The following is a 61,938-nucleotide window of genomic DNA, read 5'->3' as shown; positions in this document are numbered from 1 at the left end:
CTGAACGAGGTGAGGATCGTATTTACAAGAAACCTTCAGCACCATTAAAAGCAGATATTTAGGGACTACTGCTAATAGGGAGCCAGAACTTGGGGGAAAGGTTCCTGAGTAGCAACATACACTCCTCTCTGGGTTGTGCTCAGATTAACAACATGCCTCTGCTTCCTCAAAATTGTCATATATTTTTTAATCGGTAGGAAGGTCAGGATATCACAGGTCACTGATTCGAAGGGGAAAGCTGTAGATTTCCCTAGGTATCTGAGAAGCTTCAGTTCTCTCCACATCCCATTCGCAAAGCGGCAAATAACAGCACAATGATGCACAGTTGCTACCACAATTCAGGCCTCAGCAAGATTCACGGATTTTCGGCACCTACCCATATGCCTGCACGCTATTCTGAGTTGTGGGATAGCTTGGTGATTATTTATCTCTTTTCTCCACAATAACTAGTTGCTAATCCCCATTTCTTGCAACAAGGCACTGTGGAGTGGGAAACTCCATAGCTTTTAAGGCAAAGGTCAGAATGTTTGATAGGAGATAGGATTTCGGAAAGTTGTGGCACACGGGACAGAATGTCGCTCAGATATGTAAGTATTGGGAGAAACTCCCTAGGTTTGGAGAATATGAACACCACTATGAAATGACATTGCTTTTTCTGCCTTTCCCCCTTCTTCAGTATTTCTACAGGAGAGAATTGCCAAGGCCCTTAATTGTTTATGCTGTAGCACAGTGGCTCTGTGTGTGCTGGAAATGATGTACAGGAACTTGGCACATGAGAACCTGGAGGGGTGGCTGAATGACCAGTCAGGATGGGCAGACTGGAAGCAAAGCTGCCCTGAACCTGAACCAGCCAGGTGGAGTAAAACTATGATGGTGTTTGCTCAATAGAGGCACCCTGCAGAACTCCTCCCATCCCCCAATATAGCTGGCAAGGAGCCTTATAAACTATCAGTGTGAACGGAAGACCTACTTATTCACCCAGCCTTTTGGTTGAATGCTGCACTTTGCAAACAGGTGTTTTAACTACCTATGTGTTCTTTCCTGCTTTGTTGTTTATTGACAGCTGGACTGTATAACTCTATTGTGTTTTTTTATTGGCACTATATTCCTCTTCAGGATTATTTTGTATGAGATAAGTTGATAAAAGGAAACATAGTTAAGCACACAGGAGCTGAGAATGAAGAGCCATTTTGAGTTCAGGCACATCATGGATTGTAAATAGAATACAAGGCCAGCCCCCTACATGGCTTCACTGGCAAACCTGGTCATGCCTCAGCAAGATTTTTAATGTTTCTAAATGGCACGGTATCAAAAAGGAAAGATGGTAAGGTTTACATAGTACAGGCCCATACCTTAGCCTGAAACAAATGCCAACTGATGCACACATGTAAATTTTAAACATGAGGTCCTACACCTTTTCTTCTTTTAGAGGAAGAGTAGCAGGGGGAGCCCAGGCAGATTAGCAGGATATAAAAAATAAAATAAAAGTATTACACACAATTTGTTACCTGTACTTGCTGTGTCTTTGAAGAAAACGCAACATTAAATACAAAATATGAAGACGTACATTAAATTCCTCCCGAAACAACTTTCCATCATCAGCTGCTCTTATCCGTATTTCATGTTCCAGATGTTCCACTGGAATAGGAAAATACTTTTTTGGGCCAGAAGGAGACCTTCTGAGAAGCATCTGTTGTTCTGCTGGATAGAATGCCAACATAATATATATTATTACATATGGTATGAATAATGACACTGCAGTTCAAATGTTCATTTAGAATCCCCTGCTCACCAAAAGAAGAAGATGGGTGCTGGCTTTTAAAAAGATAATGTGTAAAAAGAGTCTAGTAATGCTAAGGAAGAATTTAATCTTCAACTCTCAGGTGTGTTCCTAAGATGATGATTTGGGAGGGGGTTGGGGTGGATGAAAGCTTCACCAATAGGAGCTGTGGTGGGTGGGGAGACTGGGAAATTGGGGACAGACAGTGGGTGGAATAGAAACACATCAAACTCAAGCAATGTGTACAATACTGTACTGTGCAAATTTGACTTGAAACACAGCGGGGGGGGGGGGATCTCACTACGTTTTTAGCCAGCATGCTCATAATTAACAGTGAATATCAATGGAGTATTTAGCTGAGAGGAGGGATGTACCTTTAATCCTCTTAAAATACAGAGCAAACCTTTACAATTCCAAAATGGAAACACTTACCATACTTTACACAAGTAAAAATAAATAAATCAAACAGTAAACACTAGGCATAAAAGCATACAAAGGGGAGCTGATGAAAACAAAAGCCTCACAATAACAGCGGGGAAAAGGATGAGACACTGTTGAAAGAGAAGTTTGTCAGTAGAAGCTGCTGGTTTGTTACTTTGTGGTTTTATTTTATAATTTTAATGTACCGTATTGTTCCATCTATAAGACGGAATTTTGGAGGACTCAGATTTAAGAAAATGGGGAAAGATGTATCCGTGTATAAGACACCCCCTAATTTTTGACATTTTAAAGGGGAAAAACCTAGTCTTATATACAGAAAAATATGGTAAATTGTACTTGTTTTAACTATGTTGTATCACCTGACTTCAGATCATTTGGTGCTGGGTGGGCTATAAGTTCTAAGAAGAAAGAAAGGAAAAAAATATCCCATAGCAGGAATATTAGTGCCAAAGCAAAAAAAAAAAAAGGGGGGGGGGTTCCTTTCTGGGATGGGAGGGACTGAAGGGAAGGGAATCACACATCTGAACAGTTTAGATGCTTCAGTTTAGTAATTCTGAACTCATAGCTGAATGAGCTCAATTTCACAATGAGCTCTTCTGAAGGGAAGCCCCACATCTAGAAACACCCACCAATATTTATTCTGCTGAATCTGACAAGCTGACTATTGTGTCATTCATTTTTAACGCTTTCAATATGTTGTAGTGGTTAGAGCATTGGAGTAGAACCTGGAAGACCAGGGGTCAAATCCCCACTCAGCCATGAAGCTCACTATGTAACCTCGGAGCCAGCCACCATCTCTCTCAGCCTAGCCTACATCACAGGTTTGGGGGAGGATAAATTGGGAAGGGGAGAACAACATATATCACATTGGGCTCACTGGAGGAAAGCAGGACTATGTGTTAAATAAATACGTACACAATAAAAGACATTTAATTCTCCAGACGACTGCCGTATATATTGGTTTTGTAAAAATACGCACAGCATTTGAAAAAATGAGCATTAATACAAGCTGTAATGAAGAAAAGGCATGAAACAATTTAGCTGTGATTCCTGCATGACAGGGGGTTGGACTATATGACCCTTGGGGTCCCTTCCAACAATTCTATGATTCCCCCTCTTTTTGTTTCCTTATTATATGTTTCTGCTATAGGTCTGCTATAACAGCTGGATGGTGTATTCTTGTGTAACACTTACTATGCCTATACAGTGGTACCTCGGTTTAAGAACAGTCCGGTTTAAGAACAATTTGGTTTACAAACTCCGCAAAACCGAAAATAGTGTCTTGGTTTGAGAACTTTACCTCAGTCTAAGAACGGAATCCGAACGGTGGAAGGGCATCAGTGGTGGGAGGCCTCATTAGGGAAAGCGCGCCTCGGTTTAAGAACAGTTTTGATTTAAGAACGACTTCCAGAACGGATTAAGTTCGTAAGCCGAGGTACCACTGTATTTCTATTAATGTATTTGTATTTATTTATACATAAAATCAGGTGCAGCTCAGTGGTCAGTAATGTAAATTGTGAGTCTAGCCAACCAGTTTAAGGATTAAACTCAGCTATAAACCAGCTGCGCCTGGGCAAGCTCATAGCCCCTTGCCCATGAAATGGAAATTTACAATACAGGACTATTGAAAGAATGACGGGTTGAAGCCCGAGTTGCCCTCAGTATGCCTCTGAATGCAAGGCTGCTGGGAATAAAAAATGGGGGACATGCTGTTACATCCAGCTTGTGAACTTCCTATAGGCTTCTGCTTGACCCCCGTGAGCCCAGGATGCTGGACTAGATGGGCGTTTGGCCTGATTCTGAAAGGCTGTTCTTACGACCTTACGACAGAGGGCCTTCTTGGTAGTGGCACCTGCCCTGTGGAATGTGAAGGAAATAAGCAGCTATCTTATCTTTAAAAGACATCTGAAGGCAGCCCTGTTTAGGGAAGCTTTTAATATTTAATGCTGTATTGTTTTTAACACTCGATTGGAAGCTGCCCAGAGTGGCTGGGGAAACTCAGCCAGATGGGCGGGGTATAAATAATAAATTATTATTATTATTATTATTATTATTATTATTATTATTCACAAGAGAGACTGTAACCTAGTATAAACTCCCACTGGAAGAACGGGGAGGGGGTGAGGTGGGGGGGGAGCAGAGATTTTTGCCAGCTTCACCTTCTTCCTGCATTCCTCCAAGCAATCTCATGTGTTTCAAAGAGCCTGAAACCTTTGAGAGCAGATTCTCAGTGGGAACTGGCAGTTCCAGGGAAAAGGACAAAATAGTAACTTCCTCCTTCCACTCACAGGAGTGCCCTAGTTCTGCTCACCGAGTTTCTGGATCCAAGCCACTGAGAGTTAAACTACACAAATGTCACATGTGGCTGCCTCTTGCTTTTCATTCACAGGGGAAGGGGTATTATTGGGGACACAGCATACCTGGAGTAAGGCATGTTCCATCCTTCCTTAGCTACAATGGACTATAATCGCATATTTTATTTTATTTTATTTATTTATTTTTAAAAACTAAGCCTTGAAATTTTGTGAGCAAGGGGCACACTACGGGTGTTGGGGTGTTATATCTGGAAAGCAAAATACTTGCTTAACCAACCCGCTATAATTCCAGTTACAAACTGTAGTTTCACACCAAGAGAATGTTTCTCACAGCACAATCACAGCACAGCAACACAGAAGCAAGTCCTGTTAAGTTTGGTAGGACCTTGGTCACATTCACGCCATACACTGAAAACACATGACTTCCCCCAAATAATCTTGGGAGCTGCAGTTTGCTGAGGTCTCTGAAGTTCACATGATTCTTTGGGGAAAGCCAAGTGATTTAAAGGATGTGACCTTACTTCAGGTAAGTGTGTACAGGATTGCAGTCTTAAGTGCCCTGAACACTTGGAATGCAATATCTAATTGATAGGTATTAGCAACATCACACTGGTTTTGATCTAGGGCAGAGATAAAGATGCTTAAGAGCCACTACTTTTAAACAAAAGTATTATTCAATAGCTGCAACTTTCTGCAAGTCCAGTTCATGGCTCTGTTTCAAGGCTTTTTTAAATACATGAAATAAAAACATCCAGTTCACTCAGCTGGGTTGTACAGTGATTTCTGTCTCCTTCACAAATGAATAGGTATGATACACATGTTTTAAAACTACTGTTTCTCACATTCACAAAACATTCTTGTGTAATTATTTCTTTAAAATATTTATATACCCTTCTTCAAACCTAATTTTAGGACAAGGTATACTTAAGATCTCTCGGTTCTATACCTAACATTTATAATATGTAAAAAGTGGCCCAAGTCTAACTAGACTTTAAATATAAATATATTCAATTTCCAGTCTTTGTCTTGGATCCTACACCCTGTTATAGATAGAAACTTGTAAGCAGCATATTACTACAAAAGCGAAAGTTGCTTTAAAAAGTAAAGAAAGTTTTAAAATAAAAACAACAACTAACAGTAACAAACATTTCAGTAACCAAACATTTACATTCAGCATTATATTTACCACTTTAAAAAACCTAAGATTTTCAATATTAAGTAAATCAAATTTATATTTTACCTTGCTCTTCTAAGATTCCATTCGGTATTTTTTTATCACTTGAAGTCACCACTGCTTTTCTGTGTTTCCTGAACCTTAATAATTATAATAAGATAAATTTAGGGGGATAGTGCAGATCTGTTGTGAATAAATAAGTTACCTGTTTACGTATAATACTGCAGCTTGTCTCACAAACCATGTAATTCTGGAAAAACTCTTTCTAATCATCTTCCGTTTGTAAAAGCTTCAGATGGTGGAGAGAAACAGTGTGTGTAACATCCTCCGCTGCCCTCGCTAATGTGGGTGAGTGCAGCCAGCACAGCTGCACGCAACACACTTTCATTTCCTCATTAGATCACATGGAAACAAGACAGAACTAGTTCCAAGCTAAGCGTCTGATGTCTGCTTACCTGAAGAAATAGCCAGCTAAAAGGATCAGAATTATAAACACCAGAATCAGGATCAGCATTGAAGTCAACAGATGTGGCGGTGGACTGTTTTCTTTTGGAGGGCCTAGGAGTTTAAAAAGAGAAGTAAGAAGTGGGGAAACAACGAATTTCTTAATCTCTAACAGATAAAATCGCATACACACAGTTCCTACTTAACAAATTACTTAACACGAATTAGCCACATAGCATTTTGAGCAAGTTATAATCTCTTTTGAAGTTCTTGGCTAGAAATGAGAATCCTGACAGCAACAATTCCCTTGTCACTTCCAAAATAGTTTTGCCATACAGCTATTTGCTTCTTTGTTGTCAGACAACGCCATCAAACCATAAATGGCCTTCATGTACCCTTCTGAGCTTTGTGGAATATTTGACCACCAGGAACAGGTGGATGCCAACTGATTTTCATCCTAAACTTAAAAGGGCAGTAAGTTTTCCCCACTCACAAACCACCACCAGTTCTTACTTCCTCATCAACAATCTCTGCTAACGTGCTACACCATGGGTAGGCCAACTAAGGCCCGGGGCCCGGATCCAGCCCAATAGCCTTCTAAATCCGGCCCCCAGACGGTCCGGGAATCAGCGTGTTTTTACATGAGTAGAATGTGTGCTTTTATTTAAAATGCATCCCTGGGTTGTTTGTGGGGCCTGCCTGGTGTTTTTACATGGGTAGAATGTGTGCTTTTATTTAAAATGCATCTCTGGGTTGTTTGCGGGGCATAGGAATTTGTTTATTATTATTTTTTCAAAATATAGTCCGGCCCCCCACAAGGTCTGAGGGACAGTGGACCGACCCCCTGCTGAAAAAGTTTGCTGACCCCTGTGCTACACTGAATCTGGAACTTTGTGGTACCAGGAATTAAATACATATTTGTGGGAATGTACCATGGAATATGTCAGGGCTTTGCATCTGTTATCTCTTTGACAAGAGCTAGGTGAGAAATGGAAGAGGGAGAAGTTTAAAACAGTCACTTTCCCCCTTTCAGTGTTCCTGTCTTCTCGTTGTACTCAAACAGGGACACAAGTTTAAGTAAATTGGGGGTAGAGCCACCCCGAGATGAAAACTGTGGATTTAAACAATGCCACAGGTTTAAGCAAAGCAGGTATGGAGCGAAGCTGAACTTTTTTAAATTAAGAAAACCCAGACAAGTCAGTTTTAACAAGGAAAATAGCAGAGATGGGCACAACTCCAACCCTCTTTTAAATTGCCATTTCCTCACCCCTGCTCACTCTACTCAAACTTTTGCCATGGTTTTAAGCCATCACTTTTTCTTTTCAGTTTTCCTTCCACTGTGCTTTAGAAGAAGAAGAAGAGTTTGGATTTGATATCCCGCCTTTCACTCCCCTTCAGGAGTCTCAAAGCGGCTAACAATCTCCTTTCCCTTCCTCCCCCACAACAAACACTCTGTGAGGTGAGTGGGGCTGAGAGACTTCAAAGAAGTGTGACTGGCCCAAGGTCACCCAGCAGCTGCATGTGGAGGAGCGGAGACGCGAACCCGGTTACCCAGATTACGTGACTACCGCTCTTAACCACTACACCACACTGGCTCTCTCAAACCTCTGCTGTTTAAAACCAAATGCAAATGAAGAAGGGATAATATAAGGTGAAAAAATGTGTGTTGACATTAGGCATATAAAAATACTCGGAGTAATAATCTTAGAAAATACCAACATCATATTTCAGAGGGAGGAAGAAAGAAAAGATGGCCGATGAGATATGAGAGATAAAAAAGTGTATAGTCATAACATTTTTGTTTTTACAATAATACTGAGACGACAGGCATTCCTTATGTAGAAACAAAAGTATTATTGTCTGCTGAATCCTTAGGGCTTTTCAGACACAGAACCACCCTAAATATTTAGTTCCAGAAGCTTTAATTACAGATTTCTTCTATTTATAATGAAATACTTTTTCTATCCAATGCCATCCATTGCAACAAAACTAATAAATACCCATAGGACTAAGCATACTTCATTCTGCCTCATAACCTAGAGGAATCCAAACTAATTATTTTACTTTAATTGATAAGGTTCCCCCCTCTTTTCCCCACCCATTGTTTCCTTCTCACAGCTTCTGAACTTTAAATAGAGCAGCAGATCTCCTTACATGGAACACACGAGATTGTGCATGTGCAACAGACTTTTGCTGAACAACAACTCTCTTGCAAAGCACAACAGCGGTTCACAACATAAAAACACAGAATACATAATAAAAATTAGAACAAACCAATAAAACCCCTCCCCCAAATACGTTTAAAAAGACATAGCAAGTTAATCAGTCAAACGTCTGGTTAAAGGGAAACATTTTTGCCTGGTGCCTAAATATATGTAATGAAGACATCAGACGAACGTCCCTGGGGAAAGCATTCCAGAAACGGGGATCCGTCACTGAAAAGGCCTGCTCTTGTATCATCACCCTCTGGACCTCTCGGGGAGCAGGCACATGAGAAAGGCCTCAGATGATGGTTGTAGGGTCTGTGTTAATTCATATGGGGACAGGTGGTCCTTAATATCAGAACTTGGAGAAGCTTATCATAAGCTTGAGATCATTCATACTACTCTTTAGCAAAAGTGCAGATGACAAAGTTGTGTGCTCTGGATGGGATTTAGATTTAGATAATTTTATTGTCATTGTCCGTATATACACAGTATACACAACAACGAAAATCAAACACCCACCCAAAGACCGGGTTCACATATACATTTGCACGTATCTCCGAACTCTCATCTATTTAGACATAATCTATAAAACATACATAATCCAGAATATAGCATGACCTATTAAAAACATAACATAACCTAAAACCTATCTCATTCCTTCCACTCCCTACTTACTAAACCTTGCAACTGGCCCTGAGATCATTATTTAGTGCAATCAGAGCTCTTGGATAGAAACTATTCAGAAGGCGTGTGGTTCGTGTTTTCATTGTCCTATATCTTCTGCCCGAAGGCAATAGTTCAAAGAAGTTGTGAGCAGGGTGGGTGGGATCTCTCAGAATATTATGTGACTTCTTCAAGATGCGAGACGTGAAGATCTCATCCAGGGTTGGTAGTCGGAGCCCAATAACGTTCTGGGCAATTTTAATTGTTCGCTGTAAAGCTTTTTTATCCGTTTCAGAGCTGCTCCCATACCACGATAATATACTATAGGTTAGGACACTCTCGATGGTACTATGATAATAGGACAGGAGTAGGTGCTGGGATAGATTCAGTCCCCTGAGCATTCTCAGGAAATACAACCTCCCCTGCACCTTCCTCACAACCATATTAACATTTGCAGTCCATGAGAGGTCCTCCGAGATATAAATGCCCAGGTATTTAAAACTACCAACCCTCTCCACTTCCTCGCCATTTATGTGCAATGGTAACAATACACTTTTCTTTCTCCTAAAGTCAATTATGAGTTCTTTGGTTTTTTTGGTGTTAAGCATAAGATTATTTTCTTTACACCATTGAATTAACCCCTGTACTTCTTTCCTATAAGCAGTCTCATCGTTCTCACTGATGAGCCCCACCACTGTTGTATCATCCGCAAATTTGATGATTGTGTTGGACTTATACAGTGGGGTGCAAACAAATGTGTACAGAGAATAGAGAAAGGGACTTAGCACGCATCCCTGAGGGGCTCCTGTGCTTAATACTAGAGTAGAAGAATAGTAAGGTCCCATTCTCACTGTCTGCGGCCTATCAGTCAGGAAATTCCTTACCCAGAGACAGATCTTCTGATGTATACCCAAGTTGGTCATTTTAAGAAATAACCTGTCTGGCAGAATTGTATTGAAGGCAGAACTGTAGTCCACAAACAACAGCCTTGCGTAGGTTCCCTGTCGTTCTAGATGACTCAATACAGTATGGACGGCGATGGAAATAGCATCATCAGTAGATCTGTTTCTTCTGTATGCAAACTGGAACGGGTCTAAAGTGGATGGAAGACTAGCCTTAATATAATCTAGCACCAATCTCTCAAAACATTTCATAACAACAGATGTTAAGGCTATTGGTCTATAATCATTGAGAGATACCACCACTGACTGCTTGGGGACTGGCACTATAATCGATGTCTTCAGGCAGGTAGGGACATAACCCTGCAACAGGGATAGGTTGAAAATGTCCGTAAATACGCCGGCTAATTCTGCAGCACAGTCCCTAATAGCCCGTCCCATGATTCCATCCGGTCCAGCTGCCTTCCTGATGTTAATGCTCCGAAAGGCATGTTGTACGTCACAGGTCTGTAATAAAAGTGGTTGTCTATCAGTAGTAGTTTCTGATGATGTGCTGGTGGCCAATGCTGTAGTGACGATAGTTCCGGTTCCCTCCTCAAAGCGGCTAAAAAATTGATTCAGTTGATCAGCCAGGTGCGCACTGCTGCTAGCCAATTCGTTTTTAGTATTTTGCCCTGTAATTTGTCTCAAGCCTTGCCATACTCGACGAGGGTCGGAGCTCTCAAAATGTTTTTCGATCCTCCGGCAGTACATAGCTTTGGCGTTCCTAATACCCTTTTTCAATTTGGCTCTAGCTTCTCTATACTGCTGCGCATCACCAGAGTGAAAAGCAGCATTTCTTGCCTTTAACAGAAGATACACATCCCTGTTTAGCCAGGGCTTGTTGTTAGGGAACACCCGTATTTGTTTGGTGGTAGTGACAACATCAATGCAGCTTTTAACGTAAAACAGTACTGTTGAAGCATATGTGTCCACATTATTCTCCTCAAAAAGCGACCACTCGGTGCTCCGAAAGCAGTCTTGGAGTTGCTCAGATGCACCTACTGGCCACACTCGTATCTCTCTAGTTGATGGTCTAATTCTGCGTACGAGAGGTCTATATGATGGTATCATAAGTAAGGATATGTGGTCTGACTGCCCCAAATTGGGCAGGGGCTTGGTCTTGTATCCATGCATGATGTTACTATATACTCGGTCCAAGGTGTTTCCCCCCCTAGTGGGACAATCAACATACTGGTGGAACTTAGGGAGCACAGTCCTTAAATCGGCTCGGTTGAAATCACCAGCAACCACAAGTGCTCCATCCGGGTGGGCCCGCTGCTGTCTGCTAATAGCAGTCAGCAGGTGGCCCATAGCTGTAGTAGTGTTTGCATCGGGAGGTATATACACCGCTGTTATTATAACAACATTAAACTCACGTGGCAAGTAAAAAGGGCGGCACTTCACCACTAGGTACTCCAAGTCAGGAGAGCAATGCGTGTCCATTTGTTTAATGTCTGAGCTCCAGTTGTTGTTTATATAAACGCAAATTCCTCCTCCTCTGCTCTTCCCGGATTTGGCGGTTCTATCCGCTCTAATTACTGAGCGTCCTTCTAGCTGCAGAAGTCCCTGTGGAAAGGAGGGATCCAGCCACGTCTCTAAAAGGACCATAACACAACAGTCCCGGATACTTTTCTGCCGAGAGGTAATAAGTTCCAACTCCTCTACCTTGTTGGGTAAGGATCTCACATTTGATACAAGGAGACTTGGCAATGCAGGCTTGTGGGGGTTTTTACCTAGCCTCACTCGTAGTCCAGCCCTGCAACCCCTCTTCTGCTTGCGCCCTCTCCGTTTCCTTTTCTTTCTGGCAAGGAGAGCAAGGGGAGTATCCCAAGAATGTGCAAGATATGGAGGCTCTCTGATAAGCTCAGCTGGAATGTTGTAGGTTGAGACCTCCTGGTTGCAGCCTTCCCCTCTGCCGATACTTAAGAGCTCTTGACGACTATAAATTACTTGTGCCTGAGTATTCACAGTCCATAGCAGCAATAAGTTCACAGATAAAAATAAAACACAAATCACTGAATACCGGTCTTCGGAGTGCCGAGCCGCTGCAAGTGCTTGCGCCGCCATCTACCAGGCATCCCCCTTAAAGAGGCAGGTTGCAGTTTGGGCGTGCTCCTGGAACCATCACTGTATGTACCGTATTTTTCGCCCTATAGGGCACACCTAGGGGTTTTTTTTGGAGGGGAATAAAGAAAAATAATTTATTCCCCCCCCCCCAGGCATGGGGCTGGGGTGGGGGAAGCCCAAGCTTCCCCCGACCCCAGCCCCCAGAACAGGCTGCTATGTGCAAGCCTTGGGAGCCCGGCGGGAACTCCCGCGGGCTCCCAAGGCTTGCGGATAGCTTCCTGAAGCCTGCATTCACCCCATAGGACGCACACACATTTCCCCTTCATTTTTGTTTTTTGTTTTTTTTGCAAATTTTTTATTGGTTTTACAAAAAAAATTTAAACAATACAAACAAATAAAAAGACAAACAAACATGTATAATTTCATAACCTTTTTTTCATATCCCTTACTTCATTTTTGGAGGGGAAAAAGTGCGTCCTATAGGGCGAAAAATACGGTAAATAACAATAATAAAACTAATAATTATTATGGTAGAAATGCCTCATGAAATGAGTGCAATTATGTGGTTACTTTCCATGCCACTGAGACAACACACTGCTGGCATGGAAGAAACTAGGCTGTCGCACCCATTCCACATGGTTCTACTTACAAATGACACTGAATTACTTATGCACTTATGGACCACGGGTGCTACAAGCTGCACACTGCAGGTGAAAACTATTGTATGCATATAAAAGTTTGCAAAACTCCAGGAGATATACTCTTACAGCTCAGGTGTAGTGTGTGTGAACATAAAAGCACACACACAATAAAATACATCTCTTAAGTGAGTGAATTTTCACTACTATGAACTATTATGAATTTTTTACTTTGAAAATATGTGTTTTTGGAATGATGGACATCAGAATCAATGTCTTGTAAGGTCACCCATATTTTCCATAAAATTTATTTTCCTGTGTTCAAATAGCCATCCAGTGAAGCCAAGCAAGAAGGGCAACAGGGACCACCTTACCAACACTGGCAGTGCGACTGTAACATATAATAGGTAGATACTGAAGGTGACTCCTAGCTCTGTACTGAATCCAAACAGTGATACTTCATCATCATCATCACCCTGTGTTATCACAACAACTTTCACTTTGTTATGGATGTTCTTTGCAGCGTGTCATGTGTGTAACAGAACATGCACATCTAATTTTTCAGGCGATGTTGTTGTTTTCTCTTGAAGCTATTACTAAAACTTTGTATGTTCACAATATTTGCTTTCCTGTTTTGAGCTTCATAATTTGAAAAGGGAAAAAATGGAAGGAATGTTCCTGCTTAGGGATCCATCCATCCACCCACCCATCCACCACACCCTTCTCCAGCATACAACTCTGTAAATTGTCAGAGGATCATGGAGGGCATTCTACTCTACACAACCAGTTTTCTGTTTCCTATCTTTCAACATTCTGCAGCTACTAAGAATGCACAGTTCACCCTGGGCTGGTTTGTCTTTTTTAACAGGGGTAGTGTATACTTCTGCAAACCCTGAAAATGATACTGTAATATTTAATGGATCCCTTTTTGGTGTTGGTGGGGTAAAGAGAAGAACATTTTTCATAAAGTATTTGGAACACGTAACTTTTTGTCCTTATGAACTTACAGATGGCATTGAATTAAAACATTTGGGCAGGACCTTCCAGTTATTATCTAGTTGCAGTCTTGTAACATCCCTGAAAAGGTTAGTCAGTACTGTATTATCCATTTACAATGGATGGGAGGACTGAGGCTGAGAGCAGCTTGCCTAAAGCCACCTACTAAGTTCATGGCTGAGAAAAGATTCAAACCAGGAACTTCATGATTTGCAACCTAGTCTCTTAGATACACCACTGGAAATAATATGCACAAGAGCAGAATTTTCAAAAATCCACACTGGGGAAAGCTACTTAGTGATTTTCTGATTTCCATATGCATACAAACTTGTAATACTCTTATGAAAGTGAATTATCTTTGCACTTTAAATGCACAGAAGCATATAAATGCAACCTGAATAATAATAATTTAACAATTCTTATAATAAATATACTCAGCAGTTATACTAAAAGCAAACACAAGCAATGAACTACAGATCTATTTGCTGCAGTCCTTTTCATTGCAACAAATAGTCAACCGCAGCAGTACAGGCCTAAAATAGAGTATGGCAATTTGTTAAACATGTGACACTCGGTGGGCTATGTGGTTTGAAAGGTTTGGAGAGCTGTAGCAACAGTAATTTAGGGTCCACGTTATGAGAAGCTTCAGTTATCGTCTGGATAATCAGATCCAGCCAATCTTTGTAAATAACCTCCCTGTTCAATATGCAAATATTGCCTCTTATTAGATGGCACTCACCCTCTTCCTACTTGAAATGCATTAAATAAAACAGAGGTCCGGCCCCCCGTCTTAAAAAAGATCTTCTCCCTGTATAAAATTTTATAAACAGGAAAAGCTTCAGAAGAAGATGAATGACCAGGAAGGAGCATGGCATCCATTACCCCCTCCCTGAGAGCCTGCACATTCATCCTTAACCATGGTTTGGGCTTGGTGTAATATGCAAACCAGGCCACTGTCAAAGAGCTGTGAGTAAGGGAAAAGATCCTGTGGCCAAGGAATCTGTAAGCCTAGGAATGTCTCTTCTATTTTTTTTAAAAAAAATTTTTATTGGTTTTACAAATTTTTTAAAAACAATACAAACATATAAAAAGACATACAAACATGTATAGTTTCGTACCCTTTTTTTCATAAACCTTGTTTCTCGGACTCCCCCATACCTCCCCTTTCTGTATCCCAATGTCCAAAGTTTTTCAGCAAGTTCTAAATAGTTCTGTCAAGCCTCTGTCCTCTTAATCTTTCCTTTAATCTAATCTTATATCGCTGTAACCCTTTCTTTCTCAAAACCTCGACATTCTAACATTCATCCAGTTTATAGTAGTCCTTAAGATAAATTTTAAACTTCTTCCATTCTTCTTCCGCCGTCTCCTTTCCCTGATCGCGGATTCTGCCAGTCATCTCAGCTAATGTCATATAGTCCATCACTTTCATCTGCCATTCTTCCAGGGTGGGTAGATATTGTGTCTTCCAATACTTTGCGATAAGTATTCTTGCTGCTGTTGTAGCATACATAAAGAAAGTTCTATCTTTCTTTGACACCAATTGGCCGACTATGCCCAAGAGAAAGGCCTCTGGTTTCTTAAGGAAAGTACATTTAAGTACCTTTTTCATTTCATTATATATCATTTCCCAGAAAGCCTTAATCTTCGGGCATGTCCACCAAAGGTGATAGAAAGTACCTTCAGTTTCTTTACACTTCCAACACTTATTATCAGGCAAATGGTAAATTTTTGCTAGCTTGACTGGGGTCATGTACCACCTGTAAATCATTTTCATAATATTTTCCTTTAAGGCATTACATGCCGTGAATTTTATACCGGTGTTCCACAACCATTCCCAGTCAGCAAACATAATGTTATGGCCAATATCCTGTGCCCACTTAATCATAGCCGATTTGACTGTTTCATCTTGTGTATTCCATTTCAGCAGCAAATTGTACATTCTTGACAAATTCTTGGTATTGGGTTCTAACAGTTCAGTCTCTAATTTTGATTTTTCCACCTGGAAGCCAATTTTTCTATCTTGTTTGTAAACCTCCATTATTTGATAATAATGGAGCCAATCTTGTACTTTTGGTTTCAATTTCTCATGACTCTGTAATTTCAATTTATCTCCATCTTGTTCCAAAATTTCCCAATACTTTGGCCATCCGGCCTCCATATTGAGTTTCTTCACTGCCTTAGCCTCCAAAGGTGACAGCCATCTAGGGGTTTTATTTTCCAACAAGTCTTTATATCTTATCCATACATTAAACAACGCTTTTCTGACAATGTGATTCTTAAAGGCCCTATGCACTTTGATTTTATCATACCATAGATATGCATGCCAACCAAATGTATTATTGAAACCTTCTAAATCCAAGATATCTGTGTTCTCGAGGAGCATCCACTCTTTCAGCCAGCAAAACGCTGCTGCTTCATAGTACAGTTTTAAGTCCGGCAGGGCAAACCCCCCTCTTTCTTTTGCATCTGTAAGTACTTTAAATTTTATTCTGGGCTTTTTGCCCTGCCAGACAAATTTCGCAATATCTTTCTGCCACCTCTTGAAACAGTCCATCTTGTCAAGAATCTGCAAAGTTTGAAACAAAAACAACATTCTAGGCAATACATTCATCTTAATCACTGCAATTCGGCCTAACATTGACAATTTCAAATTTGACCATATTTCTAGGTCTTTTTTAATTTCTGACCAACATTTTTCATAGTTGTCCTTATACAAGTTCAAATTTTTAGATGTCAAATAAACCCCTAGGTATTTCACCGTCTTAACCACTGTCAAACCTGTCTCTTCTTGAAATTTCTCCTTCTCCGTATCTGTTAAGTTTTTTTCTAATACTTTAGTTTTTTGTTTGTTCAGTTTAAATCCGGCTACCTGACCAAATTGTTGGATTATCTCCAACAGCCTTTTCGTACTAGTGTCTGGCTCTTGTAGAGTCAATACTAGGTCATCTGCAAAGGCCTTTAACTTGTAATGTTTAACCCCGACCTGTACACCTTTAACCTGCTGGTCATTTCTAATCATATTCAGCAACACCTCCAGAACAGAAATGAAAAGCAATGGGGAAATTGGGCACCTCTGTCGTGTTCCTTTTTCTATCTTAAGTTCCTCCGTTATCACATTATTTACAATCAGCTTAGCTTTTTGTTCAGAATATATCGCACCCATACCATTCTCAAAACCTTGGCCTACCCCCATCCCATGAAGATTCTTTTTCATAAAGCTCCAAGAAATATTGTCAAAGGCTTTCTCCGCGTCCACAAAAATCAACACTGCTTTGGTGTTTATATTCACCTCTAGCCGTTCCAAAATGTCTATTATATTCCTTACATTGTCTGATAAATGCCTCTTTGGGAGAAAGCCTGCTTGGTCCCTATGAATCTTCTCCATCAACACTCTTTTAAATCTTTTCGCCAAAATGTCTGCAAAGATTTTGTAATCCACATTAAGTAATGATATTGGGCGGTAGTTCTTAAGTTGAGTCTTTTCAGTCTCTGTCTTTGGTATGAGTGAAATATACGCTTCTTTCCACGATTCTGGTGCCTTTTTTCCCTCTAAGATCTCGTTGCAGACTTCCTTTAACGGTTGAACCAACCACTCCTTCAAAGATTTGTAATATCTGGAAGTCAGTCCATCTGGCCCTGGAGATTTGCCCAATTGCATGTCCTGAATGGCACCCTCTATCTCTTGTTCTGTTATTCTCTGGTTTAAATCCACCTTGCTTTGATGAGAGATTTTTTGTAATCCATGTTTATTAAGGAATTTATCTATGTCCTCTTCATTTTGTGGTCCTTGAGAATAAAGTTTTTTAAAGTAGCTCAGAAAACAGTTTCTAATCTCATTGGGTTTAGATATGTTCTTTCCATCCACTTCTAGGCTTGTAACTGTATTTAGTTTCTGCCTTTTCTTCAATTGCCATGCCAGAAGTTTGCCACATTTGTCTGCCGATTCGAATGTCTTTTGTTTCATTTGCTTTAACTTCCACTCAATCTCTTGATTCATCAATTCCATATATTGTGTCTGGTATAGCTTAATCTCTCTCAAAATCTCCTGGGACTTTGGTTTTGATCTTAATTTTTTCTCTCCTTTTATCTTTTCCAGGATCTTTTCCTTCTTCTCATTCTGCTTTCTCTTTTTTATTGAGTTTTGTTGAATCAAAAAACCTCGCATCACAGCTTTACTTGCATCCCAGATCACTCTTTTTTCCACATCGGCCTTTAGATTTATTTCAAAATAGTCCTTTAGAGTTTTTTGGGCCTTCATGTGGATCTCCTTGTCTCTAAACAGGGTGTCATTCATCCTCCATCTAAATTGACCAGTTGTTGTAAGTTTCATTTCCATCTTTACGGCGTTATGGTCGGAGCAAGTTTTTGGACAGATTTCTATCTTCTTAATCTTTGGAGCCATCCCACTAGTGATCCAGTTTTGATCAATTCTGGTCCAGGTCATCATTGCTTGAGAAAAGAATGTTCCTTCTCTCTCAAGAGGGTTCCTCGTTCTCCATATATCTATTAAGTCCATGTTCTCGGTCATTTCAAAGAAGGTCTTCGGAAGTCTCCCTTCCTTTGAAATTGTCAGTCTTTGTGCTTTGTCCATATTTGTAGAAACCACACCATTCATGTCTCCCATAATTATCACATTATAATCCAAATAGTCCATCAAAGTTTCATGGAGCTTCTTGAAGAATTCCGCCTTGCCTTCATTTGGTGCATAAACTCCAACTATTAGAAATTTTTCTCCTTGCACTTGTATTTCAACTGCCAAATATCTTCCTTGTTCATCTTTAAACATCATTTTTGGAACCCATTTCTCTTTTACATAAATCACAACTCCTCTTTTCTTAACTTTGTCCGATGAAATGAATTCTTGTCCTAATCTTTTATTTATGAGTAGTTTCCTGTGTGCTCTGGTTACATGGGTTTCTTAGAATCATAGAATCATAGAATCATAGAATCATAGAATCATAGAATCATAGAGTTGGAAGAGACCACAAGGGCCATCGAGTCCAACCCCCTGCCAAGCAGGAAACACCATCAGAGCACTCCTGACATATGGTTGTCAAGCCTCTGCTTAAAGACCTCCAAAGTAGGAGACTCCACCACACTCCTTGGCAGCAAATTCCACTGTCGAACAGCTCTTACTGTCAGGAAGTTCTTCCTAATGTTTAGGTGGAATCTTCTTTCTTGTAGTTTGGATCCATTGCTCCGTGTCCGCTTCTCTGGAGCAGCAGAAAACAACCTTTCTCCCTCCTCTATGTGACATCCTTTTATATATTTGAACATGGCTATCATATCACCCCTTAACCTCCTCTTCTCCAGGCTAAACATGCCCAGCTCCCTTAGCCGTTCCTCATAAGGCATCGTTTCCAGGCCTTTGACCATTTTGGTTGCCCTCCTCTGCACACGTTCCAGTTTGTCAGTGTCCTTCTTGAACTGTGGTGCCCAGAACTGGACACAGTACTCCAGGTGAGGTCTGACCAGAGCAGAATACAGTGGCACTATTACTTCCCTTGATCTAGATGCTATACTCCTATTGATGAGGCCCAGAATTGCATTGGCTTTTTTAGCTGCCGCGTCACACTGTTGGCTCATGTCAAGTTTGTGGTCAACCAAGACTCCTAGATCCTTTTCACATGTACTGCTCTCAAGCCAGGTGTCCCCCATCTTGTATTTGTGCCTCTCATTTTTTTTGCCCAAGTGCAATACTTTACATTTCTCCCTGTTAAAATTCATCTTGTTTGTTTTTGCCCAGTTCTCTAATCTGTCAAGGTCGTTTTGAAGTGTGATCCTGTCCTCTGGGGTGTTAGCCACCCCTCCCAGTTTGGTGTCATCTGCAAATTTGATCAGGATGCCCTTGAGTCCATCATCCAAGTCGTTGATAAAGATGTTGAATAAGACCGGGCCCAAGACAGAACCCTGTGGCACCCCACTAGTCACTCTTCTCCAGGATGAAGAGGAACCATTGATGAGAACCCTTTGGGTTCGGTCAGTCAGCCAGTTACAAATCCACTGAGTGGTAGCATAGTCAAGACCACATTTTACCAGCTTCTTTACAAGAATATCATGGGGCACCTTGTCGAATGCCTTGCTGAAATCAAGGTAGGCTACATCCACTGCGTTCCCTTCATCTACCAGGCTTGTAATTCTGTCAAAAAACGAGATCAGGTTAGTCTGACATGACTTATTTTTCAGAAATCCATGCTGACTATTGGTGATCACAGCATTCCTTTCTAGGTGCTCACAGACTGTTTGCTTAATGATCTGCTCCAGAATCTTCCCTGGTATTGATGTCAGACTGACTGGGCGATAATTATTTGGGTCCTCTCTTTTCCCCTTTTTGAAAATAGGGACAACATTTGCCCTCCTCCAGTCTGCCGGGACTTCGCCTGTTCTCCAGGAATTCTCAAAGATGACTGCCAGTGGTTCTGAGATCACATCTGCCAGTTCTTTTAATACTCTTGGATGCAGTTCATCTGGCCCTGGAGACTTGAATACATCTAAACTAGCCAAGTATTCTTGTACTATCTCCTTAGTTATTCTGGGCTGTGTTTCCTTTGCTGAATCATTTGCTCCAAATTCTTCAGGTCGGGCATTGTTTTCTTTATCGGAGAAGACTGAGGCAAAGAAGGCATTGAGGAGTTCAGCCCTTTCTGTGTCCCCTGTTTGCATTTCACCATTTTCTCCTCTGAGTGACCCCACTGTTCTTGTAGACATATCAAATCCAATTGTTCTCTTTTCAAAATATGAAAAACTTGACGTCTCTTCAAAGGCATATTGAGCCCATTACAATTCCAACTAAGGAATTGCAGGGCCATCTTGTTACTTTTCCGTTGTTCCTCCAACTGCTCCCAGTTGTTGCTCTTCCTCTGATGGTGGTGGATTAAGTCCAAACGATAAGTTCAAAATATCTAGTGCTCTCCTTTGTTCTGCGATTGGGTCCACAGTTCCCTTCTGTAGGTCCTCTTGGTTTCTTTCCAGGAACCTCTCTTTGTCTTGTGTTGTCTTTATTTTCACCTTATTTCCCTTGTAGTCAAAGGACAGTCCTTGTGGGAACTCCCACCTGAAAGGAATGATGTTCTTCTTCAGCAGGTAGACCAGATCCTTATAGAAGGTTCTCAACTCCAAGATATATTTAGGGATGTCTTTAAAAATCTGTATAGATGAATTTTCAATTTGCAAGGCCTTTTGGTAGTGTAATTTTAATATTTTATCTCTTTCTTCCTTAGATCTAAGGGTAATCAGGCAATCCCTCGGGGTCTTTCTGTTCAGTCTTCTGCCCAGTCTAAATGCTGTTATTATCTTAAATTCTTCCTCCTCCAAGTCTTCCCAGAAATCAGCAAACTCTTGTGTTAAATACTCCACGAGGTTGTCTCCTTCGCTCTCGGGAATCAATCTCAGTTTCAGATTTCTTTCCTTTCTCTGTAATTCCCACAAAGCCAAAGTTGCATCATGTTCATGAACCTTTTTAGCAATCGGTTCTAAGTTCTCTTGTGTCTCTCCAGCAATAGTTCTAGCTTCCTCTGGAATCTTACGTGTTGCAGAGTTTTCTTGAATCAGCCTGTTTATAGATTCTGTGTTCAAGTCCAGTCTTGCTGTTAGTTCTGTTAATTTCTGTGTATTTTCTGTACTCTGCTTTGTCAAGGTCTCCAAAGATTGATTTATCTTGAGTAACGCTTGTGTCACTGACTCCATGGAGGCAGCTGTCACTTTTTCTTGTCCTTATGTTCCTGTAGGAGTTACGCCTGTAATTGAGCCTCTTTTCTTTTGTTGCTGTTGCTGGTGTTGTTGCTGCTTAGCTTTGGCTCTGGTGGTTATCTCTTCTGCTGGGCCACTCATGTCCCAAGGACGTTCCCACGAAAACAGTCCCCTGATGGAAAATTCCACTGTCCTAGACTGTTACAACCGTTACTTAAGCCCTCTAGGGGGAGCAAAGCAAAATGTCCGAGTACGGAGACAAAGAAGTTAAAGACAAGTATATCAGGAGGCTTGTAAATATATGTTACAGCACTTTTTCCAGTGGATACTATTTCAGCATACTCCAATATACTGTAGCAACAAGGTCTAAAAACTTTGTAGCAAAGGAAACTTCAACCATGTAACTTTCCCAAGAATTTAAAGACAGTTCAGTGCTCTATTGTCTTGTTTGGCAGTCTGTTTCAGGGTATTAAGGCAGCAGAAGATTTTTCCCTTTTAGATAAGTAATGCAGTTCTTATTGTCCCTTTTTCCTTCCCTCTGTCCTGCTTGCTAGAGGGGAGATCTAAGTCCAATGTCAGGTTAAATAGTCAAGGAATGTTTCATACGGATGCAGCTTTAAATTTCCGTTGCTTTAGCTGTCATGCAGTCGGGGGAAGGCAGACTTCCTTAATTTTTACCTTCCCCGTTTTCAGCCAAATTTTCAATTTTAAAAGGTTCCAAATTAGCGTTCAGTCTTACTCACAGGTTTTTCAGTCCCAGATTTACAGGAAGGAATCGGCGCTCTCCGTCAATGGCGACGCGGCTTCACTCTGCAGGCTGGGTAACGACTCTCAGCACCGCGCTCTCCCGATGCCGTTCCAGAGCCTTTAAAAAGGCTCTTTCTGCAGTAAGGGGGGGCGCTTCTGGTGCCCGCCGAGTCTCCTTGTTCACAGGCTTCAGCGCCTGTGATTTTAGGGGTCCCCCGCTTGCCGTAGCGGGTCAGACCCGAACTCGCAGAGCAGTCCTCCTCCGAAGCTCGGAAAGAGGACCGCCATTAACGCTGGCGCCGACCGGAATTAAAAAAAAAATAAAAAAAATAAAAAAAGGAATGTCTCTTCTAAGCATCCTTGCCCTCTAACCCCTAGATTATGGAATATTGCTTTGCATCCGCAACCATGACACCAGTCTCAACCATCACTGCAGACCTTTATGCATGCCTAGCCAACAACAATAATAAATAATAAAAGGGGACAAAGAAAGTCCACGTTCTATAACGCTTCATACATATTGTTGCTTGATATAAAAGAGAAAGGTCTGTTAGCACATGGGCTCTTCTCCACCTGGCCTGGGCAAGACTCAATGTGCATGCATACACCACCTCTGCTAGACAGGCAGCTAAATGCTTAATTTCATAGTAATACAAGCTATGACATTACTGAATGTACAATTCTGGTTTTGAAAGAATGAGCTTTCAAAATGTTTCCACAGACCCTGAAGCAGCTGTCACTGGGATTGTGTTGATAGCCATCTTAGCATTGCTGTGCCATAGGATTTCTGCTTTCAGGCCCTACAGCAAAAATCCTGAGGGTTGTCAAATGAGGAGGGTGGGGTGGGGGGAACTGGCAGAAAGCATGGCAGTTTCCAAGGCATGACTTTGTTGTTTTCCAGGTTCTGCACAGGATGGTTTTAGGTGCTTGATTCTTATTGCTCCAACCAGGGGGTAAATTCCAGCAGGTACTCTCTAACCCAGGATGTGAAATTTTGCAAGAAGGAATATGTTCAAAATCTAGTACATTAAAGCAAATACATTTCCCCACTTCTGAGCAGGCTTTGTGGCAATAAGGTAGCATTCATCAAAGCTGATAACTGCCTGGGTGGATTAGGCTAAGCTCTTCTTTCTAGTTCCTGTTTCAACAACAGAGAGTCATATGCCTCTGGAAGCTGACAAACAAGGCATGAAGGCAAAGCCACCCATTTATGGCATTATGAGGAAAGGGGGAAGTTCTATATTGATGCTCTTATTTTTAGAAACCTCTATTGTATCACCCCACCCCCAGCAATCTTTATTTTCCTCTATGACACCATTATACACGTTTGTGGCCTGTGTGTCTCTTAATACTAACATTTAGTACTGTCTGCTGTTTGCCGTTTTTGCAAATAAGGTAAGGTATTTTTGTTTAACACCCCGCCATCCCACACACAACCGATGTATCGCCAAAAACAACTTACACGTGCCTCACCTTGGCTGCATACACAACAAGCATTTGAAGCACATTTAGACAACGTGACTCCCCCCAAGGAATCTTGGGAAACTGTAGTTCACCATTCACAGAGCTACAGTTCCCAGCACCTTTAGCAAACTACAATTCCCTGGATTCTGTGAGGGAAGTTATGTTCTTTAAATGTATGGTGTATGAGCATTCTCTATTAGAACAACTGCTACACTGTTTATTTAAGCTACTGTAGAACAGGTGACATACCTGCTTCCCCTGGGCATTTATGTGGCTTTTGTCCAAAGTCCCTAGAACAGTCGGCATTCTTGCTGAGCAAAAAAATGCTTCAAGTAACTCATTAAGAATTGCATTCAACAATACTCAGCATGCAAGGATCCCAAAGGGGACATGGAGGTAAAGGAACTTAAGGAGAGAAGAAACAGGAGAAGGAAATGTGCCACATTATTGCTGCTGAGAAGAGAGGTAGGTAAAGGTAAAGGACCCCTGGATGGTTAAGTCCAGTCAAAGGTGACTTTGGGTTGCAGTGCTCATCTTGCTTTTCAGGCCAAGGGAGCCAGGGTTGGTCCACAGACAGCTTTCTAGGGTCATGTGGCCAGCATGACTGAACCACTATTGGCGCACAGAGGTTTGTTATGAGAGCCAGAACACACGGAAACACCATTTACCTTCCCACTGCACCGGTACCTATTTATCTACTCACACTGGTATGCTTTCAAACTGCTAGGCTGGCAGAAGCTGAGACAGAGCAACAGGAGCTCACCCCGTCGCAGGGATTCAAACTGCCAACCTTCCTATTAGCAAGCCCAAGAGGCTTTACCTGCTAAGATAACTGCCTGAGAACACACACACACACACACACACACACACGGAACGGGAGGGGGGAGAGAGAGAATATGTAATATGACTGGGGGCTAAGCAGGCCAAGTTGCTCCTTGCTTTTTCGGGGGGGGGGACCCTCACCGGTCAAGCACAATTTGCTTCCCTTGCCCCACAGCCACACTCAGCGCTGGTATGTTGAAAAGCAATATATCACGAGGTGAGAACTCCACATCAACTTTCTATTAGCAGGCCACTTCTTCCAGAGGAGAGGATTCTGTGGTGTTGCTGACTTACTTCCATCAGTCCTAGTCAGCATGGTCTGTGGACAGGGATAGTGGGAGCTGCTATTCAGCAATATCTGGGGGGCCACAGGTTCCCCTTCCCATAGCTGTTCTTTCAGTGCTTTCTGGATGTTCCTCCCCTCCCCCCCAATCTTCCTAGGGGATATTTTTTTCAACACTTTGTAAGGATAGTAGCTACAAACTTGTTTGCACGAATAAATTTGAAATACTTTTGCTACCTTCTATTTTTTTCTTATTCAGAGAATATTAAAGTTAGAATCATCATAGAACTGTAGTTGGAAGGGACCACGAAGGCCACTTAGTCCAACCCCCTGCAATGAAGGAATATTTTGCCCAATGTAGAACTTGAACCCACAACCCTCTACTGACTGAGCTATTTAAGTGTACAGTCATACCTCGGGATGAATACGCTTCAGCTTAAATATTTTCGGGTTGCGCTCCGCGGTGACCTGGAAGTAACGGAGTGCCACTCGCACATGTGCAGACGCTCTAAATGACGTCACGCGCATGCACAGAAGCGGCAAAACGCAACCCGCGCAGACGTGCAAACGTGCTGTTGCATCTTACGTTCGCTTCAGGATGCGAATGGTGCTCCAGAATGGATCCCGTTCACATCCAGAGATACCACTGTATGGGGTAACCAGGAAAGGATGCAATCTAGCAAAATCTATCAGTGTCCAAACTCTGCTTAATTTTAATAATAATAATAATTTTTTATTTATATCCCACCCTCCCTGGTCAAAGCTGGGTTCAGAGCGGCTAACATCATACAAGTAAGACAATGCATAAAAACAAGCAATCAATAAATTAAGATACATCCCAGAATTAATTCAAACAAATTAAAATTAAAACTGGACAAGTGGCAATCTTCAGGTTAATTTTAGCCATTAATTAATTTTATTTCACAGGGCCTCTGTGGCCAACCTTGTTTAGATTTTACCTAGGGTAACTCATCTGTAACCTGTATCAACTGGGTGGTTCAGGTCTATGCTACTGGCCTAGCCCACATCATCACATTTATTCTTCTCTATCAAGAGAATGCCCCATGTGGAAGCAGCTTCTACACTTTGGTGAAAGAGGATAGACCATGCAAGCAAAGGTAAACTCAACAAATCACCCAACCAGTGGCATTATCATGCTTTAGCATCTTCATCAGTAAACGACAGCGATTTTCCAGTTTGTTTGTTATAATTCTTTCTCATCCTGAAACTACAATCCACTTCCATAGCTATAAACAAGCCAAACTGATCAGAAAGGGAAATGGATGCATTCTTCTGGGAAACTGAACATTATACATTAAGGTCTGATGGCAACTTTGGCAACAGATAACAAAGTTTAAAAACAAAACTAGGGGTATGTTGTTCTGAACTGCCGGCCCAAAGGAGAACTTGTGGGAACGGTTGGGTGCAGGGATACAACAGAAGGATTTCAAAAAACTAGAGTGATCAGTTCTAGTGCTTTATTAAAGAAAGGTGTAGAAAATATAATGAAAATGATGGTATATAACACCAGTAAAACTAGCCAAGTTGTACAAAACAAACAACAAATGTTGGAAATGTAAAGAAAAAGAAGGCACGTTTTACCATATGTGGTGGGAATGTAAAAAAGTAAAAGACTTCTGGGAAATGATTTATAATGAAATTTTTAAAATGTTGAAATATACATTTCTAAAAAACACCAGAAGCTCTTTCACTTGGTATGGTAGGTACAGAAATTCATAAGAATGATAAAAAATTGTTTTTATATGTGACCACTGCAGCAAGAATATTATTAGCCCAACGATGGAAACAAGAGCAAATGTCAACAAAAGAAGAGTGGCAAATGAAATTAATGGACTATGCTGAGCTGGCGAGACTAACAGGAAAAATTCAAAACCAGCAGGACCAGACTTTCCTAAAGGATTGTAAGAAAATTATGTTGTATCTGAAAGACAATTGTAATTACCTAACATCACTTGTAGGGTTACAAGAAGTTTTGTAAGGAGGACTATATAAATTAATGGGAAAGGGACTAAAATTAACTGATGCAAGATTGGACTTATAGCAATAAGCATAGTAATAAAATGCAAAAATAAAAAGAAATTTAGAAAACCATTAGAAGGGGTCGAAGGAAGTCTTAGGCCGTGATAGCCAAAGATTTGTTATATGGTGTTGGAGTTGTTATGTTGGAAAATTTGTGCAAAAATCAATAAAAATTATTTTTTAAAAAAGAAGGAAAGGTGTAGACTTAAGCAATCAGCCTGCTGATCTCCCAGACTTTACAGACGCAGGACTGACAGACACTGCAGCATGGAGATGGCTTGTCTGCGTCCAAGCAACCATTCACACATTCTTTATATACAAAGCAGCATTATGTCACTTTGGCCAGGCCATTGCATCACCTCACATGACCAGTTGATGGCAAATACCCAAATCTTACCAATAGATCCCAAGCCCACAGGTAAGGATAACATCAAAGCAAGCCAATTAGCCTATATCAAAGCAAATTAATATAAACATACACGACCTTATTGTTACAACAACTATCAATTAATTGTGGGGTTATTTTGACTACCAAGATGGCATTTGCAGAGTTTCTGGAACAGTTCACTTTTGGTTCAGTGCATACCGTTTTACCTGCCATCTGAGTTGTGACGCTTGCTGACTTTGCAAGTTATTTTTTGTGTTACTTTTCACCCTGACCCACATAAGGCACACTACATGCACCTTTGTTTATCTGCTGGCCTATCATGAGACGCGAGATGAGACTGAGCTCTGCAGGAAGTGTTTTCTTTGTCATGCTCACAGAGTCCCGTTTTTCTTCTTGGCTGAGGCCCGTAAATACACAATTTGGGAATTCTTAAAACTGAAACTTGAGGAGTGATCACAATTCACATCTTGCAAGACTGTCTGGTTCCCACTAAGCATCTCTAAAATCCTGATGCCCCACGCCCCGTGACATATAATTCTTATTATTCAAAAAGTCAGCTCCTATTCATGTGGAGGAAGCCTGAAAGGCCATTCACTGTTAATAACTCATTCTCGAATTGTCCCCCTTAAAAATCGAATTGCACCCTCTGGGGCGTGTGCCCCACATTGGGAACCACAGGTCTAGAGGGTAGCTTCTTTATACAAGCCAGACCACTGGGAAAAAGCAATAAGCAAAAAAAAAATAGAGAGAGAAATGGATACAGACAACAAAAAGAGGTCCCATGTTGCAGACATGAAAATATGCATGACTGCTGATTTAGATAAGCAGAGGTTCCTGAACCAAGAAATAAACTTGCATTTGGAGTAAGATTATTTAAATGCAAGGGAACTCAGTAAGAGGAAGAGCAGTCAGTTTCAAGCTACTGCTTTATGTATTAATGAAGTTAATTGGAAACCATCAAGGCTTTTGTGGCAGCAGTAAAAGAAGCTCAATCCCTGTTCTTTAGAGTTACCAAAGAACTACTGGCAGCCCTTAATGACAAGTACTGGAGGTTTGTAGCTTCTTATCTAGAATTGCGTGCTGAGGTCCCCCAAAACCCCTACCCCAATAACTCACACATCACACATAATTTTTGTTTAAGGTTTTTGGCATACTTTTGGCCACAACTTTATTTTCATACAAATTGAGAGTGGTTGCTTAGGCATTGGTTATGACTATCTGTCCCCCCCGCCTTGGGGACAGCGCTGACTCCCGTGAGTCAGCGTGTGGAGGAACAAGACCAGGGACAGCTGGGACTGCGACACAGATCCTCAGCTATTCCCTGCTTGTTCCTTGGGAACTTACACGGCCCGCACCCTGCTCCAAGGGTTTGGACGAAGGGATGGTAAGCCCCAGAATTCCTTTAACGGAATACCCATCAGCAGCAGCATTGGAGGGGCAGGCACAGCCAATCCATACCCCTCCACCAACCAATTTAACCAATGCCTAACCGCCACAGAGCCTTAGCTCACCGCCAAACCACTCACAAATGCAACCCTTCCTTCAATCCCAAAGCAACCATAGCCAACCAGGTGTCGTTCCCTATAGGGGAAATATTCACCCTAAAGCTGGCAGCAGCCTTGAAGGTAATCACAGGGTGCAAAATCATGGAACCACCTGAAGCAAAGCCTACTTTACTTTATTATTTTTATTTTATTTTATTATTATTTTATTTTATTTTACACTTCCTTATTAACATGCTTCCCGGCCTCTTTGGTGGTAGTTTGTCTAGGCACTGGTTCCTGACTAGCTGCACCTGACCTCAGCAGGGCAGCACTGACGACTGGGCCCCACCATATCGTCAGTACCAGCAACATTGTGGGGGAGCAATGAATCCCAAGGCAATCGCATCCCGCCAGGTGTCGTTCCCCATAGGGGAAAGATGCACCCCCCATCTGCCCCAAAGAGGGGAACAGTCTTGAAGAAAATAGCAGGGTGCAATATCACAGAACCACCTAAAGCAAGGACCTATTTTATTTTATTTTTTATTTTATTTTATATGTTATTTATTTGATTTGATTTACTTTATTTATTTTATTTTCCACCGCCATATTAACATGCTTTCTGGCCTGCTCGGTGGTAGTTTGTCTAGGCATTGGTTCCCGACTAGCTGCACCTGACCTCAGCAGGGCAGCACTGACGACTGGGCCCCACCATATCGTCAGTACAAGTAAACAGCGTGGGGGAGCAATGAACCAGGATCAGACTCAAGCTCACCCCAAATGCTCCCAGGGACTCTTGCGTGGCCCTACCCCTCGAAAGGGGTTGACAAAGCATGGCAAATCCTTGGTTTCCTGTAATGGAATATCTTTGCGCATTGGAGGGGACAGGTGCTCCAACCCCCCCTCCAGACCACCTTGAACCAAATGCCTTAAATTATTTTGAGTCCAGGGAGAGCTGCCATCAACTCAATCCAAGCCCTCTTGCATGCAGGAATGCAAACTTATGCTGGAGGAAGACAGCAAATCATTCTTGCCCAGCTGTACCACCAGCCCTGCGGGAGGACCTGCACAGGTCACACTCGACCGCACCAAAGGAAGGACCTCCTCCCAAAGCATTCCCCATCTGGACATCCAGTATATGTCCACATGGGCAGGAAGACTGAGATGGCGCCCCAGTCCAGACTTGTCAGCGCGCTTGCCAGCCCAGTGTACAATGCTGTGGCCCAAATGTGCACCGCTGCTCCTATGAGAAAAGGAAATAACAGACAAGCATCAGCACAGACATCATTGTGACACTTCCTGATATAACCCTTGTCAGCGTCAGACTTCCAATGACCCGTATTCACAATCCTGTCTACAGACAGGCCCCCAGTGTGCAGCCGTTGCAGCAGCCCTATTCGGAAGGAATGAGGCGTGTTCAGTGGTAGGCAAGCCGCAGGCCGTAATAACTGGTGCACGGCGTAAGCACATTAATGCCTGGCTAACGGGAACCCATGTTCATGCACTAGGAGTGGGCCAGCCCCCAGGGGAATGAAAAGCCAATTTTTTCTGGTATCCATAACCGTGCAAGGGCCCTCCTCATGTGTAATGGGAAGCCTGATTGTGGCACTCCTGCCCACTAAGTCTGTTTTAGAGTTCCCAACTCTAATGACAAGCTCCAAAGCAGATAAGGAAAAGTCCTGAAGCAATAAGCCTCCAGACTCTCAGCCCTGTGCTGGCTCCAACAACCATTTCCCCAACCCTCAGTGCCCAAAATGCAATGGAATACTGAAAGGAGTCTCGCCTTGATCTTTTACCAGCAGAAAAGTTTTAACTTGTTGCAGATCCTGCATAGGTAAAATTGACCGACTTCCTGCCCACTGTCCTATGAGGTTGGAGCCTATTCCAACCTTCCAAGGCCCTGCACATTACAAACTTTATGCAAGGGTCTCTGAAAAATAAAGCTTCAGTATAACAGACATTGCAGCGGACTGAATTCTTATAGTTATAACAGGACGCCCAATCTGCGGCAGGTGGACCAAATACTGCAGGATCTGCTCAGAGGATGGGGGCCAGTTCATCTGAATGGCCGAGGACTGCCAGCTTAAGGCTAAGAAATCCATCCAGGCCTTCCCATAAGAGCTAAAAGCAGAAGGGGAAATGGAAGCTGCTGCTCTCTGTAATTACTAATTGTTGTCAACATGCCACAGGTGGTCTGGAAAAGTCTGGCAATAGCTGAGTCTGGAGCCCAGGATCTGAAGCGCTCCATCTGAAAATGGGATAGAGTGTCAGAGACATCATTAGAGGATCCCGTAATCAGGAGAGCAGAAAGCACAATATTAAACCTTAAGCGGTGCAGCTCAAAAGCATGAGCGGAGGGGCGGAGACTCTGCTGGAGCGTGAGAACTGTTTAGCCAAGACGCTCACCACTACCTGGTTATCAGACCAAAAGCAGATCCGATGGTCACTGAACTCCTCGGGCCACATGTGAACTGCTACTACAATGGGGAAAACTCAAAAGTTAGGTCACATGATTGCCTCACCATACCGGGCTTGAGGCCATGGCTTTGCACACCAGCAGCCCCTGAAATAAAAAACCAAAGGGCAAAGATCCAGCAGCATCAGCATGAACCTGAAAAATCCCTGTGCAAGTATCCTGCCATGGCCAACTACTATTGCATACATATAGGAATTGCAACCGTTGCATGAGATCCCATTGCATGAGAAAGGTAAGGGGACCTCAGGCCGCAGGCAGCCTGGCCTAGTGGGAAGGGAAGGGGCGGCCTGGGGCAACCACTCTGCATGCAAGATTAATTAAGTGACCCAGCAAGATCGGATCTGATGAAGCATCACTTGCTACAGAGGAAGTATTACAAAATAACTTCCTTCAAGGCAGACAGCTTCTCCATAGGCAAGTGGTATGTTTTAGCAACGATATCCAACTGGATCCCTAAATAAAATGGGAATATGGGCAAGTATTGAGGTATTGCTTGCCAGCTTCCAGCCCCGCTTGGGCAGGGGGCATCTTGTGCTGCCATCATAATACGTAAATTTACAGGGCCGACGCTGGCCAGAACCGCTAAAAAAAGTCCCGACAAAACTGCCGCCGAGCCAGCTTCCTTTTCAGACACACACTGTGCAATGCAAAAACACACTCCGTGCAGTGCTCACATAATCCATGCAATGCAACTATACTCCGTGCGATGCAGCTACACACTCCGTTCAATGCAACTACACACTCAGTGCAAAAACGCACTCTGTGCAATGCAAAAACGCACTCCATGCAATGCAACTACCCTCCATGCAATGCAACTACCCACTCTGTGCAATGCAACTACACACTCCATGCAATGCAACTACACACTTCATGCAATGCAACTACACACTCCGTTCAATGCAACTACACACTCCGTACAATGCAAAAACGCACTCCGTGCAATGCAACTACCCTCCATGCAATGCAACTACACACTCCGTGCACTGCACACACCCTCTGTTCAATGCAACTACACACTCCGTGCAATGCACTCTCTGTGCAATGCAAAACAAAAAACAAAAACAAAAACCAAACCACACACACTCTGTGCAAATGCCACTACACCCTCCGTGCAATGCACACACACTCTGTGCAATGCACACACACCCTCTGTGCAATGCACTCACACCCTCTGTGCAATGCGCACAACCTCTGTGCAATGCAAATGCAAATCTCTCACGCAATGCAATGCAAATGCAGCCCGTGCAGCGCTGTGCCCTGCAACGCACAGAGCAAACTGCAGTGCGGGCACACAAAGGTGCTTTCTCCCGCTTGCATATTGCAAACGTGGCGCCTGTTACATCCCTCGCAGTGAGGGAACCACCAAAAGGCCCTCGACACTGGACCTAAGTGTCCAGGTAGAGCAATGGGGGAGCATGCAGCTGTCCCATATAGGGACCAATCCTGCAACCTAGGCATTACCGGCACTATGCGCTGACCAGCTGAGCTATCCAGGATGATCCCTAAAGACCCGGGACAGCCTCACCCTGACCCCTGTAGAGGTCCAAGGTGATGTCTGAATCATGATCCCTGCTCCTCTTTGCCCTCCTCCTGGATTGCAGCCTTCGAAGATGCTTCCTTCTGGAAGAAGACACCTGGGGCGTCCACAAGTCATCCCCTGCAGGAGAGGCAAGCTCTTGAGGCATTTGCAAAAGCCCAGTCATAGTCCGCAAAAACTAAACAATGTAAGGAACTGGTGAAACCAATGCTTCATGGACCACATGGGGACACTATTCAGGCCGGAAACGCTTCCAGGCCATCGAATTCTAGGGCAAAGCCCTAGGATCACCTGCCAGGCCAGGCATAAATGTTTCCAGTGAAATAGCAGAGTTGAGGCAGCCCACAGCTTGTCCAGGTACCCCTGCTTGCCCTTTTAGAGGGAAGCACCCCTTCAAGAAACCCAAAGTTCTTTTATCACAAATGGGCCGAACTACCCAGCAACAGAATAGCCCAAAAGGAGCAGTTTGTTTTGTTTTGTTATAACAATGGCTAAGAGGGGGATATGAACCCTGTCTCCCAGGTCCTAGTCCTACACTTTAGCCACTAAATCACAATGGCTCGCCTCTAAAATGGCAGTCGCCACTATCAGGGCAAAACAAACTTAAAGAAAATAAACTTGTTCAGAAACAGCATAGTTCAAGAGCATATACAGAGTGCTCATAGTCATTGGAGGCACTGAGAGCCTCTGCCGCCCTCTGACTGCCTCAGATATACATTAGCAGCAACTGAGCCTGGAAGCAGGTACATTCTTATAGAGAGGTCAGAGACTTAACAATTAACTGCTACCTGTAGCATACTTAGGCTCGGAAGTTATGCCCAGGCCGAATAGGCCTCCATGCCTCTGCTCTTGAGAATCTTAGTCTCATAGCAATATTAAAGGAACTCAAAATAGTGCTCCCGCCCAAGGCTAGATTAAAATTTGGCCAACAGCGCTGCACACACTCAAATAAAGCCAACCTTCGGGGTGCTATGAACGAAAGTGATTCCAGCTAAGCTGAGAACAGCCCTGACTAGCCCCACAATTTCAACAAGAGAAATGGGGGAAACCTTTTTGCGAAAGAAAGGCAAGCCACAGATACAGGGAGAATCTTCCCACAGGGCAGGGTAAGGGGTGGGGTGGGAAATTGAACAGGAAAAAGGGGAATTAAATTATTTAAGGGACTAAAGAGGATTAAAAGAAGGGGGAATTAAAGAAATGTAACCAGACAATGAGAAGTTTGCATCACTGTCCTCCAGACAGTCCAAGTGCTCCATGTGATCCGATGTCCACAGCGAAAGAGAAAGAGAAAGCTGTGGACCTTGCTTAAATAACCACTGATCCCACCCCTAAATTGGCAACATCAAATTTACCCCAGTAACACCATCCTCCAATCTGCTCCAGGCCCCTTGAATCTAATACTGCCTGGCAACCAAGTGGAGTTTTGTTCGGCCCCATCCGCAACACGTGCTCTCTTTTAGTGAGAACACGCTTTGTAGAAAAGCCTCAGAGAAGCTTCCAAAGTAGAGCATCATAACAAAATATTTGTCAATGGGAAATTGTCAATTACTCATACATATTACAGATAATGTTCAGCGTGTATGAGTTGAGAAGAAAGCAAGCCTGATCCCACATTGATTTCATAAGATATGTGACATGGTGCTATAAATGTTAAAGAAGGAAGCATGAAACACCATCTGAAACCAAAGGAATGAAGATTTATATGAACAAGGTACTGACGCAGACTAACCCCCAAAATTCAGTGTTTCTTACTTGTTGTTGTATCATTAAGTGATGCAGTCCCATTGCCACGCAACGCTTCGCCGTGCAGAAAACTAATGGAAATTAGCAAGACTGAACAGGAGTATTCCATCATGGACCTGTTAAGCAAACACAGAGAAAAATATAAAACCCATACTAACATACTCATGTCATGTTCATACTATCACGAAGGAGGTTTGAATTTTATTTTTTTGAAAGAATGACTTTTGTAAGGGAATATGATTTATCTGTTGTGTCCAAAGTCTTATAAGTATTTGTGAAACTACCACCCTAGTGCCCAAAGTCTTATTCTATACCACAAATCTTCCAAGTTTGGAAAATTAAGGGATTTGAAAAACACCAAGAATAAAAACTTGCTACTCCAAAAAAAAAAAAAAAAAAAAAAGGGAGCTCCAGGCATTACACAGAAACTGCAAGAGAGGACACATGCCCCACTCGCCCTTCCTCTTTTCTTCTGGGATATGCAAACTGGGGGTTTCTGCCTCTTCCTCAACATTTGGCCTTCAGTATCTCACCAGGGGAAAGGTGCACAAGTTCTCACGTTGCATATTACATGGAAGTACAAAAAGAGGAAATGCGAGTCACCCACATTTCCTCTGTTGCTGCTTGTTTGCACATCCAAAAGCTGGCAGAGATTACAAGCTGTTCAAGAAGAAATCTGACACAAATTCTAGTGAGTATAAAACTAAACAACATATGCAGAAAATGGAACAAATTCCTAGGTTGTGTGATGATCATTTTGTAACAATCTGCTGCTGTTCCGGTCTACTTTTCTTGCTGACAACTTAGTTTCTTATATGATGAGTTGCTGGATTGTTATTGTTCTTCCACAAGTGAGCACTGAAAACATGCAGTCGGAACTGGTACGCTTGAAGCTGCTACAACACCAGCTCCACTAATACATAAAATAATTTAAGTATAACTCGTAATCATACGACTAGATATTATAACTAGATATTATACTACTGACTGCAGGTCTGGTTTGCCTCCTAAAAACCCACACGCAGCAGGCTCAATTCAGTCTCCGGGGGGGAGGCGGGAGATCCCACTGAATGTAACCAAATCCCTTTTCCCTTCCTTTCCTTCTTCCATACTCACAGGCACATCATGGGAGCTCTCCACATTCCTCCCATATCCTCATCTGTCCCTCTTCTTCCTGCTCAATCAAATAATGCAAGGCTGACCTATAGGAAGGGCTCGACAGTAATTTGGGAGACGTGCTATGCAGAACTGCCTTGGGCATTGTCCCGGAACACCAACTGATGCAGCAGATAGACTGGTGACGGTGGGAGGCAGTGCGAGACAGTGGGATGTCACACCTTGGCCAAAACATATACACCAGCTGCCTATAAATTCCTGCACAAGGTTCGTGTACCAATCTACAAAGCCCTGAACAACTAACTAAAATAAGAATACTCTGGCTGCTTCTCTTTCTCTGTAATGTGTTCACAGAGTGCCCCAACATACACACTGGACCGAACCTACTATATTTTTAAAAATTATTTTGCTTCTCATTAAAGGTACATAGGATTACATTATGAACTAGGCAAAACTAGTTGTCATCTGCCCCTCCCTCATTATACCATGTAAATATACAATACCAGCATGCAGAGAAATCCTGACAGCGGCATAACAGAACTTGTGCAGGAGAGAACCTTTAAAAGTACACAGGGCTTTAAAATATAATTTATCAAAAATTACTGGTTCTAATATGAGATGACAAAGTCAGGAAAAAACTTTTTGAATGGCATGAGTGGATAGAGAAGGGTCAAGAACCGCAATTCAGTACAGTGGTACCTTGGGTTAAGTACTTAATTCGTTCCGGAGGTCCGTTCTTAACCTGAAACTGTTCTTAACCTGAAGCACCACTTTAGCTAATGGGGCCTCCCACTGCCACCACGCTGCTGGAGCACGATTTCTGTTCTCATTCTGAAGCAAAGTTCTTAACCTGAAGCACTATTTCTGGGTTAGCGAAGTCTGTAACCTGAAGCGTATTGTAACCTGAAGCGTATGTAACCTGAGGTACCACTGTAATACTAAATTGTATCACCAGACTTTCCTAAAGCACTATACAAAACATATTTTTTTAGCCTCAGGCAGCCTATATTCATTTCAGTAGTCACTGACAATAACTGAAGGATGAAATACAATCCAAGAATTGACTCAATTCCTAGCTAGTCTTTTTGAGAGCCAGTGTGGTGTAGTGGTTAAGAGCGGTAGTCACGTAATCTGGGAAACCGGGTTCGTGTCTCCGCTCCTCCACATGCAGCTGCTGGGTGACCTTGGGCCAGTCACACTTCTGTGAAGTCTCTCAGCCCCACTCACCTCACAGAGTGTTTGTTGTGGGGGAGGAAGGGAAAGGAGAATGTTAGCCGCTTTGAGACTCCTTAAAGGGAGTGAAAGGCGGGGTATCAAATCCAAACTCTCTCTTCTTCTTCTTCTTCTTCTTCTTCTTCTTCTTCTTCTTCTTCTTCTTCTTCTTCTAAAGACACATTATTACAAGCGAAGAACTGAACACCTAAATTCAGCACACCAAATACAGTTCTAGTGACACAGACAGATCTTCCAGATGGTATCACTGTTCACCAAGTAGCGAAGTTATAGTTGACAGGAATGAATAATAGAGAATTTTTGCATCTCTTCAGTAGTAGTGAGAATGATTACTACCAGGAAATTCAAAATAGTGACAGGCATAACAACCTAATGGGGGTTGGAGAGAAGCAAAGAGGTGATTCTTACACCCGTCCGAATTATTCCTCTTTAGCAATAGAGCTATGGCTTCTGAGAAGGCATACCTTGGATTTCATCAATACAAACATTTTTAAAATGACATCGCGAAGTCCCAGTAAGTTGACAACAATTTACCAATTATGATAGCCACCCCAACCTCATTATAACTCAGCCTTAAAGGTAAAGGTAAAGGGACCCCTGACCATTAGGTCCAGTCGTGGCCGACTCTGGGGTTGCAGCGCTCATCTCGCTTTATTGGCCGAGGGAGCTGGCATACAGCTTCCGGGTCATGTGGCCAGCATGACTAAGCCGCTTCTGGCGAACCAGAGCAGCGCACAGAAATGCCGTTTACCTTCCTGCCTATTTATCTACTTGCAGTTTGACGTGCTTCCGAACTGCTAGGTTGGCAGGAGCAGGGACCGAGCAACGGTAGCTCACCCCATCGCGGGGATTCGAACCGCCGACCTTCTGATCGGCAAGTTCTAGGCTCTGTGGTTTAACCCACAGTGCCACCCGCGCCCCACAACTCAGCTTTACTTATCTCTAAAATGTGTTCAGAAGATGCTTCAAGAGAATATGTAGGCTACTTTTGATTCACAAATAAGAAACAGGAAAAGCTCGAATTCAATTCTAAATTCACATGGATACTTCCGTCAACTATTCTAAATATATGATTAGATGCTATGGGAGGGAAAGTATATATTAAAATTCTAAAGCAAGGAAGTAGTTTTATGATTTCTGCTTATTTTTTAATCTTTCGAAGACACAAGCAATAAACAAGACAGTACACAGCACAGCTAAAAACGATTCCCAAAGCTGTAAATGGCTTGAGCACTGCACCATTGCTAAACTGCCCTCCTCTCTGTCTCCCATTACAATCCCTAGTATAGGCAGCATCTTAAGCTCACTATTGATTATTCAGCTTACCAACGACGCACAAAGACAACACTTCAAGAGCATACAGTGGTGTGTGCAATGTCTGCCTCTCAGCTATGAAATCCTTTTCCACTGGAGAATTGCCCAAACCTTTGTCTGACTAAAAGAAAATAGATTTTAGATTATTCACATACTAACATGTCATCTGGACCCTAAACTCTTGTTAATCTTAACTATGGTTTGCTAAAAAAAAAATTCCAAGTTCATTAACTGTGGTCTAAAGTAAAAAATAAATAAATAAAAAATTGTTGAAGCAAGCTAAGACTAACCATGTTTTGTCCAGATTTGAATATTGTGACATGGTGTAAGTAATTTAAAATTCAAATGAAAGTTTCCCAGCTCTTCCTTATAATCCTGTAGGGTAGGGGGAGCCAAGGCTTCTGCAGGAAATCCGAATTAGGCCAGTATGACCTGTTCAGATGGGCCAGGAAACAAATGCAACAAATGAATCAATGAATAAGTAAATTAGTAGCCAGACTTCATTTTTATTAATCACATGTATCAAAAGCTGCTTCCTCCTGTTGGTTCTACATCATCCAATACCCAAGCTGACTATTCCAATGACACACAGATAAATCGCAGCTTTTGAAACCATGTGGCGGACAATTATATCCACCAGGAAAAAAATATAGCCAGCTTGAAACTAGAGGTTTGGCAAAAAAAAAATTGTAGGTTTATTTGTAGAATTTTCATTGCTTAGTTGCAAAAACACTATACAGTATTTCTGAAAAATAATAATAATGAAAGGAATAGCGTGAGCTTAAAGAAGGATGTAAAACATGTTTCAATGGTAAAATTATGCCCGTTCCTGGGTTGGACAGCATTTCTGAGGTGCCACTATATTTTTGTACAGCAGATGGGGCTGTATAGCAAGAGACCTGAGCCATGTCAAATGCCAGTTTTCTGCTTTTCCTGCACTTTCTGAAACATAAGAAACTCTATCCATATCACATCCCCAAAACTTTTTTTAAAAAATAAATGTAGCATTATGTGAAAAAGGTAAAAAAACAAACTGAATATTTCTAACACAGACAAGTGTGAAAATAGTTCAATACATACAGCATGCCTAGATGGAGTATGCATACGATCACTTCTTTTGTTATAGAGAACTACCATGACCTTTTACAGCAGCAGTGGGGATCCTTTTACAGCCCGAGGTCCACATTCCAAGGGCCACATTCCAGTGGTGGGAAGGGCCAGAAGTGGATGGAACAATGAATGCAAGTTTCTCCTTTGGACAGTAGGTTAGCTTCACACACACACACACACACACACACACACACACACACACACACACCTTTCTCAATCTTCATCTCAGCAAGAAGAGTCATCATCTGAGCTCAAGGACACATCACTGCCAGGCAACAAATAATGAAGGACAAAGTGAAACAGGTCAAGTGAGAAGTGTAGCCTGAGGAGAGTCCCAAAGGACAGACAGAGAGACCTGGAAGACTGCCTGAGGCTCCCTACCCATTTAATAATTTTGCAAAAAACAAAAACGAGTTCAGTGCAAAGTGGTTGATTGAAATGCATACTTGAAAGGATTAAAACTCCTGCAATCCCTTCATGTGAAGGTACACCACTGAGATTCATCTCTGATTAAGATCTTGGGACAATGCTCAGCTCCAGATGCTACTTCTGCACTACAATGGGAGCTACACTGACACCAAATATTGTAGGTACCAGACCCAGACTTTACAGTACAGTGGTACCTCGGGTTAAGTACTTAATTCGTTCCGGAGGTCCGTTCTTAACCTGAAGCACCACTTTAGCTAACGGGGCCTCCTGCTGCCGCTGCGCCACCGGAGCACGATTTCTGTCTCATCCTGAAGCAAAGTTCTCAACCTGAGGTACTATTTCTGGGTTAACGGAGTCTGTAACCTGAAGCGTATGTAACCTGAAGCATATGTAACCCGAGGTACCACTGTAGTACCTCAGGTTAAGAACTTAATTCGTTCTGGAGGTCCATTCTTAACCTGAAACTGTTCTTAACCTGAGGTACCACTTTAGATAATGGGGCTTCCTACTGCCGCTGCACTGCCGGAGCACAATTTCTGTTCTCATCCTGAAGTAAAGTTCTTAACCCGAGGTACTACTTCCGGATTAGTGGAGTCTGTAACTTGAAGCGTCTGTAACCCGAGATACCACTGTATTATTCTATCACTCTTAATGCTTCTGCTGTTTTTCTGTGTTTTTAGTCTACAATTATTAGTGGTGCTTTTACTGAAGCTGTTTATGTCTTAAAATTGTTGACCCAGCGAATGGCCTGGGGCCACCTGAGAATGCAAAGTCACTGAAGCAAAGCTAGTGTGAAACTGATCACAAAGCTTCGACGGGAGGTTAATGCAAGTGGGACAATCCTAAGGTTTTAGTTTTTAATGTTCTAAACCATCTTGTTCCGAACTGAAGTACAGAAGTTTTCTAAATGGAAAGGCAAATGATAAACAAATAATGCTTCCATTAAAGCATAATGCTGAAACATGGATTAGTGTTGCATAAACACTAATCACATCTCTCCCTGGGCTCACATGCTCCAACTCCCTTTCCCTCATCATTTGAGGTGAGTACCTGTAGGAGGAGTTCAGAAGCTTTTGCTGCCTGTGCTGTGTTTAGCACCAACTATGGTTAGTTTAATGCAGGTGATACCCAGCCCTATTTCTCCATACCATGTGAACTAGATGAAGCCATGCTGAACTGGTGCCTGGATGACAGCCAATGAACTGAAGCTGAATCCTGAGAACATTGAACTACTGTTGGTTGGTGGTTCTCATGCCTGGGAGGTGGTTCAATAGTCTGTTCTAGATGCTGTCCTTGACACTTAGGGTACTCCTAGATCCAGCATTGACAACGTGAGTCCTGACATCAGTAGCAAGGGTTGTCTATCTCGGCTGTGGCTGATTCATCAGCTATGCCTGTTCCTGGTCAGCGACAGCATTGCTGCTGTGATCCATACTCTCACCTCATGTCCAGACTACTGCAATAAACTCTAGATAGGGTTACATTTCAAGATGGTCCAGAAACATCAGTTGGTCCTGAGCATGGCTACCAGGTATACCTGTGCAGTCATATAACATTAGTTCTGTAGGACATATAGCACTGGCATATGCTGATACATAAAGACCTAAGCAACTTTGGATCCAAGTTGATGGAACAAGGTTTGGCTTGTTGTGGGGAGACATGGAATATAGTCTTCTTTGTAGTGGCACCTGACTCCAAATCCCCTTCTTCTAGAGGTGCAAATTGCTCCTATGCTACTGGGCTTCCACATCAGGTTACAGAACACTTGTTCACCCCGACTTACGAGGAATTTACTGTTCCAAGTTTAGTGCAGCTGCTGTTGCATTTATAGCACGTAATTGTTTTGTATCTTTAGAAACCACTTAGGTTGCTGTTTTAGTGTTTGTTTCTAGGACTCTATAATCTAAGTTCCATTGTAATGATAATGGAAGCATCTTTAAAGCTTTCTTACCGGAAGCTCTACGCCGGCTCCCTCGGCGAATAAAGTGAGATGGACGCCGCAACCCCAGAGTCGTCTGCGACTGGACCTAACGGTCAGGGGTCCCTTTACCTTTACCTATGTACTTCTCCACATAGAATATAGCTAAATGGTGGAATTTGCTCCCTCAGGATGGCCACCAGCTTTGATACTTTTAAAATAGGATTAGAAAAATTCATGCAGGACAAATGCTATCAATGGCTACTAGAGGCAATACGCTTCTGAATAGAATCATAGAATCATAGAGTTGGAATAGACCACCAGGGCCATCGAGTCCAACCCCCTGCCAAGCAGGAAACACCATCAGAGCACTCCTGACATATGGTTGTCAAGCCTCTGCTTAAAGACCTCCAAAGAAGGAGACTCCACCACACTCCTTGGCAGCAAATTCCACTGTCAAACAGCTCTTACTGTCAGGAAGTTCTTCCTAATGTTTAGGTGGAATCTTCTTTCTTGTAGTTTGGCTCCATTGCTCCGTGTCCGCTTCTCTGGAGCAGCAGAAAACAACCTTTCTCCCTCCTCTATATGACATCCTTTTATATATTTGAACATGGCTATCATATCACCCCTTAACCTCCTCTTCTCCAGGCTAAACATGCCCAGCTCCCTTAGACGTTCCTCATAAGGCATCGTTTCCAGGCCTTTGACCATTTTGGTTGCCCTCCTCTGGACACGTTCCAGTTTGTCAGTGTCCTTCTTGAACTGTGGTGCCCAGAACTGGACACAGTACTCCAGGTGTGGTCTGACCAGAGCAGAATACAGTGGCACTATTACTTCCCTTGATCTAGATGCTATACTCCTATTGATGCAGCCCAGAATTGCATTGGCTTTTTTAGCTGCCGCGTCACACTGTTGGCTCATGTCAAGTTTGTGGTCAACCAAGACTCCTAGATCCTTTTCACATGTACTGCTCTCAAGCCAGGTGTCCCCCATCTTGTATTTGTGCCTCTCATTTTTTTTGCCCAAGTGCAATACTTTATACCAGTTCTAGGAAACCACAGGAGGGGAGGATGCTGTTATGTTCCAGTCCTTCTTTCACACATCTCATAGGCATCTGTTGGCCATGAGAATAGGATGCTGGACAAGATGGACCATCACCTGATCCAGCAGGGATGTTCTGGTGTTTTACTGTATGAAAAATAATGAGCCAAAATGACCTGCACAAAATGTCAACAGAAATCTTTTAACATGTTAGAAGATGAAATAGCTCTCCCCCCCCCCCCAGAAGGCACATAACGTTTCAGACAGGACACAATCCAGCCAATGCTTTCCATCAGTGTAAAGAGTTATGTTTGCACAACAAAATTTATCTCTGTCTCTCCTCCCCTTCTACACCCTCCCCCAAATCTGCTCTGGAAGATTGTTGGAACCTCCAAACATGAGGTTAGGGAGAAGTTCCGTAAACTGAGTGTCAGTCGTTGTGCTGATGGAATGAGTTAGTTGCATGCTGCTCATGATTTCTTCACAAATCTCCCAACTGAGACAAAAAATATGCAGTGCTCCAATAGTGCTGATTGCTGTCCAAAAAGAACAAGGACACCCTAGCTCTGAAAGACTGAATAGTTATACCGTAATTGTTACTGGGAGAGAGCTTCCAGATGAGTAGCTTGCAGCAAAAATAATTCTATGGTCCCTTAAAGACTATTTCATTTATAAGCATGAGCTTTCATGGGCTCTGTTCACTTTGTCAGATTGCATGACATGAAACAATTGTATGGTGAGATTTGAATGGTAGTGAGATGCAATAATAATAATAATAATAATAATAATAATAATAATAATAATAATAATAATCACAGTTGGTGACAATTAGAGCTTAAATATATGTTCAATAGGTACAATTTTAACCTTTTACATTAGCAGATTGGTGATAATTGCTGTGATTCTTGTATTAACATCTGAAGTGAAGCAGGAACCCATTCACAAGAAACACAAATGGCATTGGAAAGTTAATTAACACATTAAACTTATTGATGATCATTACATTGTTGTCTAGTTATAGATAATGCATTATTCAACAATATGTTTTCAAAGTCCAGTTTACATTGTGCCTTCAACCTTACTGTATCTAGTTACCATATTTTTCCGTGTATAAGACGACCCCCAATTTTAAACTTAATTTTTTTTGGGTGGGGGGAATATAGTCTTATACATGGGAAAATACAGTATATGCTCTCATGAAAATCAGTGTCTTAAAATGGTGGGTCACAGATGGCCTCTGTTGATATTGCAGAGTCCTGTGCACAACGGAATGACGAACAGTACGTGCCACATGCTTAAAGTTGCTTTATTTTCAGTTCATTGTTGAGAAATTACAAACATGCATCTTGCCTCTGCTGGAGCAGAGAAGCAACCGTCTTTCTCCTCGGAATAACGAACACCGAGAGAAACTGTGAAAAACAGGAAACCAGTGTACGTCACATCCAGCTTCCCTTTCCCGTGGGAAAACCCAACAGTACTCTGACTGTGGAATGTAAACATTGTCTTGTGACAAGCACTTTGCTGCACAGTGAAGAGAGCAGAAACCAACATCCTCCCCCTTTCCGTGAACATCACTGGGCAGCGTGTTCGTACAATATCAGTACAAACCCAACTTCTGTACATAGGTACAGTGTTGATCCCTTGATACAATCTTGGACAATACATCAGCAGGAATTTCATTACCTGGCATATAGGACACCGTTACGAGTCCCTTCTGAATATGTTCCCTAGCATGTTGCACCTTCAATTGCAAGTGCTTCGTGCTTTGCTTACAACCTTCCGAATTCAGCAAAGCCAAACATGCTTTGTTGTCCTGGTAAACCTGGATTGGACATTTGACAGGAATTCTCATGTCTTTGCACAATTGTAACAACCATTCACAATCCTTAAGTGAATAAGACAGTGCATTCAGTTCAGCTTCACAAGTACTTAAGCTAATTGTTGTTTGCTTCTTGCATGACCAATCAAATAGACCCTGATTGTACATGTAGCAAACTCCAGACGTACTTTTCCTGTCTGCAGTGTCACTTCCAAAACTAGCATCTGCAAAAATCTCAAGACCACCAGACTTCTGATTGTTAAATCTCAGTCTGTAATGCATAGTGCCTTTCAAATACCGCGCTATGCGTTTCAGAGCTTTCCAATCCTTAACAGTAGGATTGTTAACTTGTCTGCTTAGCAAATTACAGCTAACAGCAATGTCAGGTCTTGAACATCTGGCAATGAAGTTTAGCTTGCCTAGCACACTTCTGTACAGTGTAGTGTCAGAAAATGCTTCTTCAGTGTCATCTACCTGATAACCTGTTGTCATCGGTGTGTCTACAGGGTTAGCATCCATCAGGTTCAGTTTGCTTAACACATCAGCAATTTTCCGTGACTGGTGTACTAGAATGTTACCACTTTGATCTTTCTCTATTTCCAGAGATAGGTAGTTGTTTACCTCACCAAGATCTTTCATGTCAAAGTGCTCTTTCAGTTGAGCTAGGGCGTTATTGTACATTGTGACATCTTTCCAAAAGAATAAAATATCATCAACATAAAACAAACAATACAGCTTCTTTTGCCCCTCCTCTTTGACAAATACACATGGATCAGCTTTCCCTTGCTGAAAACCTAGAGAAAACAATGCTTCAGTGAGTTTTGTGTGCTAACACCGTGCACTTTGTTTGAGACCATAAAGGGACTTCTTTAGAGCACAAACAAATCCCTGTTTTACCTGTACGCCATCAGGTGGAAGCATATAAAGTGATTCACCTAGAGATCCGTACAAAAATGCTGTATTTACATCGTGGTGACTAATGTGTAGATTCTCCTCTGCAGCTAGCTTGAGCATAAGCCTAATGCTCTCATACCTCACAGTGGGTGAGTAGGTCTCGTGATAGTCTTCACCTGGTACCTGTGCAAAACCTCTGGCTACCAATCTGGCTTTGTGTCTGACTATCTTGCCATTCTGATCTGTCTTCGCTTTGAAGACCCATTTGCTTCCAAGCAGTTTCATTCCTGGAACTACTGGAACTAGCTCCCATGTTTTGTTCCTTTCTAAGGAATCAAGCTCAGCCTTCATGGCATTTAACCATGGCTCAGCTTCCTTAGAATCCAAATCCTGGATTTCTTGGAAACTTGAAGGTTCAAATACCTTCTTGGAGCTCTTAACAGCTGCTACTGCTGTTTTAGCAAATTCATCAGCAAATCTCTTTGGAGGTCTGCCTTTTGTGGCTCTTTGTGACCTGCGAATCAGCCTTAAGTCTTCAACACTTTCCTCTTCCTTCTTAGGAGAAAAGTGGCCTATTGTGAACAATGGTTCTTCCAATTCTTGATCAGAGCTTTCAGAGGGACGCATAGAGGCTTTCGCACTCTTGAAATCCTCTGAAGTATCCGATTCAGTTTCAGACTCAGAATCAGAACCTTCATCAGTGGGTGTGGGTTGTTGCGGCTGCTTTTGCTGTTGCTTATCCTCAGTCTCATCACTGTCATCAGGATAACATTGGAAAATTCCCACATTCTCCCCCCACTTGGCATTGTACTCAACACTTCTTGTGAGCTTAATTGTCTTAGAGTCAGTCATCATTATTCTGTAAGAACCTTTCTGATAACCTAGAAAGATACCATGCAATCCACGTTTGCCTAACTTGGAGCTTTGTGGTGAGTGAACCCACATGTCAGAACCAAAAATTTTCATGTGTTTGATGTATGGTTTCTTGCCAAACATCTTCTCATATGGGGTACAACCAATCGCTGAAGATAACCTGCGATTGTAACTGTAAACAAAACACGAGAGAGATTCGGCCCAATAACTCTCTGGAAGATTGGCATCATGCAGCAAGGTTTTTAACCCTTGAAGCAATGTCTGATTTGCCCTTTCGCAAAGTCCATTCTGCCATGGCGAGCGAGGACTGGACAAATCGTGTTGAATTCCTTTCTCAGTCAGAAAAGCTTCAAACTGCTGAGAAGTGAATTCTCCCCCACGATCAGTGAAAAGAGTCTTTATCTTCTTACCATGCACATTTTCCAACCAAGCACAGAATTCCTTGAACCTTGGAAAAGCCTCTGATTTCTGCTTGAGATTGTACACATAAATATACCTGGAAAATGCATCAATGAGAACCATGAAGAACTTATTTCCACCCAAAGAGGGTGATAGTGGACCAACTAAATCAGCATGAACAACCTGGTATGGTTCTGTAGCTTGCCTACTAGACACCTTACCTTTCGCAGCCATTTTCACCTTGTTTGCTGCGCATGCCTTGCACTTCATGTGGTACCTGCAGGGTTTAATAGTCATACCTTCAACCAAGGCAGGCATTTTAGATACTGCCTCAAAATGCAAATGACCAAATTTTCGGTGAAAATCATGAATACATCCTGCATGCAAACTTTTGTTAGAACCTGCAATGCAACAAGTCTCATTCTGCACATCATCATAATACAAAACAAACAAACGATCAACATTTTCAGCATGCAATACAAAATCGTCCTTCTTTGTGATGGTGCATTTCTTGTTCTTGAATGAAACGTCAATGTCCCGTTCATTCAGCTGCATAACGCTGAGTAGATTGTGTGTGGCATCTGGGACATAAAGTACATCCTGTATCGATAAGTCCAAACTGTGAAGTACAACAGTTCCGTAGCCTTGACTGGGGATCGTGTGGTCATCCGCCTGGTGAATCGCACCTTCCTGCTGTGTAAAAGACACGAACAGTCGCTTATCGTTGCACATGTGGTGGGTAGCTGCTGAATCAACAACGAAGAAAGATCTAGACGTCTTCTGGACCTTTGCAACGTTTGGAGTGAAGCGTGAGACCATTGCCTTGTGCTGCGTTGTCCTGGAGACCGGACCTTTGCCTTTGCTTTGGCCTTTTCCACGCGCTGAACTTCCGCTGCGCTGCTCTGTCTTGGCCTTGGGATATCTGCATTCCCTCTTCATATGGCCTAGACGTCCACACGAGTAGCATTTCACTGCCTTCAAAGCTTTGGCGCCCTCTGGTGGTTCCACTGCACTCTGGGATGACGTCTGTGAAGACTCCCCCATACCCATGCAGCTAGCACCCCGGCGATCTGCTTCATTCTGGATCACGGCAGTAACATATGCTACTGTGAGCTGAGCAGTTGGCTGAACAGCAATCTGAGTGGCAACGGACTCCCAACTTGGACCCAAAGAATGTAGTATCATGAAGGAATACACAGCCTCTGGAAAGTTGAGTCCTCTCTGTTGCAGCTCATGTCTCAGATTTTGCATCTCCATCAGGTGTGTACGCACATCTCCACCTTCAGCAAGAGCCATACCATGCAGCTTGGCATAGTAGTACATTGAGGAACCAGCTTCCGTCCTCAAGTGAGCCTCTCTTAAAGTGTCCCAAATTTCTCTGGCTGTGGTCTTTCCACGCAACAGACAGAGCTCTTCTGGGGATACTATCAACGTAAGCGTTCCCCTTGCTTTTGAATCCTTAGTAGCCCATTCATCTGTAATTGGAGCTGGGGGGTTGTCTGTAATAACATTAAACAGACCTTCTTTCCGCAGAACAGCCTCTGCATACTGCACCCAGTTCGTATAGTTTTTCTTATTGAGCTTAGGAATCCCAAAAGCATCAACCAGCTTTGCATTAGCCATCATTGCTGCTTTAAACAAGCTGCGTCACTGCTGCTTTCAAACCTCATTCCAAAAGCACTTGTAAAAAGTACTTTCGCTTTCCCAGCCTCCAAGCCTTTGCCTTAGAGCCTTTGCCTGTATCGCGGCAAAACGGCTTTAAAAGTACAAAGTCCAGCCATAAAACCATAAACTAGAAGCTGGCAGGCTGCCCGGAGCATGAGCACATACCTCTCATCAATCAAACTCGACGCGCAGAGCAGATAACTCCGATCCGTTTCTCTGTCCCTCTGCCGGCATTCCGACTCGGCTTCTGGAGTCTCCATTCTTCAGTTTGATTGCGTCTTTCTGGGCCCATAACCAAAAATGTTGTATTTGCAGAGTCCTGTACTCAGCGGAATGATGAGCAGTACGTGCCACATGCTTAACGTTGCTTTATTTTCAGTTCAATGTTGAGAAATTACAAACATGCATCTTGCCTCTGCGGGAGCAGAGAAGCAACCGTCCTTCTCCTCGGAACGAAGAACACCGAGAGAGCAGTGAAAAACAGGAAACCAGTGTACGTCACATCCAGTCTCCCATTCCCGTGGGAAAACCCAACAGTACTCTGACTGTGGAATGTGAACATTGTCTTGTGACAAGCACTTCGCTGCACAGTGAAGAGAGCAGAAACTAACACTCAGCCCATGTCCCCTTAGATGGCATGTGCTGACATCACACCGCTCCAGGGCATTTTGAGGGGGGCACCCCCTTGAAAATTTGGAGTCCTTGGCCTCCCCATCCTGTATATGTCACAAGCACACCATGGGGGTGTGCTGACATTGTGTGATCCCAGGGAATTTTGAGGGGGCCCACGCCTATTGAAAATTTTGGGAGTACCTTGATCCCCTAGATATCTCAAGCACACCATAGGGAGTGTTAAAGTCTCACTGTCCCAGGGAATTTTGAAGGGGCCCACCCCTTCTTTAAAATTTCGGGGGTCCTCAGTCCTTTGCCACTATAGGCTGTGCAGTCATGCCACAGGGTGTGCTGATGTCAGGCCTCTGGATTTCCCTCTTGCATAGATGCTGTATTGGGTCCCTGGACAGCAGGTGGAGGATATCTGCAGGATTAGGAGCAACTGAGGAAAGACACAGTTGTTGCAAATTAGGCTTCGGGGTACTTACAGAGGAGAAGGAAGGGGTGAGGCATACAGAACTTGGCTGGGAGTGGGATTTGTGGGGCTGGCAGGGTGAGGCTGCAGCAAGAAACTGCTAGGGTGTTTTCCTTGGGGGAACAGTTTGCGACAGAACACTGGGGAAAGAGTTTGTGGTGTAAAAATCCTTTTTTAAAAAAGTTTGTATTTATTGATTGATACTTATTCTAAGACAGACAGAAATAATATTCATTATAAACATATATTTTATAATATACTGAGTTAAAACAGCTACTTAAGCTAAGAAAGAGCAGAAAGAAAGTCAGAAGGAAGAAAATACAAGAAAAAGAGAAAACAAAAGTAGAAGACAAAGGGAAAGAAAGAAAACTAAAGGGAGAGACTAGAATAAAAGGACTTCTGGGTCTCAGTAGCTACGTATGATACTGGTTTATAGAAAATAGAATGTTAAAGAGAGTATTTTTTTTTCAATCTTCAAATTCAGATACTGCAAGTTCATTTTCTCTTTCACACAAAAGGTCCATAGGAAACTTCCAATCCTTAACAAATGCTAGTAATGATTTTTCTCTAATTAAACATGTTAGCTTAGCCATCTAAGGCAATGTGGGGTAAAACTCCTGTGGTTGTAGATATTTTTATTTTATTTTTTGCAGCAAGGGGAGGGCTGGGAGCAAGGTCATTGAGGCTTTTCCCAGTCCATGAAATTCAGAAGCATTATAAACAAACATTACAATTCAACTTTAGCTTAAACACATTCCTACTTTCATCTCGGGTTTCCCCCACCTTAAAAAAGAAAGAAAAAAAGCTTTCAGACTACCCAAAGAGGATTAGCAATGAGATTGTAAACTTGAGGACGGGAACTATCTTTTTTGTTTGTGTGTGTGGGGGGGAATTATTTACTTAGACATAATATTTGTACCTACTTAACATTTGGTTTATCAGTTTTCCTACTACATAAAAACCAAATATTAATACAACTTTTATAGTAGCAAAAAGCAAAGGCAGCTTTGCATAGCCTATTGCGTTTAGGCGTTATTCAAGCTTAAGCTTTAGGCCCGGACCCAAAATTTCAAAGCCAATGTTTCCAAAAGATTGTGCTGTTTTAATATTAAGTGTGAAAACATTTAAACAATCGTCACTTACAGTTCCCATAGTTGTTTGCTAATAGTAATGGAGAATCTGTGACTCTTTTGGATGCTATTGGGACTCCAGCTGGAAGAGAAGCTGGAAAAGGAATACCGTATTTTTCGCTCTATAACACGCACCAGACCATAACACGCACGTAGTTTTTAGAGGAGGAAAACAAGAAAAAAAATATTCTAAATGAAACAGTGGATGTATGATTTTTGTGGTTCATGCTGTGGCCACAGACATGTGATCTGACAGTGAGTTTGGAGTAGCCCATTGCAAAAATCCTGAGGATCCATGTGGATCCATGCTTTGTAACCATGTTTTTGCACCACTGCGACCCTAGGCAACAGTGGGTGCGTGATTTTTTGGGTGCAGGCTGTAGCCATGGACATGCTATGTTATCTGATGGTGAACTTGGGGTGACCCAATGCAAAAATCCTGAGGATCCATGTGGATCCGTGCTTTGTAACCACGTTTTTGCACCATTGCAGCCCCAGGCAACAGTGGGTGCGCGATTCTTTTGGTACAGACTGTAGCCATGGACATGTAATGTGATCTGATGGTGAATTTGGGGTGACCCAGTGCAAAAATCCTGAGGATCCATGTGGATCCGTGCTTTGTCACCACGTTTTAAATGGGGTGGGAAGGAAAAACACAGAAGGGACAAGGAGCACAAGAGGGGTGTGCGGAGAAGCAGCTGGCTAAGAATGCAGGGGAGGGGGTTTAACGGGGTGGGGGGGAGGAAAGGAAAGCAAAAGGCCCCCCCCAAGCCAGCCCCCCCTCTCTCTCTCCCACCTGCATGTTTTTCGGCTGCCTGCGAGTCCCTAGAGCACGGAGAGGAGGAGGTGGTGGGCTGGAGCCTGCACGCAGTGTGACTCGGAAAGAATTAGAAGGAAGGACTCGATCCTTTCCTTAACCCTCTGCTTGCCAGGAGGGCAGGGGATTCCCTTCTCTTTGTTGAGTTTGAGCAAACGCAGCAACAGAAGCAGGTGGGCAGTAGGACCCTGAGGCAGAATGCAGGAAAGCAGCAGCTTCCGCCTTCCCTCCGCCCGCCCGCCCGATCTTATTTTTGCCTGATTTTTGCCTATTTTTGCCCCTGCGCTCCGGCGAGTCAGCTCCAGGGACCACACATTCGCTCAATAACACGCACAGACATTTCCCCTTACTTTTTAGGAGAAAAAATCTGCGTGTTATAGAGCGAAATTTACGGTAGCTGGGGAAAGACACAGCTGTTGATAATGAGGCTTCAGCGTTCTTAGAGGAGAAAGGGGCGAGGCAGAAAGGCTTTTGATTTTCTTTCACCCATAGAAGCCCAGCTAAAACATTTATATATATTAGAAAATTTCAGTACTTCCTAATCCATGAAATTCAGAAGCTTTATAACGAAACATTGCAGTACACCTTTAGCTTAAACACATTCCTGCTTTTCTCTCTGGTACTGAATGTGGGAAACACCCTATGTGCTTTGCAGGCATTTCACACAACCTTGCCATTACTTGATAAGTGTAATTGCGTGTCAAGGTCCCCAAGCCACCCCTCAAATAACTCACAACACACACATAATTTTTGTTTAAGGTTTTTGGCATAATTTTGGCCACAACTTTATTAACATACATGATTGTTAGTGGTTGCTTAGGCATTGGTTAAGACTATCTTTTTTTTTTAAATATAAACTATTTTATTAAGTTTTAAAACACACAATAAAGAGTAAACACACAAAATCCCCTCACCAAACAGAATAACAAACAAAACACCAAATGCAAGAACACCAACAAACACTATAGATAGAAAAAAGAAAAAAGAAAAACAAAAACATAACTATTCAAAAACTTTTTTATATAACTAACTGGACTTCCTCACATCTCCCTTACCCTGCGTTCTTTATAATAGAAAATACCAGCAAATTGTTACCTTATTTCATATCTTATTTTGTACTTTTCAAACGTTATATTTTTTAATTTTAAAGTAGTTTTTGTCAGTTATTTGTACCTTAAATTAAACATTGTATTACTTTAAACTTCGACCTTATCTTACTTATAACTTAGTTTCTATATCTCACAATCAAATTACTGGAGCCATATTTTTCTAGACCATGCAATTTCTTAACATTCATATAACTTATATTGTTTTTGTAAGTAGTCTTTAAATTTTTTCCAGTCCTCTTCCGTTGTTTCTTCTCCCAACTCTCAGATACTGCCAGTCATTTCAGCCAGTTCCATATAGTCCATCAGTTGCGTCTGCCACTCTTCCAGTGTGGGCAAATCTTGTGCCTTCCAATGTTTTGCAATAAGTATTCTTGCTGCTGTAGTCGTGTACATAAAAAAGGTTCTGTCCTTTTTTAGCACTTTCTGGCCGACTATGTCCAAAAGGAAGGCCTCTGGTTTCTTGGTAAAGGTATATTTAAATACCTTTTTTAGCTCATTGTAGATCATTTCCCAGAAGGCCTTCACTTTTGGACAAGTCCACCAGAGGTGAAAAAATGTCCCTTCAGCCTCCTTACATTTCCAGCATTTATTATCAGACAGGTGATATATCTTTGCAAGCTTGACTGGGGTCATGTACCACCTATATATCATTTTCATAATGTTTTCCTTCAAGGCATTACATGCCGTGAATTTCATTCCGGTGGTCCATAACCTTTCCCAGTCCTCAAACATAATGTTATGCCCAATATCCTGTGCCCATTTTATCACGGCTGATTTGACTGTCTCATCCTGAGTGTTCCATTTAAGCAGCAAGTTATACATTCTTGAAAGTACCTTAGTCTTTGGTTCTCACAATTCTGTCTCTAACTTCGATTTTTCCACCTGGAATCCTATCTTTTTATCCAATTTAAATACCTCTTGAATTTGAGCGTAGTGTAACCAATCTTGCACCTTATTCTTTAATTTTTCCAAACTCTGCAACCTCCAATTATCTCCGATTTTTTCTATTATTTCCCAATATTTCGGCCAACCGGCCTCCATATTGAGTCTTTTTCGGGCCTTCGCCTCCATTGGTGATAACCATTCTCGGGGTCTTGTTTTCTAATAAGTCTTTATATTTTGTCCAGACAATAAATATTGCTTTTCTGACAATATGGTTTTTGAATCCTTTGTGAACCTTTACCTTGTCGTACCACAAATATGCATGCCATCCAAAAGCATTATTAAACCCTTCCAGATCTAGGACATCAGTGTTCTCTAACAGTAACCAATCCTTCATCCAGCAGAAGGCTGCGGCTTCATAATATAACCTTAAGTCCGGCAGGGCAAATCCCCCTCTTTCCTTTGCATCAGTTAAAATCTTAAGTTTTATTCTGGGCTTTTTGCCCTGCCAGACAAACTTAGAAATATCTTTCTGCCACTTTCCAAAACACTCCACTCTGTCCACAATCTGTAGGGTTTGAAACAAAAACAACATCTTTGGCAATACATTCATCTTTATAGCTGCAATTCGACCCAACAAGGAAAGCTTCAATCTTGACCAAGTTTCTAGATCCTTTTTAATTTCTAGCCAACATTTTTCATAATTGTCTTTAAATAAGTTCAGGTTTTTAGCAGTCAAATTTACCCCTAGGTATTTCACCTTCTTTACAATTTTTAGGTCTGTCTCTTTCTGAAACCTTTCTGATTCCTCAGTTGTCAATTTTTTTCCCAAAACCTTGGTTTTTTGCTTGTTCAGTTTAAACCCCGCCACACGACCAAACTCATGAATTAATTCTAAAACTCTTTTCGTGCTAGATTCTGGCTCCTGTAATGTTAAAACCAAGTCATCTGCAAAAGCTTTCAGTTTGTATTGTTTCACTCCGACCTGTATTCCTTGCACCAACCGGTCCTCCCTAATCATGTTCAAAAACACCTCCAGGACTGAGATAAAGGGGATATGGGGCAACCTTGTCGTGTTCCTTTTTCAATTTTAAACTCTTCTGTCACCACATTGTTAACTATCAGTTTAGCTTTTTGCTCTGAGTAAATTGCCTCTGTTCCATTTTCAAACCCCCGTCCCACTCCCATCCCTTCAAGGTTTTTCTTCATGAATTTCCAAGAAATGTTGTCAAAGGCCTTCTCTGCATCAATAAAAATTAGCACTGCTTTTGTATTTATGTTGGTTTGCAAAAGTTCCAAAATGTCAATAATGTTCCTAGTGTTATCAAACAAATGTCTACCTGGGAGAAAGCCTGCCTGGTCTTTATGAATTACTTCATTTAACACTTTTTTGAGTCTATTTGCCAAGATATCTGCAAAAATTTTGTAATCCACATTTAGGAGTGAGATGGGACGGTAGTTCTTAAGTTGAGTCTTTTCAGTTTCCAATTTAGGTTTCAATGTGATGAAAGCTTCTTTCCACGATTCCGGCGCCTTCTTCCCCTCCATGATCTGATTACAAACCTCCAATAGTGGTTGTATCAAAAAATCTTTCAATGTTTTATAATACTTGGAGGTAAGACCATCTGGCCCTGGAGATTTGCCTAGTTGCATATTCTGAATGGCACCCTCAATTTCATGTTGTGTTATCTTGTAGTTCAGGATTGTTCTCTTTTCCTGAGATAATTTCGGTAACCCATTAATTTTTATGAATTGGTCTATCTCCGTCTCATTTTGCGGCCCTTGCGTATAAAGGTGTTTGAAGTATCTCTGGAAGCACTTTCTAATTTCCTCTGGTTTCTGGATATTTCTCCCTTCAATCTCTAGGTTTGTAACCGTATTCAATTTTTGTCTCTTCTTCAACTGCCATGCTAGCAGTTTCCCACACTTATTCGCTGATTCAAATGATTTTTGTTTCATTTGTTTAATTTTCCACTCAACTTCTTGATTTATCAATTTAGCATATTGTGCTTGGTGGAATTTGATTTCTCTCAGAACCTCCTGTGATTTTGGTTTTGATCTCAATTTTTTCTCACCATCTCTTATCTTCTCTAAGATCTTATCTTTTTTTCATTCCAAAGTCTTTTCTTTATCGTGTTCTGTTGTATCAAAAACCCTCTCATAACAGCTTTACTTGCGTCCCAGATTACTCTTTTTTCCACCGTGGTATTCAAATTTATTTCAAAGTAGTCTTTCAAAGTTTTTTGGGCCTTCTTCACAATCTCCTGATCTCTTAATAGGGTGTCATTTATTTTCCATCTGAAGGAACCAATTGGAGTAAGTCTCATTTCCACTTTCATAGCGTTATGGTCGGAGCAGGTTTTGGGGCAGATTTCCACTTTTCTGGTCTTAGGTGCCAGCCCTCTAGTTATCCATATTTGGTCGAATCTTGTCCAAGACAGATGGGCTTCAGAAAAGAATGTTCCTTCTTTACCTAGGGGGTTCTTTGTCCTCCAAATGTCAATCAAGTCCATATTGTCAATTAGTTCAAAAAAGGTTTTAGGTAGTCTGCCGTCTTTTGTTAAGTTTTGATTTTGTGACTTGTCCATATTTGTGGAGACCACCCCATTCATAACTCCCATCATAATGATGTTGGTATAGTCCAAATAGTCCAGCATTGTCTCATGCAGTTTCTTATAGAATTCTGATTTCCCCTCATTCGGTGCATAGATTCCTAAAATTAAAAACTTTTCTCCTTGAGTCTGTATCTCAATAGCCAAAATTCTTCCTTGCTCATCTTTAAATAAAAATTTTGGTGACAGGCTCTCCTTTGCATAAATCACCACTCCTCTTTTCTTAACTCTCTCCGATGAGATAAATTCTTGGCCTAATCTTTTATTGATTAACACTTTCCTATGGAGCCTAGTCACATGCGTTTCCTGCAAGCAAATAATGTCCAATTGTTCTTTTTGCAATATGTGAAATATTCTTCTTCTTTTTTCCGGGGAATTCCCGCCATTAATGTTCCAACTAAGAAGCTGCAGAGTCATCCTGGATCAATCTGTTATTCCTTTGGTGGTGGCGTCTCTTCCTTTGAATCCTCTGGTCCCCAGGGTGCAGGTGTAGGTGCAGGTACCGGCGGAGGTGGTGGCCAGGATGCTATTGCTCCTTTCTGAAGGTCCTCTTTGTGGTCGTTCAAAAACTTTTGTTGGTCTTCTGCTGTCTTAATTTTAACTTTCTTTCCTTTGAAGTTGAAGGATAATCCTTGAGGAAATTCCCACCTAAAGGGAATTGAGTTGCCTTTCAGTAGTTTTGTTAATTCCGTATATGTAGCTCTAAGGTCCAAGAGTTGTTTCAGAATATCTTTGTAAGTTTCTGCTCTGTTGCCTTGAATGTCAAGTGATTTTCCAAAATGAAGGCCTAGTATTTTATCTCTCTCTTGCTTGGATCTCAAAATGATCAAACAGTCTCTGGATCTGTCCTTCCTCACCACTCTTCCCAATCTAAAAGCACTTACAATTTTAAAATCCTTATCTTCTTCTATCCCCCAGAACTTTGAGAATTCCGATGTCAAATAGCCGATCAAATCTCCCTGTTCAAGTTCTGGGATTGCTCTCAATCTAAGGTTGTTTTCCCTATTTCTCAGTTCAACCATAGACAGGTAGGCCTGCTGTTCACCAATCTGTTTGTGCAAGGGCTTTACCTCCACCTTTATTGCCTCAAGCTTCTGATTGGCTTCCACGGCTTTTTGGTTAGCTTCCTCAGCCAATTTGCGATTTTCTGCAGTTGCTTCCTGGAGATTCCCAATTGCTTGTGTATGTTGAGCAACTTGGTCAGTCAGTTTGCTTATAGTGGCTGTGGCTTGGTCAATTTTGGACGAATGCTCATCCGCCTTCTTATTTAAAATTTCCAATTGTCCCAAAATTTGATCTAAGACTGCTGCAGATCCTCCTGAAGCCATATCCTCTAATGGTGTTTGCTCAGCTACCCCTTCTTGTGTCCCTAAAACAGCTGGGACAGATGATCTGCGTGGCGGAGAAGTCAAGGTTGTTTGTACCAGTTGTTTAGCTTTCGTTTTAGCCAATCTTGCTTTCCCTGTGCCACTCATTCCAATCCTGTCTACGTGCGGCATTGGTTAAGACTATCTGTTCCCCCCCCGCCCCCCGCCTGGGGACAGAACTTACTTCCGGATTCCACCGAAAGCCAGTAAGGGAAAACAATATTGGGGAGAAATGGAGCTGAGCGACAGGCCCTCACTTCTCCCCGCATGCTCCCTAGGGCTTGCCGGTCCTAGCCCCATTCCAGGGATTCGGACGAAAACATGGCAAGCCCCTGGGTTCCTTTAACGGAATTCCCTTTCCGCAGCAGCGTTGGAGGGGCAGGCCCAGCCAATCCTTGCCCCTGTTCCAAACAATTTGATAACCAATGCCTAACCGCAACTTACAAGTTGTGACGATTTGCAGTAGGCAAAAAACAAATCAGCCAGATGGACAAAATTCCTACCAGTCCCCTGCCACAACAGCAGATGACCCCATGACAGGCATAGCAAGGTCGACGCAGAAAACCCTTAAATTTAGGGCGGGCGGGTGTTCCGATGCACACAGCAAAGAGAAAGTTTCCAAGCTGCGTGCACAGAGTATAAAGCATTAGATCCCTCCCACCAAATTGCAACACATAAATTGCCCCAGCAACTCAACCAACTAATCATTGCCACAGGCCAACTTTTCAATCATGCCTGGCAACCAAGGAGGGGGTGTGTGGCCTGATAGACCCCACCGCAACCAGCGCTCTCCATTAAGGAGAACACTCTTTGTCACATGAAAGTGGTGGGGCGTGGGTGAGAAGGCAAAACCTGTTTACATCCCAGGGGAAAGAAATGACTTGGGTATCAATCACCCATTTTCTGACTTCCTTCTACACTTGACCAGATGTACCCTCTTCGGCTGTGTCTGTCTTTCCAACCAGGGAAATGTTAATGCAATTTGGACTGTAAACAGAGTCAGGTACAGCTGTCCCCATGATCATAGCTGGAAGAAAATTACATCTGTGTCCACAGAAATGCCTGCCAGTGTTTCAGTCAGTAGTTCAGTTCATGCTTACATGCCCACATGTGATTTCAGCTGAAGTCTGCTTATGTGCGAGGGAAATCAAGCAGGCAAACATTTGGCAGCAACTCGCCATGCACTCGTAATGTACAGTACTTCCAGTCTGTAGGATGGTTCAGTTAAGAGAGATGTGATGTTTCGTTTCTCTGTGCCAAGTAACTGCAGCATCACAAGCAAGTTCCCCAGAGGTTGCAAAACTTGACACACAGATTCCATAAGCCCCTCTGCTTCTCAAAAGGCTAAACTGTGCTCTCGCCTCTTTTTTTTGCTCATTGTTAGTGCCCTCGCGTATGCATCTTGCTTTGTTGGGTTGCCAGGCTCCATAGAATCATAGAGTTGGAAGAGACCACAAGGGCCATCGAGTCCAACCCCCTGCCAAGCAGGAAACACCATGAGAGCACTCCTGACATATGGTTGTCAAGCCTCTGCTTAAAGGACCTCCAAAGAAGGATGTGGATGGCATAATGACCCGCAGAGAATCTTGTGGTAGATAATGAGGTATGAAAAACAATAAATCACATTTTCTGCTACATTGTTAAGCATCAGGTCACCACTAGATCTTGACAATTTCCTGCAATGATCGGTGCTTAGAAGGCCTATGATTCAGTTCCAGGAGATATTGGTGACAGGCGCTGTAAGGCAAATACTGCTTCAGCCTACCAAGAAATTCCTCTTGAAAGAAATTTGTCTCTCACCTGAGGGATAATTACCTCCTGTACCTGGAAATGCTTCATTTCAAATTACTGTGGACTTGACTGTTCACATAATTTCACTCTCTGTGCTTATGTGCACATTCCACATGTACTAATCCAGGGATTCAAAGGTGAAAAGTAGGCGAATAGGTAAGCAGTGGCGGCGGTGGGGGGAGAATGGTGGGGCCAGAATGCACAAACTTTTCAAGGCTAACTTGACTGAAGCTGCATAGGCAGACCAAGCAGCTACTCACAGGCAGGAGAAGGGATGGCGGGCACAATTCAAGAGGCAGCTGCTATTCTGTAATCAGCTTTTTGCCAAATTGCAGTCAAATTCCTCGGATGTGACCCAGGCGTGTCCATCCACGTCCATCGCATGTCCTACTTGGCTACCTACATCCCATGCCTCCTGTGGCTGCTCAAGACGGCCACTTGCAGTCCCATAACAACCCAGCGGTGGCCAGTGGCGGCCCCTTCGGTATCGGAGGGACTGATCCCCCTGCCTAGAAATATTGAGGGGGCTGAAGCCCCATATACCCGTTACCCCTGCTTTCTTGTATCTTTTGGTTTAGAAAGGGGTCCTTACTGTCACAGTTGCTTCTCTCATAGGAGATAGATGGTGAAGACTCCACCTGTTCTGATTCTCTCATGTCCCACTCGGCTACCTATGGTGTGTGCCTCCTGCAGCTGTAGGTGACTGTCATTTGCAGCCCCATAACTACAACCTGGCGATGGGGGATAGTGGGGGGGGGGCGGGCTGAGCCCCCATGGCCAGGATTTAATCCAGCTGGGAATGGATTTAATAATCTTGTGTTTTCCGAGAATGCATGTAGCTGCCCCACCAGTTTGCCTGAGATGGGTGGGAGGAGTTATTAACATTCCAAATTCTCCTTCATCTTTCACTCACTGGCCCATCTGTGTGGTCAAATTACTCAATGTGACCTAGATGTGTTCATCCACACCTGTCGTACGTCCCGCTCAGGTACCTACGCCCGGCGCCAAATGAATTGTTTGGTCCCATAGGCTGCATTAAGATGGGGTGAAAAACTAAGGATTTTGCTCTAGTTTGAGTTGCCAATCATTCTGGTTCCTTCGTCTTGGTTAAAAGTTGTTTATTTGTTTGGAAACCTGTTATGATACCCTGCAGAATGCAAATGGATTAAATCAAATTTTCCCCCTCCCCTCTCCTCTCCTCCATCTTCGCCTCCCCTGCCAGGCGTGGCCATTCATATTTCTCGCATGTCCCTCGTGGCTAACAGGGCCCTTGGCCTCCCACGGCTGCTGGGGACAGTCATTTGTGGCCACAGCAACAGCCTGGTGGTGGGGGATGGCGGTCCCCTCAATACTGGGGGGACTGAGCACCCTTCCTAGAAATATTGAGGGGGCTAAAGCCCTGGGTATCTACGAGGTCTGCCCTGCCTTGTACCTGCAGTCAGTCATTCCGGCCAACTGAGGCAACAAGTCCTCAGTAGAGAATCAGCTCTGCTGGGATCATTAGAATTCTGCAAATAGCAGGGGCATCAGTGCCTTGGTACTTCATCCTCTGTTGGGTTCCTCATCGTCTTTTACAAAGGAAATGGGGCTGCTGCAGTTGGACAGTTGCTTAAGACATGCCTGCAAGGAGGTGTGGGCCAGCTCTGACACAGAGCACTCTGCACCCAAAATGGCAGGAAATGCAATCAAACTTCCGAATCTGAACTACACACAGGCTAACACCAGGCAGGCCCCAGAAGAAGGATCTTTCTTGTATCTTTTTGTTTGCAAGGGGTCCTTGCTGTCATAGGAGCTTCTCTGCTAGGAGAGGTACGGGGTAGGTTTCTTTTCCTGCTTCTGCTTTCCCAACAAATATTTTAAATTGCTAAATTATGGCTTGATTTTTGTATTTTTTGTTAACTGCCTTGATCTTTTCAGAAGAAAAAAAAAAAATCAGTGACCGTTGATGCCAGGAGACCACCGGATCGTGAAAGGCCAACCAGCTCATGCCCAGTATGATAGGCGGACCCGCCAATGTGGCCACGTGAAAGGCGATGACCTCGGAGTGGGTAGACACCCGCATCCTCATGGGAGGCGTTTGATGGGTCACTTCACCTCCCAACAGTTCTCTCCCAGCAATTGTAGTGACTTGCAGCGGAAAATCCAAAGGCCTCAGGTTCAGTTGGTGCTGCTCTGCAAACTCCTTGAAGAAGAAGAGTTGTTTGGATTTGATATCCCGCCTTTCACTCCCCTTCAGGAGTCTCAAAGCGGCTAACAATCTCCTTTCCCTTCCTCCCCCACAACAAACACTCTGTGAGGTGAGTGGGGCTGAGAGACTTCAGAGAGAAGTGTGACTGGCCCAAGGTCACCCAGCAGCTGCATGTGGAGGAGCGGAGACGCGAACCCCGTTCCCCAGATTACGTGACTACCGCTCTTAACCATTACACCACAGTGGCTCTCCAAAAATGACGCCGAAGCTCCGGAATCAACCAAAGCCAACTCCTCCACCGCGTGGCCATTCGGGAGCTCTAAGACCACCTTCAACATTATGCTTGCTTTGGGGTGTCCGAGCCGAGGACTTTCGCTGTTGCTCCCGCCTGGCTGTTGCCTCGGTTCACCACCAGCCAGGCTTCCCCGTTTCCTGAAGTCTGGGGTTCCTCTGCCTCTGCCTGCTGGGTGGCCCCAACCATTCCCTGTGTGCTGGTCCCAGGGGGAGGTTACAGTGAGGCGTGGTCAGAGTCCGGTCCTGGGTTGAGGGTCTGGAGACTGTCCACCCAAGGGTGAAGCGGGGTCCAAAGCGAGGGGCCGGGCAAGGTCGGGAGCTCTGGAAGAACAGGTCTGGGTGCTGGCAGAAACAGGTTTCCAACGACGTTGCTCCCGCAACCTGGCCTTTATCTTCTCTGAGGCCAGGGGCGGTCCCGGCCCACAGGTGACCCGCCTCTCCTGGCCTTAAGGCGAGCACTCCTCCTGAGAGAACCCAGTTCCCTCCGCCTCTCTGCCCTGAGCCTCTGCAGCTC

At 42.8% G+C, this 61,938-nt stretch overlaps 1 long non-coding RNA gene across 1 annotated transcript; it reads right to left on the bottom strand.

Annotated features, from left to right (window-relative positions):
• Positions 1 to 1,567: 1,567 nt before the first annotated feature.
• Positions 1,568 to 34,656, bottom strand: LOC308577997. The gene is made up of 4 exons (XR_014003807.1): positions 34,346 to 34,656; positions 6,166 to 6,268; positions 5,777 to 5,850; positions 1,568 to 1,701 (listed from the first exon to the last, which is right to left on the bottom strand). It is a non-coding gene; the product is annotated as an uncharacterized lncRNA (long non-coding RNA).
• Positions 34,657 to 61,938: the final 27,282 nt, after the last annotated feature.

Source organism: Podarcis bocagei, assembly GCF_964188305.1.
Source record: "Podarcis bocagei genome assembly, chromosome: W".
Taxonomy (NCBI): Eukaryota; Metazoa; Chordata; class Lepidosauria; order Squamata; family Lacertidae; genus Podarcis; species Podarcis bocagei.
The sequence above is the reverse complement of the archived record's forward strand: the minus strand, read 5'-3'. Positions and strand labels throughout refer to the sequence as shown.